The sequence below is a fragment of the Heterodontus francisci genome, chromosome 13, assembly GCF_036365525.1.
Source record: "Heterodontus francisci isolate sHetFra1 chromosome 13, sHetFra1.hap1, whole genome shotgun sequence".
Classification (NCBI taxonomy): domain Eukaryota; kingdom Metazoa; phylum Chordata; class Chondrichthyes; order Heterodontiformes; family Heterodontidae; genus Heterodontus; species Heterodontus francisci.
Genome location: NC_090383.1, coordinates 67,931,374 through 68,003,462, shown reverse-complemented (window position 1 = coordinate 68,003,462; position 72,089 = coordinate 67,931,374).

Here is a 72,089-nt window from a genome sequence, read left to right as displayed (position 1 = left end):
CAGGCTTTGGGCAGTCAGGAAGTGAGTTACTTGCCGCAGGATTCCTAGCCTCTGACCTGCTCTTGTAGCCATGGTATTTATATGGCTACTCCAGTTCAGTGTCTGGTCAATGGTAGCCCCTAGGATGTTGATAGTGGGGGATTCAGCGATGAGAATGAATGTCAAAGGGAGATGGTTAGATTCTCTCTTATTGGAGATGGTCATTGCCTGGCACTTGTGTGGTGCGAATGTTACTTGCCACTTATCAGCCCAAGCCTGGATATTGTCCAGGTCTTGCTGCATTTCTACACAGACTGCTTCAATATTTGAGGAGTCGCAAATGGTGCTGAACATTGTGCAATCATTAGCAAACATCCCCACTTCTGACCTTATGATTGAAGGAAGGTAATTGATGAAGCAATTGAAGATGGTTGGGCCGAGGACATTACCTTGAGAAACTCCTGCAGTGATGTCCTGGAGCTCAGATGATTGACCTCCAACAACCACAGCCATCTTCCTTTGTGCTAGGTATGACTCCAACCAGCAGAGAGTTTTCCCCCTGATTCCCATTGACTCCAGTTTTGCTATGGCTCCTTGATGCCATACTCGGTCAAATGCTGCCTTGATGTCAAGGGCAGCCACTCTCATCTCACCTCTTGAGTTCAGCTCTTTTGTCAATGTTGAACTAAGGCTGTAATCAGGTCAGGAGCTGAGTGGACCTGGCGGAACCCAAACTGAGCGTCACTGAGCAGGTTATTGCTAAGCAAGTGCCACTTGATGGCACTGTTGATGACACCTTCCATCACTTTACTGATGATTGAGAGTAGACTGATGGGGCGGTAATTGGCTGGGTTGGACTTGTCCTGCTTTTTGTGTACAGGACATACCTGGGCAATTTTCTACATTGCCGGGTAGATGCCAGTGTTGTAGCTATACTGAAACAGCTTGGCTAGGGGTGTGGCAAGTTCTGGAGCACAGGTCTTCAGTACTATTGCTGGAATATTGTCAGGACCCATAGCCTTTGCAGTATTCAGTACCTTCAGTCGTTTCTTGATATCATGGGGAGTGAATTGAATTGGCTGAAGTCTGGCATCTGTGATGCTGGGGTCTTCAGGAGGGGGCCGAGATGGATCATCAACTTGGTACTTCTGGCTGAAGATTGTTCCAAATGCTTCTGCCTTATCTTTCGCACTGATGTACTGGGCTCCCCCATCATTGAGGATGGGGATATTTGTGGAGCCACCTCCTCCAGTTAGTTGTTTAATTGTCCACCAACATTCACGACTGGATGTGACAGGACTGCAGAGCTTATATCTGATCCGTTAGTTATGGGATCGCTTAGCTCTGTCTATTGCATGCTGCTTATGCAGTTTGGCATGCAAGTAGTCCTGTGTTGTAGCTTCACCAGGTTGACACCTCATTTTGAGTTATGCCTGGTGCTGCTCCTGGCATGCCCTCCTGCACTCTTCATTGAACCAGGGTTAGTCTCCTGGCTTGATGGTAATGGTAGAGTGGGGGATATGCTGGGCCATGAGGTTGCAGATTGTGGTTGAGTACAATTCTGCTGCTGCTGATGGCCCACAGCGCCTCATAGATGCCCAGTATTGCATTGCCAGATCTGTTTGAAATCTATCCCATTTAGCACCGTGATCGTGCCACACAACACGGTGGACGGTATCCTCAATGTGAAGGCGGGACTTCGTCTCCACAATGACTGTGCGGTGGTCACTCCTACCAATACTGTCATGGACAGAAGCATCTGCGGCAGGCAAATTGGTGAGGACAAGGTCAAGTATGTTTTTCCCTTGTGTTGGTTCCCCCACCACCTGCCGCAGACCCATTCTAACAGTTGTGTCCTTTAGTACTCGGCCAGCTCGGTCAGTAGTGGTGCTACCGAGCCACTTTTGGTGATGGACATTGAAGTCCCCCACCCAGAGTACATTTTGTGCCCTTGCCACCCTCAGTGCTTCCTCCAAGTGGTGTTCAACATGGAGGAGCATTGACTCATCAGCTGAGGGAGGGCGGTAGGTGGTAATCAGTAGGTGTTTACCTTTTCCATGTTTGATACCGTGAGACTTCATGGGGTCCAGAGTCAATGTTGAGGACTCCCAGGGCAACTCCCTCCCTACTGTAGACCACCTCTGCTGGGTCTGTCCTGCCGGTGGGACATGACATGCCCAGGGATAGTGATTGCAGTGCCTGGGACATTGTCTGTAAGGTATGATTCCATGAGTATGACTATGTCAGGCTGTTGCTTGATTAGTCTGTGGGACAACTCCCCCAACTTTGACACAAGCCCCCACATGTTAGTAAGGAGGACTTTGCAGGGTCGACAGGGCTGAGTTTGCCGTTGTCGTTTCCGGTGCCTAGGTCGATGCCGAGTGGCCGTCTGGTTTCATTCCTTTTTATTGACTTCGTAGCGATTAGGTACAACTGAGTGGCTTGTTAGGCCATTTCAGAGGGCATATAAGAGTCAACCACATTGCTGTGGGTCTGGAGGCACATGTAGGCCAGACCAGGTAAGGACTGCAGATTTCCTTCCCTAAAGGACATTCGTGAACCAGATGGGTTTTTACCACAATCGACAATGGTTTCATGGCCATCATTAGACTAGCTTTTTAATTCCAGATTTATTAATTATCCAGATCAATAACCTGGCTCTCTGGGTTATTAGTCCAGTGATAATACCACTTCGCACCGCCTCCCCCTGCTGGTACTGCAGTGTCCTCGGACCCAGGTCCAGTGCTGGAACACCAGAGAAGAGGTAGGTGAGGCGGGGTCAACGGGCCAGTCCAGAAGGCTGCAGTGAGGTGGGATGCGGGGTAATCTTGCGGTCCAGGGAGAGGAAGTCCTGGGGGGTGAATTGGTTCCCGATAGGGGTCCTCCATGAGCCACAAATTACCCATGAAGGAGGGATCCCACTCCCAAGACCGCAGGGAGGGTGCCTCATTTTACAAGATGTCCTCCCCTCCCCAAGATCCCAGCAGCGGCGGGAAAAGGCCCTTAATTGGCCCTTAATAGGCCACTTAAGGGCCTCAATTTGCTTTTGGGTGGGAGGGCCGTTGTCAGCCTCGCCCACACCCAGGAAAATCGCTGGGTGATGGGGAGGCAACGTGCCCTCCATCCCGCCACTCGCCGCAATTCTCTGTGCCCCCACCCCCCTACTTTGGGGGTCCTGTAAAATCCCAGCCTATGGGTGAAATCTCAAATTGCCTTCTGTGCTGTGCCATTGTCCTCCGGCTGTAGCAGGTACAACAGTTAGTTCATTTTTTTCTGCACATTTGAATGCTTTATGTGCAGGGAGATAGGCTTTCATCAAGGCTGAGGTCGCAGAAAAAAATTCAGAGAGCTCTGGGGCATCGTATAACACCACCCAGACAGACGTTAATTTAGGAGTTTGATGCATTATGGAAGAAAAGGTCATAGGGAATGGAAAAACCTTGATAAGGTACTCAGTCATGATAGTACGACAGTACATGTCAAACATGGCAATTAAACAGTTAAGGTTCATTCCTCATGATTAATCAGAATTAATTACAAAATCTGGGACTCTGAGCAGCTGAAAGAAGTAAATGAGGAACCTTGTACCTTAAGCACTCATGTGTTTTGTGATGAAGGTCCTGAGCAACAGAATATGTTAGATCAAGGGCTGGATAGTGGTAATGTGAGTGATCATGACACACAGGACAGAGCTTTCAAACCCAAAGGCCAATTGCCCAGAGTGGGTACTTGGATGAGATATATTCCAAAGGAATCTAGTGAATGGAGGGATGTGACAATTGTGGGATGTGCAGGTAAAGCTACTGGAAAATTAAAATATTGGTTGATTGTTCAGGCTTATGGCCAAGAAGTGAGGTTCATGGACTGGCAGAATGAAGTGGAAGAGTAGAAAGTAAGAAAGCGCAGTGCAAGTACTGATAGTGGGTCCGGAAGTGACTCTTGCATCAGAAAACGATCATGTACTGCAGAAAGACCCTCCGATAGTGAAAGAGGGTGATCTTGCAGTTGTAGCCCTGACAGACATAAAAATGCAACTAGAGGCTGTAGCTTGAATAGATTACACAATGAAATAAAGGCCACAGACCAGCCTCGGAAAAGAACTAAAAGCAGAAGTCCTCACGATTGTGAAGTTTTGGTGGCTGCAAATAAACTTAAGGATAAACTAATGAGAGGCAAAACAAAGGGAATTAAATAGCTGGAGAGAGTTTAGAGTTTATTCTGAGGCACCAGATAATAGGCAATCAGCTTGGTCGCATAGGTGGATTTGCATTGAAAACTTGCTTGCAGGTAGGACTTGTAAGGCTAAAGTGAGGCTAGCTGCTAGGGGTTTTGAAGAGTGACTGGGTAATATGGATGTTCGAGTGGACTCCCATAGCTGGAAAAATAATTTTGCAAATCATTTTAGCTATTTTAACCACATATTCTGGGAGTGTAGATCAATCAACATAAAAGCCACATTTCTGCAGGATGATACTTTTCAGTGAGAAGTGTTTCTGAAATCACCCAAAGAGGCAGCAGATGCAGAAAGAAAACTATGGAAATTAAACAGATGCATATATGTCCTTAATAATGCTTCCAGAGTGTGGCACTTTTTGGTGAGATCTGTTTTGCTGAAAATCGATTGTGTTCAATCAAAAGCAGATCCTGCAATGTTTTATTAGTATCATAAAATAAAACCTTCAGGCATCTTCCTGATGCATGTTGATGATTTTTGAAGGGATGGTACTGTGGATTTTAAGAAGTGTATGATTAGTAAGATGAGGGTATAATTTTAAATTGTGAGTCATGCTTAAGGAGTTTTTAAATATATTGGTTTATATATTAAGCAGAGTAGGTCTGGAATAACTTTAAATCAACAATCCTATTTAGAGTGTGTTAATCCCATCCTGGGGAATTGTACTAGGTCATTACTGAAAAATGATACTATATCTAAAGAAATGAGAGAGCATTTGTGAAACTGATTGATCAGTTGAACAGTTTGGACACTCAGATTATACCAGATGCTAGTTTTGATGTATTGGCGTTAATTGCTATAATGAAACACCCTGAATGTTTAAGGGTAAATAAAGCATTAAAAAATTAAATCTCGAGAAATGCGTACTTAAGTTCCCATCCTTGGGTGACCCAAAGAACATGAAGCTAGTCATTTTTGACAATGCTTCACATGCTAATCTTCCTGATTGGTATTCTAGTGCAGTTGGTTTCATAATATTTCTTATAGGTGAAAATGGGAAATGCTGTCCTTTAGGTTGGGAAACTGAGAAAATAAAAAGTGTTGTTAAAACTACTTTAGCTGCTGAAACACTGGCTCTTGTGGAGGTGGTGGATGTGGGATTCTATTTGTCAATTATTTTAAGTGAGATTCTGTACAAGGGGCACACTGACGATAGTATACCCTTTGATTGTTATGTAGGAAATCATTCATTGTGGGATAATATTAATTATATGAAAAGTGTGACTGAGAAAAGCTATCAGATTGACTTTGCTAGCTTGAAACAATTGCTGGATGGAAAAGAAATCTCTAAATTTAAATGGGTGGATACAAATCATTAGCTGTCTGTTTTACAAAAAGAAATGCATGCATAAAGAAATTGTTAGAGATCCTATGAAGGGTTGTCTCAGAATACAATGCTTTGTACAGGATATGAAGTTTTTGATTTAGTTTGCTTTGAAATTTTGGTTGTATACCTTAGCTCTAATATTTATTTAAAGAGATCAAAGGGAATCTGTTAATTGTATATTAGTTGTGTTTAATTGTATTCAAGTCATGGGCATTAACTGGGGTTTCACTTGAGCCCATATAAATAGACACAGACTAAAACTGTTGTTGTTGGTTTAGGAGGTGTATGCTTGTAATGTGTAGCTCTGTGAATAAATATAACAGTGTGCAAAAATTGGTTTCCGTTCTATCCTTCATCAGCGGGCTTTTTGGAATAGCTGCAAAGACAATAACAGAGAATCAGGGTTAAATGTAGTTATTCAGACTGGTAAAAGGTGATAAGTGGTGATCCACAAGGATCGGTACAGGGATCACTATTGCTGTTCATCATTTATACAAACGATTTGCACTCAGGAATTGGAAATACCATTTCAAAACTTGCGATCGATACCAAGTTAGGGAGTGTGGTTAATACAGAGGAGAGCTGAAACAAAATACAGGAAGACATTAATAAACATAAAGAATAAAGGATGGTCATGCAATTAGCAAATGAACTTCAACATTTTGGAAGGAAGAATAAGAAGGCCATGTACTCCTTGGGAAATAAGTGTCAAAATGGGGGGGTAGGAGCAGAGGAATGGGAGGTACAGATACACAGATCATTATAAGTAGCAACGCAGGTTAATAAAGTAATTTTAAAAAGCAAACAAAGCACTGGGATTCATTTCTGAAAGGATAGAATTCAAAAGAAAAGAAGTTATATTAAACTCGCACAGAGCCTTGATTGGACCACACCGAGTACTGTGAACAATTATGACCTCCATATTATGAAAAGGATCTAGAAGCACTGGAGAAGGTACAAAAGAGATTGACGAAAGTTATATCAGAACTGAAAGGTTATAACTTTCAAGATAGATTGAACAAGCTACGGCTCTTTTCTCTAAGAAAGAGAAGGCTGAGCAGTGACCTGATAGCGGGTATTTAAGATTACGAAAGGCTTTGATAGGGAGATGTAGAGGAGATGCTTCCACTTGAAGGGGAAACCAGAACTAGGGACTATAAGTATAGGACAGTCAATAACAAATAAAATAAGGAATTCAGGTGTAGCCTCTTTACCCAGAGTGGTTAGAACATGGAACTTGATACCACAAGGAGTAGCTGAGGTGAATAGCCTAGATGTATTTAAGGGGAAGCTAGATAAGCACTTGAGGGAGAAAGGAATAGAAACTTATGTTGATGGGCTTAGTTGAAGTAGTTTGGAAGGAGTCTCACGTGCAGCATAAACACCAGCATGGACCCAATGGCCTGTTTCTGCGCTATAAATAGTATGTAATACTATGTACTAGGTAACTGAAGAATGGAAAAGAAATGAGCCCTTTTTAGGTTAGCAAAGGCAAAAAATGGATAACAGATACTCAGCTTTCTGAGAGGAAGTCAATGTGCTGAATGATCAACAAAGAAGCAGGTAGCTGTTGATTCTGATTTTTATGGATTTGCCTTTATTTATATAACTTGAAACACTCATCAATAAGGCTAATCACCCAAAAATGAAAAAAAAAATTGTGATGCTGCAATGAGTAGACATTGGAAGAATGAAAGAAGGTGCAAAGCTTTAGAAAAGCCCATGTAAGGAAACAAATCAAGAAAATGGGGAAGATATATAGGGGACGTATATTAGTAGTTGTTTAGTAGAACAGAACTTGAGTATTGCTGAAAATAGAGACATGTTGTCGAAGCTTTTTGTCTCATCAGGACAATTCGCAAGAATAACCAATGTAAGGGAAAACAACAACTTATACTGCATGAGAAGAGAGTGCTGATTGGTTGGCAAGTGAACTCTGCTTAGTAGAGGCATTGCCATGGAGAATGCATCAGTTTACAATGACTGACAGTTAACTGCCAAGCTTTGTTTGAAATTTAAACCAGGCAGCTTTATTTGATTGGTCAAGGCATTGCTCTGAGGAATGAACCAGTGAATGGCTGTCATTTATTTTGTTCAGCTGAAACAGGTGCAATGTTTGTACATATTCTTTCTGTCTGCAAAGAACAGGGCCCCATGTCTTAATATATGTAGCTTCCAGTATGCACAAATGCACCACACTGCGAGCCCTACTGACAATCTTAAATTGGCTGTCAGCATAATTCTTAGCACACTCTGGATTATTTAGCAAATGTTGCCCAATCGCAGAATCACATCTAATGTTGGGCACTGTGTTTTGCGTTTTGCAAGCACGGGCTTGCCCATTGCGAACAGCAGAGGGACATGTTGTTTGATATGATTCATCAGTCTTTGGGACGTACAGTTTATATACCTAGCATCACACTGACATTGAAATTCATATATCACATTACTCATTTGTGTGATAGGCAGGACATCTTTTTGGCTTGAAGGCAGTATCCTGTGAGTGGCGAACACCACATGTCTTGCTACTGCACAGGAGCAGCGTGAAACAGCGAGCTTTATTGCTCATATTTTTGGGATACATTACCCTTCCAGGATAACTTGAGGTAGACTGGGCACTTTTCAGGGCCGAAAAAGACGGCCTTAGATCCATTCATAAGTTTGCACGATATACAGCGAGAAATGATCTGATCAGGGTAGCCATTGTGACGCAGGATGTCTTTGATTCGCCCTGTCTCAGCATCAAGCTTGTATGGTGAGTAAATGACTCGGGCCCTATTTATGTGGTTGCCGATAAGGCCAATTTTATAGTGCATGGAACTGTAAGAATCCCAACGTGTGTACTGACCAGTGAAGATAGGTTTGCAGTAGACCATGGTAGAGAATCCTTTAGCAGATTTCTCAACGAGTATATCAAGGGAAGGAAACTCATTTGACTGCTCCATTTCAAAAGTGAATTTGAGTGCAGGATGGAGCCCATTAAGACGTGTAAGGAAATTATTACATGCAGCTGCAGATTCAAATATAGTAAACATATCATCTACATATGGGAAACATGCAAGAGGTAGGAGGTTAGGTGTCATTCCATCAAAGATATGTTTCTCATGGAACCCAACAAAGATGTTTGTGAGAGCTGGGCCTAGAGGGGATCCCATGGCAACGGCGCGGTGTGCCCTTTCAACTCAGCAGTGTGCACACATTTAGCGGCCGCCGCAGACCCCCGCGATATTATGCATGGGGGATCATTAGAATCATGGCACCACGCCACCCTCCCCATATTACGTGCGGAGAGACAGGACATTTGGCGCAGCGAGAGAGTTCGCGACAGCTGTGCAGGTGGTGCTGGGGCCCTATTTAAAGCGCCCCAACACCTGCTTCCTGACAAATGTCAAAGAAATACTTACCTGACAGCTAAAGAGTGAGGCTGCTGTCAATCTGGCAGCAAAGCAGAAAATGCTGCAGAAATCCAGCAGGTCAGGCAGCATCTGTGAAGAGAGAAGCAGAGTTAACTTGTCCAAGTTCACAGACCTGAAAGTTAACTCTGCTTCTCTCTCCACAGATGCTGCCTGACCTGCTGAGTTACCCCGGCACTTTCTGCTTTGCTTCCACATACATACCCTGCTGTGTCCCAGTGTCTTGTGAAGTTGCAATCCTGTTCTTCCACTCGAGTGTTACATTCCTTCATTCCTTCTTGTAGGAGTGCCACATCTGGGTGAATTATCTTAATTTTGCACATTCCAGGATGTTAGACCTAAATATTCCACAAAAGGTATTACAGAGGTTTACAGAGAACACACTGACACAAATGGGAATGCACTGGTGTCATAGCAATGTAAAAACGTCTTTCACTAAATGTTCCTCACCAACATGTGTGTCCTTTCCAATGTGTGAATGATGTGTGCCAGCATGTAGCGCCAATGTCACATCCCTTTGCACCAATGGCCCTTCAGGAGAGCCAACATATGCAATAACATCATTGCCATACCACCATTACTCATGAGCGTCTCCATGGACTCAGTGGCATGGATATAAAAGCAAAATACTGCGGATGCTGGAAATCTGAAATAAAAACAAGAAATGCTGGAACCACTCAGCAGGTCTGGCAGCATCTGTGGAAAGAGACCAGTGGCATGGATATTGGCTCAGTCAGCTGCTACCTCTAATGGTTTACACAGGGATGCTGCAGATGTAGACTGGTGCACAGCAGGTGAGCGAGGGTGATGTGTGGCTTTCAGAGCTCTTGTCGGTTCCTATGCAGCAGACAGCCTTTGTCTGATAAGCCACTTCCATACATCCCTAGCTCACTGCTAGCCGGGCGTGCAGAGCCTGGGTGCCATCTGCCCTCCCATACATCTTCCATGTTGTAGGTCCTCAGCGTCCTCATAGTCCGAGGAGGAATCCTGTTGATTTCTCTCCTCATCATGTCAGGCCAAGCCCCAAATGGGCGCGTTGTTGTGCAGAACAGCAAAGAAAGGAACTGGCCTTTTCGGCCTGTAGTATGGGGCATCACCCTATCCATACAGGTATTGTAGGCACTCTTTGAGCATCGATCTCCTTCTCAATGGTGGCTCATGTAGCTCAGTGGCTGGCGCTGTATCTCTCCTCTGCAGCAGTGGTGGGGTCTCTCACTGGTGTCAAGCGCCATGTCTGAAAATGATAGCCCTTATCTCCAAGATGCCACCCCTCCATCTGAGCCAGTTCAGTGAACAGCGGTGGCAGCCGGGACTGACGCAAGACCCAGATGTCATGGCAGCTGCCTGAGAAGCGGTCACAGATTCGCAGCAAGCATCTGCGGTGATCACATACCAGCTTCACCTAGATTGAGAGGGCTCATTTAATGGTGACGTCTGCAGGTGGTAGCCTGGCAGGAGGCCTGATGGCCACATGAGTGCAGTCTATGAACATTATAACCTATGGTTCTCCGGCAATGGTGCCAGAACCAATGGCGCTCTGGGCCTGGCTGTGAGAGTCCGTCCTGAAGCGGACATCCTCACTGGCCCTCCTGTGCAGGGCATTGGTGACCCCCCTGATGCAGCGGTGCACTGCTGACTGTATGACCCCATAAAGGTCTTTGGTGGGCCCCTAAAAAGCAGCAGCGGTGTCAGGCTTGGGAACTGCTGCCACTATGAGGAACAAAGGCATGGGATGTCCACCAGAGCCCATGGGCTGCTGATCATCCTTGAGCAGGGCACAGAGACGTGTCACCACCCTCTCTACATGCGCAGTTGCCTCTGATACTGGTGCTCTGACATCCAATGGCATGTCATATGGGGCCTGTGGATACACGGCAAACGTAATGGCGAGCTTCCCTTGGGGGCTGCTGCTCACGACCGGGGGCCTCCACGTGGATCGCACCTGCCTGTTGATATTGCCTCTGGAGTATACCAATCCTTACGAGCAGAGGATCGCACAATGTAGGATGAGCCATACCTTTTTCCATGTGATAAATAAAGTTGAACCCTTCATGTATTCGAAGGTTCCTAACAGGGCAGGGATTGGTGTTGATGGGTACATCAGCTGCTTTCCTGGATCAACTCTGTGGCATGCCATGGCATTGCCCATCTTGGCCAACACTCAGAGTGGCACAGCATGACCACAGCAAGATTCTACCAGCTGAATCGATTGTCCCCACCATCCATATAACTCCTGCCCTTTCCGCCAGCACCCCCCCCCCCCCCACACAAAGGGTGTCTAATGTGCCATTGCTCTTTCACAAATGCAAACAAACACAGAGCGTACACTGTTCACAGAGGAATGGTACACAGTATCTCCCTTCATATCAGCAGAGCTTTCCCTCTAGTAATCCCACACCCCCTACCTTTAAGAATGCAGAATGAGACCCCTGCAATGCCCCCCTCCCTCCTCCCATTAAGAATGCAGAGTCAGACCCCTGAAAGGAAACTTACCTTCTGCCGTAAAACCTTCTGCCTCTGAGGACCCGCTGGCTTTTCAAATCGTGAACGGGATGGCACGTGACGGCTGCCCTTTCATCGAAAAATCAGGAAGTGTCAATGGAGAGGTGGCGGGCTGCATAATCAGCAAAGGTAAGTACCGTTTACCATATGCTGATTGTGGTGCCGCCACCTTGTGGCAGGGGGGCTGCACCGGAGGACCCCCGCCACCAGTAATTTGCGGCTGGCCCTTCTTGACGTCACAGGTCAAGGCAGGACTCTCTCCACAGAATTTTACCAGCCCTTGTGCTGCAACCCGCGGCATCGAGGGGCCGGTAAAATTCAGCCCATGGTGTTGTTAAAACTGAACTCAACTGCATGAGTTGCCAAGTTCATAAGTTCAATGAATACTGATTCACGCAATGGTGGTGGGTCTAGATCACCATGATAAAGTGCTGCAGCACAAATATCTATGGCTTCCTTAAGTGGTACAATGGTGAATAGGCTAGCAATGCCAAATGAGCACATGGACCCGGCATTGCTATCGATATGCAAATCAGGTATGGTCTTTGCAAATGTGAAGGAATCCTTCGCCATGTATGTGAAGAACCTGCGCAAAACTGGTTGTAACAATTCGCCCAACCATCTGGCCAATTCATGTTGTGCAGAACCGGTCATAGATAAGATAGGGCATAGAGGGACATCACTTTTGTGTGTCTTGGGCAATCCATACATACACGGACACAGCGAGCCGTGAAAACAAACCCTGTTAGATTAAGGCATGTAAAAGATGTGTTTTTTTTCATTCATTAACAGGATGCGAGCATCACTAGCAGGGCCAACATTTATTGCATATTCCTAATTGCCCTTGAGTAGGTGGTCTTGAACCACCTTGAACTGCTGCAGTCTATGTGGTGAAGGTTATGCAAATATGCAAAGCAGCAGCTATCCTCTGTAGTTACCTTTTGTGGGCAATGTGCTTGCCGCATTTCCTGGACTACAGGGAAAAAACTTCATCATGCAACAATGCTGTCCTGCATACTCGAAAAAAAGACTATGCATTGCCTCTTTGTGACGCTGCATCATACTTTCTTTAAAGTGCTATTACAATGCCTTATATATCAACATGGTTATAGCATGAGCAAACTTGTGTTAGCAACCATGCATCACCCTGCAAATTTCTTTTACATCTACTTCCAGGTTCGGGTTTCAGGTGAAATGGGACTAACTCTTTTTTCCACCTCCACCTGGCTGGTTTTGCAGCATTCTTGACAGAATGGTGCCCCCCACTATTCAACATTTCCCTGTAACAGCTCCTGCAGAAGCATCAACAAAGCAGAATCTTGGAAAGTTCTTCTAGCTCTTCTGTTCCATTGGGATTGTCCCTATGGTCCTCCACTGCACATCTCATCAGAATTAGTGGGGTCAGTAGGAGGATAACTAATTTCCATGGCGCTGATTGGTCCATGTGTCAATCTGGGCTTCCCATCAACACTCACCCTCAACACCCACCTGCTCCATGCATCCAGTTACTCTGGTGCCCACTGCCACTATCGGGGAGGGAAAGTTTCCTAGATCCACCCACCCCCTGACCCTAGTTATGATCCCTTTGCTTCTCTGCGTAAGGGGACCTACCTTAAAAAAAAATGGTTTTAGCTTGGACCAGCAGTTAAATTGACTTAGGAAGTAGCATTTCTTTCAAGGGAAATTCTACATTGGTGTATTATCGAAAGGCTGCCTACCCTGGTACAAAAGATAAAAGCAAAATACTGCGGATGCTGGAAATCTGAAATAAAAACAAGAAATGCTGGAACCACTCAGCAGGTCTGGCAGCATCTGTGAAAAGACAAGCAGAGTTAACGTTTCGGGTCAGTGACCCTTCTTCGGAACCTTCCGAACGGTTCCGAAGAAGGGTCACTGACCCGAAACGTTAACTCTGCTTCTCTTTTCACAGATGCTGCCAGACCTGCTGAGTGGTTCCAGCATTTCTGGTACAAAAGATATTCAGCAACTTATGTGGTTCGCATTCCAGCAATCTTTCAACTACCAACAGTGCTTAATTATGCATTACAAATGATGCAAAATGCTGTAGACTTAGGGAGTTTTGATTTTCTAGCACATTAAACATAAACAGAAAGTTAATTCCACATGTTTGTGACTATTTGCAACAGTGTGTGTTTTAAAATTTCATTTCCCATGACTCCTTGGAGGTTGCCATTAATTGGTTGCTGAGTGAGATGGCTCCTCTCAGATATACAGAGGTAGAAATTTGTTGCTGTTGTGCCTATTTTCTGGATAAAAAAGGGACCAAAAATGATTAATTTTTCAGGGTTATGCCCTGCCCTGCAGATATGCCTGAGAAACAGCACCTGTGATATCAGTTGAGGATGATTTTCAGACATTGCTAATACCCAATTTAGGATACCTCAGGGAAATTGGTCTGTCCTGAGGTATTGATCCTGTACTGGACAGATTTTCCAGGTATGAATGTGGCCTAGCATGCCACAGAAGTAAGTTTACATTTTTTTAATTGATATGGAGCCAGGAGGAGCAGGAGTGAGCCTCCTGTCGCACCACACTCCTGCTGGCTGCTGCTAGCCGTGATTGGCCTCTCTCCTGCTGTCCTCACCTGATGCTGATCTGAGGTCTGCCACCAATGAGGTAAGCAGACTGAAATTGGTTGTCTGAAAAGGATGAGTTACCTGTGGAAGCACAACAGGTACTGGCAGCTTGCCCACATCTGTTTGGGTAAAGCCAAGTGCCAATTTAGGACCTGTCTCAGGCAGCCGGGTTCAGGTGCATGCTGCTCAATGGGTCCAGATGAATTTCTACACTATACATTTTTAAGAAGCTGTTTTACTGGATGTCGTTTACTTCTTCTAGTTAAGAATATAACAAGCAACAGTCTAGGATCATAAAAGAGTTGATGGCAACATGGCACTTCATCAAAGAAGTCAATGAGGTTGATCTGGCATAGTTTTTCCCTTCTGAATCCATGTTTGGCTACTGCTAACTAGGTTGTTATTATGCAACTGCTCCTCAAGTTTACTTCTGATAATCAAGTCCATTATTTTACATGGAACAGCAATAAAGCTAAGGGATCTATAGTTGCCTATATTTGTTTTATACCCATGGGCTGAGAAATTGGTCAGCATGAACTAGACACAAGGAATAATTCCAAATGTACTTTCCATTGAATCTCAAGCCTCAATTAAATGACACATGCTGGGCATTGTCACAGAACTATTTTTATTTTCTCCTCTGATTAAAACAGTGTGCCATTAAGACTCTGTTTAAAAACAATGTGCCTTTAATAACTAAGAGGCACAGTGTGAACGCTACACCTGTTACCTAAGCAACAGCAGGAGAGTGAGGAGGTCACATGGTGCAAATTTAATTGTGTGTAAAAAACAGCTAAAACCAGTTTTTGAGAGATACCAGTGAAGCGTGCTTGCCTTGAAAAAAGAGAATTCCCTCAGCAGAAATTTTACAATGAGCCACAGACTGTGTTAATTGCCTAAGGAGAAAAAAAAAACACTTTTGAAGAGAACATTTGTATTGCCTGAGGTAGCAAAATTCCTTTTTCTTTACTTCCAATCTGAGTGTCTGCTTCAAGATTGACTCTCTCTTGACTGATTGTGTTTTCTGGAATTTGCAGTAAAGCTTCAACTGAAATCTACTAATTTTAAAATCCAAATATAGACCTGTTGTTATACCCCGTGTTGAAAGAACTGTTTGAAGCCTGCTGCAGCCGAAGTGCTTTGAATGCCTATCAAGAAAAGACTGTTTCATCAAATCCGTGTGGAGACTTCGAGTGGCATCTGATTATTTTTACACTAGGATACCTCATCCATCAGGAACGTAACCCACAAAGATTTATAACCCAGTTACCTATTTATTCTTAAGAAACAGCTAATTTTTAAAACATAATTTTCTTGAAAAAATGATTAACCGCTGATTTTTGAATGTATGTGTATGAATGGGGAGCTAGGTTAAATAAGAAGTTATAAGGTCTTTAGACAAAAGTTTATGTTAATAGTGTTTAAGATTTAGTTTTTAATGAATAGTTAATTTGTTGTTGTCTAAGGATACCTGGTTTGGTCTGTTTAATTCTGGAGGTTACTGGAGTGTTTAATTTGGCTATTTTCTGGTTGGGTGGGAAAATTTTAATAATATACTGCTACCTGTGAAGTGATGGGACTGAATTGACAGTGCATTGCTCCCGCCTCGTTCTTAACATATTAATTGGACGTCTCATCCAGGATCAGATTAATTGGGGCTCGAGTTTGGAATCATATTAATTGCTCATCTCTGGGATAACATATATATTGGGGTCTTGTGTCTGGCATCAAATTAATTGCTCTCGTGTCTGGGATCATATTAATTGGGATGCTCAATTTTCAGGATCCAAATCTAATGCCAACTACGTGAATTATAAGGAGAGTAATAATTCGAAAAAAAAGGAACCAGGTTTCTTGTGTAATAAGATTACATCTATACCCATCAGAATGGCATCAGCAATTGCAGCAGTTTTTCTGGGAAAGGAGAATGTGTCCCTCAGTGACTTGACAACTTTAACTAAGAATAAACAAAAAGAGCTGGCAGCACAATTGGGGTTAGAATTGAAATCAGGTGCCAAAAATGCAGTGATAATTGACCTAATAGCCCAACATCTAAAATTAGAAGAAGAAGAGGAAGGAGGATATAGTAAGTCAGAGAATAATGCAGTCAAATTGGTGAAGATTCAGTTAGAAATCAGAAAACTTGAGCAGGAAGAAGAAATAGCAAACCTGAATTAGAAAAAGAGAGAGAAAGTGAAAGAGAAGAAAGGGGATTTAAATTAAGAGAGCAGGAACTAAGACAAAGGGGTAATCTTGACTCCAGGGAAAATTTGGGTCAGGAAGAATCTGAATTCAGCCCAGGATGCAGCTCTTCCTAAGTTTGAGGAAAGGGACGTAAAGGCATTTTTCATATCTTTTGAAAAAATAGCCAAATAGATGAAATGGCCAAAGGAAAGCTGAACACTGTTTCTACAAAGCAGGTTGATCGGCAGAGCTCATGAAGTTTATGCCTTGCTTCCTGAAGAGGCATCTGCAGATTATGAGATGGCAAAAAAGGCTATTCTCGCTGCGTATGAGTTAATCCCTGAAGTTTACCACCAGAAGTTTCAGAACTTACAGAGATTGGCTGGGTAGACGTATGTAGAATTTGAGAGGGTGAAGCAAATTAATTTTGACCGTTGGATATGGGCATTAAAGATGGAAACCACATATGAGGACCTTCGAGAATTGATTCTTTTGGAAGAGTTCAAAAATTCAATTCCTTCGGTAGTGAGAACTCATGTAGATAACCTGAAAGTTTTGAAAGCTAGGCAAGCAGCAGAAATTGCTGATGATTTTGAGCTTGTGCATAAGCCAAAGCCTTATGCCCATCACCCCCATAAGCCCTAGCGGGATAGAAAGTGGAAGAGTGAAAAGAAAGCAAGTAGCCGGGGACAGGAAGGAACAGCTAGGAATGCCCAGGATCACCTCGCAGGCCAGAAAGGAAGGTGCTGAAGGTAGGAGTGATGTTCGAAGACAAAGTGTTATCATTGCCACAAAACGGGTCATTCTCGTTCAGAATGCTGGAAGTTGCAAGATAAGACCATCAGACTTGTTGGGGTATGAAAAGCTAATGCAGAGGAAAAGACTCTGACTGACAGTATAACAGACCAGCCTATAGCTTTAAGGGCAGCTGTAAAACCAGATACAAAAACTAAAGTGAGTGTAGCGGTTAAAAATAAGATACCCAAAAGTTATAGCGAATTTTTGTCAAAGGGGAAAGTAACTCCATATCCGTCAAGTGAGGCAGGAAAACTTATTATTATACTCAGGGATACAGGAGCAACCCAAACACTCTTGCTGGGGAAAGATATAGCATTTCTACCAGAGAGCACCTTGAACGCTAAACTTTTAGTTAATGGAATTGGCGGGCAGTATATACCGATACCTTTATATAAAGTGCACCTAGAGAGTGACTTAATATCTGGGATGGTAACTGGAGGAGTTGTCCACAGTTTGCCACCAGAGAGAATTGAGCTACTCCTCGGAAAGATTTGGCCAGATCAAAAGTATCAGTTTCTCCAATAATTACAAAGGAACTAAGTGAAGTTAGAGAAATGGAATAATTACAAGAACAGGTTTCAGGAATATTTCCTGCATGTGTAGTTACCCGAGTAATGGCTAAGCAGGATCCATTGTCGGAGGTAAAAATGGCACCACCAACAGATAGCCAAGTATCTGAAACCTTATTTGGGGATTCAGATAATCCAAATGAGATATTTAACAGATCTTCCATAATTGCAGCACAGCAACCTGATCCAGAGTTATACTGAATGGCATAGACGGCTCTGACAGAAGCTGAGGTGAAAAGAGTTCCAGAAGGCTATTATATGGAAGATGGAGTTGAGGAGGAAATGAGACCGCCTCATAGACCTGCAAACAAAGATTGGACAGTTGTTAAACAGATAGTGCTACCACCTAAATATCGTCAGGGATTGTTAAAGTTAGCACATGACATTCTTTTTGCAGGGCATAGGGAAATTCAGAAGACCAAATCACGTATAAGTGAACATTATTACTGGCCAGGTCTTACAAAAGATGTGAGACAATTTTGTAGGACATGCCATACATCCCAAATGGTGGAAAACCACAACCTATCATAAAACCAGCACCAAATAGTTCACATCCCAGTGATTGAGGAACCATATAGCAGGGAATTGGTGGACTGTGTAGGACCCTTGCCAAAAACAAAAGCAGGACATCAATACATACTTACGATCGTGGATTTGGTTACTCAATTTCCAGGGGCCATTCCTTTGAGTACAATTACTGCTAAAATAGTAGTTGAAAAGTTAACCCAATTCTTTACGAGATATTGGTTACCACTTGAAGTTCAATCGTATCAATGTTCTAATTTCATGTCTAAGATATTTCAAGAAGTTATGGGCAATTTGGGCATGAGACAGTTGAAATATTCAGCACATCACCCACAGTCACAGGGATCTTTAGAGAGGTAACACAAAACTCTCAGAACAATCATTAAAACATACTGCCACAAATATCTGCATGACTGGGATAAAAGACTAGACTTTCTTTTATTTGCCACGAGAGACTCACCGAATGAGTCTATAGGCTTCAGTCCTTTCAAACTGATTTACAGACATGAAGTAAGAGGTCCTCTAAAACTCATAAAAGACAGATTCTTAGAACAAAAGAATTAATTTTCGATATGGGACTATGTATCTGTGTTCCAGGAAAGCTCACAAAAGCTTGCAGTGACGCTCAGGAACACCTTAAAGCATCCCAAAGCAATATGAAAAAATGGGCAGATAAGAATGCAAAAACCCACAATTTTCAACCAGGGGATGAAGTATTGGTGCTGTTACTGTTACAGGGGGAACCATTAAAAGCACGGTTTAGTGGCCCATATAGAGTGATCAAAAGAGTGGGTAAGGTAGATTACTTGATTGACACCCCTGATTGCCAGAAGAAGAACCGGTTGTGTCACATCAATATGTTAAAGCAATATTATCGCAGGGAGGAGGATAAGCCAGTACAGGTATGTCAGGTAATCGGGACTGTTGTGAAGGAAAAGGATAGAGAGGATGAGGCAGAAGGAGGCATGGACAATTCTCAGATTGAACCTCCAATTATCAAGTTAGTAAATACAGAATGACCAGGAAAATTGGGCAACGTGCTTTTGCAATTCGAGGCAAAGCAACGTGAAGACCTAACCAGGCTTTTAGCAACATTTAAAAGAGTCTGTGGGGATAAAACGGGATGTACAACTTTCGCCGCATATGATGTGGATGTAAGGGGAATCCGCTCCTTTAAAACAACATCCTTACCGCTTAAGTCCAGACAAACAGGCCCAAGTAAAACCAGAAATCCAATACATGCTGGAAAGCAACTTGATCAAATCTAGTCAAAGCAGCTGGAGATCACCAATAGTTCTAGTACCTAAACCTAACAGGTCAACCCGATTTTGTATCGACTACAGAAAAGTCAATGTGGTAACAAAGGCAGGCTCCTACCCAATTCCGCTTTTAGAAGACTGTATTGACAGAGTGGGCAGTGCTAGGTTTCTTACCAAGATTGACTTGTTAAAGGGATACTGGCAAGTTCCTTTGACTCCTCGAGCTAAAGAGATATCAGCTTTTGCAACACCTGATGGTCTTTATCAGTGCCAGGTGATGCCATTCGGGCTAAAAAATGCCTGAGCCACTTCTCAAAGACTACTGAATCAGGTGGTAGCCAGTGTTCCCAACTGTGTAGTAACAGTAACACTTGGCAAGAGCAATGAAACCAGGTAAAAATTCTGTTTAAAAACTACAAGCATTGGACTTAGTGATAAATATGGAAAAAAACGAATTTGGAAAAACAAGAGTAACTTACCTCAGACACATAGTAGGGCAAGGACAAGTAACTTTGCTGTTTTAGGCAATACAAGCCTTAGTACAGTTACCTATCCCTAAATCTAAATGGGAAATAATTAGGCTTTTAGGGATGTGCGATTTTTACAGGAAATTTGTATGGAATTTTAATACTGTGGCTGATCCATTAACCGATTTGCTACAAAAAAAGACAAAAAAGTAGTATGGTTAGCTGAATGCCAGGCAGCTTTTGAAAAGCTAAAGGCAATCTTAACTAATGAACCAGTGTTGGCTGCTCCAAATTTTACGAAACGCTTTAAAATAGTGATCGGTGTTAGCGACCTGGGGGTTGGTGCAGTCCTGTTGCAGGATGACGAATCAGGCATAGAGAAGCCAGTAGCGTACTTTTCAAGAAAACTAAATCGCCAACTAAAACAGTATTCCATTGTGGAAAAAGAAACATTCGGACTTTTGCTGACTGTCAAACATTTCAAAATGTATGTCCGCCAAGGCTATAAAGGAACTCAAATATGCACTGACCATAACCATTATTGTTTGTGGAGAAATTTAAAAACCGAAATGCTAGGATATTTAGATGGAGTTTGCTGTTACAGACTTAATATTTGAAAATTGTACAAATTTCAGGGAAAAACAATGATATCGCCGACGTTAGTCACAAGTTTAACCATGTTAAATTATGTGGATGGCGATGGTACAAAGAAAATGCTATAAATTATCAGTAGAATGAATGGGTGCATGAACGTGAAAAAATGTTAGGGTGTTTTTTTCCCAGTTTCAATTTTTTTTGTTGCATGGTAATGAAATACATTATTAAGAATGGTGTTTCAAGTCGCCAAGGGCGGAGGTGTCACGGAACTATTTATTTTATTTTATGATTAAAACAGTGTGCCTTTAAGACTCTGTTTAAAACAGTGTGCCTTTAATAACTAAGAGGCACAGTGTGCTAGCTACACCAGTTACCTAGGCAACAGCAAAAAATTGAGGAAGTCACATGGTATAATGTTTCAATTTAACTCTGTGTATAAAAACAGCTAAAACCAGTTTTTGAGAGACAGCAGCGAAGTGTGCTTGCCTTGAAAGAAGAGAATTCTCTCAGCAGAAATTCTACAATGAGCCACAGGCTGTGTTAATTGCCTAAGGAGGAAAAAAAACACTTTTGAAGAGAACATTCGGATTGCTGGAGATAGCAAAATTCTATTTTCTTTACTTCCAATCTAAGAGTCTTTGCTTCAAGATTGACTCTCTTGACTGATAGTGTTTTCTGGAATTTACAGTAAAGCTGCGACTGAAATCTACCATTTTTAAAATCCAAACATACCCCGTGTCAGAAAAACGGTTTGATGCCTGCAGCAACCAACGTGCTTTGAATGCCTATCAAGAAAAGACTGTTTCATCAAATCCGTGTGGAGACTTTGAGTGGCATGTGTTTATTTTTACACTTGGATACTTCACCCATCAGGAACGTAACCCACAAAGACTTATAACCCAGTCATTTATTTATTCTTAAGTAACAGGCTAATTTTTAAAACATAATTTTTTTTAAAAACTGGTTAACTGCGGATGTTTAAATGTATGAGCTGAATTTTATTTGGGCGCTGTAGTCCGCGGTGGTGCCCTTTAAACTCAGCGCGGTACCCGCATTCAGCTGCCGTTGACGAGCCCTTCGATATTTTGCGCCGGGGCTCATTTCAATAGTGAGGGCGAAGCACCCATCCCCGATGACGTAAGAGGGTGGCCTCTGTGTCCCCAGCAAAGCAATCCGGCGCTACCGCGCTGGTGCGGCACCATTTTTAAAAGGCTTTAAGCGCTTACCGTAAGTGTAATATTTAAAGGGATAATAGACATGATTTTTATAACAGGTAAAAATAAGTGATGGAGGCCCTTCCCCAAGCACCCGAATGGTCATTTCAGGCCCTGAAATGACCATCAATTGTTTGTTCAAATACCCGAACTTGCCCCCCCAACCTTCGATTTTTTGCCCTCCAACTCCTTCTCACCATCCCAATATCCAAAAAAAATTGATTTCCCTCCTGCCCTTAAAATTTTATTCTACCCCCTCCCCACCAGGTTCTCACGCGGAACTCCGTACAGAGAAGTTATAACGTCTTTAGACATAGGTTTATCTTATTAGTGTTCAAAATTTAGTTTTTAATAAATAGTTAATTTGTTGTGGTCTAAAGATACCTGGTTTGGTCTGTTTTATTCTGGGGTGGGTGATAGGGGGGGTTAATAGAGTGTTTAATTTGGATTTTTGCCAGTTGGGTGGAAAAACTTTAATAATATGCTGCGACCTGTGGAGTGTTAGGACTGAATTGACAGTGCATTGCTCCCGCCTCAGTCTTAACATATTAATTGAGCGTCTCATCCGGGATCAGATTAATTGGGTCTCGAGTTTGGAATCATATTAATTGCACATCTCAAGGATGAGATATAAGTTGGAGTCTTGCATTTGGCATCATATTAATTGCTCTCGTGTTTGGGATCATATTAATTGGGGTGCTCGATTGTTGGGATCCAATCTAATGCCAATTACGTGAAATATAAGGGGAGTAATAATTTGAAAAAAAAGGAACCAGGTTTCTTGTGTAATACATCTATACCACCAGAAAAGGGATAAGAGATCGGGAGGTGTACGACCTGGTCTTTGTGGACTGCCTTGGAGCCGGGAGGTACAGGAGTGTTCCTGCTTACCTTTTTGCTGGTGGCCACCTACAGTCCCTTTAAGAACAGCTGTTCAAACCAATAAAAAGCCAGAATAACTGGGAAGAACATGCTGGGCCCAAGCTCCGCCCAATTGTAAACCAATTTTGTTCCTACGACCAGAGTTTGGACTCTGATTTACATATGCAGGGCATCTAATGTCTGTTTTAGGAGGGCAACCTGCACACCTAGAGATTGCAGGCTTCAGATTTGGCAGTTGTTATACATCTATGGAAGGTCAGGTGCAGCTATCACAATCCAAAATTAGTTCCTGGCAACGTTGATTTTACATCTAAAAAAAGTGGGTGCAACAATATTTAACTTCTCCTTCATAATCTCTTTGGTAGCTTCTCAGGTTTTCTTACCTTGCTTAGCTTTACCACCCTGAAGCAACACACCATTCTTGTTTCCTCAGCTTCCTTCTGCACTCATCTTCAAAACATGCTGTACTTTTAAATTCTCTTTAGGATAGAGATGGTCTTGTAATTTCTCCTTCTGGTCTTTAATTTTATCTGATCTGTTGAGGTTGTTCTTGTCATTTAGAACAATAGACCTCTCCCAGCAGCAAGCACCCGAAGACGGAAATAGTTCATTGTCTCTTTTATATCTACCACACAAGTAAGAACATAAGAAATAAGGGCAGGAGTAGGCCAAACGGCCCCTTGAGCCTGCTCCACCATTCAATAATATCACGGCTGATCTGACCTTGGCCTCAACTCCACTTTCCTGCCTGTTCCCCATAACCTGTGACTCCCTTACAGTTCAAAGATTTGTCTACCTCAGCCTTGAATATATTCAATGACCCAGCCTCCATTGCTCTCTGGGGTAGAGAATTCCAAAAAGTAACAACCCGCTGAGAGAAGAAATTCCTCCTCATCTCCATCTTAACTGGGAGACCCCTTATTTTGAAACTGTGCCCCTAGTTCTACATCCCCCCACGAGGGGAAATATCCTCTCAGCATCTATCCTGTAAAGCCCCCTCAGAATCTTATGTTTCAATAAGATCATATCTCATTCTTCTAAACTGCACTTGGAGGAAGCACTGAGGGTGGCAAGGGCACAGAATGTACTCTGGGTGGGGGACTTCAATGTCCATCACCAAGAGTGGCTCGGCAGCACCACTACTGACCGAGCTAGCCGAGTGCTAAAGGACACAGCTGCTAGACTGGGTCTGCGGCAGGTGGTGAGGGAACCAACAAGAGGGAAAAACATACGTGACCTCGTCCTCACCAATCTGCCTGCCGCAGATGCATCTGTCCATGACAGTATTGGTAGGAGTGACCACAGCACAGTCCCTGTGGAGACAAAGTCCCACCTTCATATTAAGGATACCCTCAATCGTGTTGTGTGGTACTACCACCGTGCTAAATGGGATAGATTTCGAACAGATCTAGCAATGCAAAACGTGGCAACCAGGAGGTGCTGTGGGCCATCAGCAGCAGCAGAATTGTACTCAGCCACAATCTGTAACCTCATGGCCTGGTATATCCCCCACTCTACCATTACCATCAAGCCAGGAGACCAACCCTGGTTCAATGACGAATGCAGGAGGGCATGCCAGGAGCAGCACAAGCGATAGCTCAAAATGATGTGTCAACCTGGTGAAGCTACAACACAGGACTACTTGCATGCCAAACTGTGTATGCAGTATGCAATAAACAGAGCTAAGCAATCGCATAATAATTGGATCAGATATAAGCTCTGCAGTCCTGCCACATCCAGCTGTGAATGGAGGTGGACAATTAGACAGCTAACTGGAGGAGGTGGCTCCACAAATATCCCCATCCTCAATGATGGGGGAGCCCAGCATATCAGTGCGAAAGATAAGGCTGAAGCATTTGTAACAATCTTCAGCTAGAAAGGCCAAGTTGATGATCCATCTCTGCCTCCTCCTGAAGTCCCCAGCATCACAGATGCCAGACTTCAGCCAATTCGATTCACTCCGCGTGATATCAAGAATCGACTGAAGGCACTGGATACTGCAAAGGCTATGGTCCCTGACAATATTCCGACAATATTACTGAAGACCTGTGCTCCAGAACTTGCCGCATCCCTAGCCAAGCTGTTCCACGACCGCTACAACACTGGCATCTACCTGGCAATGTGGAAACTTGCCCAGGTATGTCCTGTACACAAAAAGTCCAACGCAGCCAATTACCCATCCCCCATCAGTCTACTCTCAATCATCAGTAAAGTGATGGAAAGTGTCATCAACAGTGCCATCAAGTGGCACTTGCTTAGCAATAACCTGCTCAGTGACGCTCAGTTTGGGTTCCAACAGGGCCACTCAGCTCCTGACCTCATTACAGCCTTGGTTCAAGCAGGGACAAAAGAGCTGAACTCAAGAGGTGAGGTGAGAGTGACTGCCCTTGACATCAAGGCAGCATTTGACTGAGTATGTCATCGAGGAGCCCTAGTAAAACTGAAGTCAATGAGAGGGCGGCACAGTGGCGCAGTGGTTAGCACCGCATCCTCACAGCTCCAGCGACCTGGGTTCGATTCTGGGTACTGCCTGTGCGGAGTTTGTAAGTTCTCCCTGTGACTGCGTGGGTTTTCGCCGGGTGCTCCGGTTTCCTCCCACAGCCAAAGACTTGCAGGTTGATAGGTAAATTGGCCATTATAAATTGCCCCTAGTATAGGTAGGTGGTAGGGGAATTGAGGGAAGGTGGGGATGTGGTAGGAAAATGAGATTAATATAGGATGAGTATAAATGGGTGGTTGATGGTCGGCACAGACTTGCTGGGCCTGTTTCAGTGCTGTATCTATAAATAAAAATAAAAGAATCAGTGGGAAAACTCTCCGCTGGCTGGAATCATACCTAGCACAAAGGAAGATGGTTGTGGTTGTTGGAGGTCAATCATCACAGCTCCAAGACATCATTGCAGGAGTTCCTCAGGGTAGTGTGACCCTCAGGGTAGTGTCCTAGGCACAACCATCTTCAGCTGCTTCATCAATGACCTTCCTTCAATCATAAGGTCAGAAGTGGGGATGTTCGCTGATGATTGCACAATGTTCAGCACCATTCGTGACTCCTCAGATACTGAAGCTGTCCAAGTAGACATGCAGCAAGTCTTGGACAATATCCAGGCTTGGGCTGATAAGTGGCAAGTAATATTTGCACCACACAAGTGCCAGGCAATGACCATCTCCAACAAGAGAGAATCTAACCATCTCCCCTTGACATTCAATGGCATTACCATCGCTGAATTCCCCCAATATCAACATCCTAGGGGTTACCATTGAACAGAAACTGAACTGGAGTAGCCATATAAATACTGTGGCTACAAGAGCAGGCCAGAGGCTAGGAATCCTGCAGCTAGTAACTCCCCACCTGTCCACCATCTACAAGGCACAAGTCAGGTACGTGACAGAATACACTCTACTTGCCTGGATGGGTGCAGCTCCAACAACGCTCAAGAAGCTCAACACCATCCAGGACAAAGAAGCACACTTGATTGGCATCCCATCCATAAACATTCACTCCCTCCACCTCTGACGCACAGTGGCAGCAGTGTGTACCATCTACAAGATGCACTGCAGCAACACACCAAGGCTCCTTAGACAGCACCTTCCAAACCCGTGACCTCTACCAACTAGAAGGACAAGGGCAGCAAATGCATGGGAACACCACCACCTGCAAGTTCCCCTCCAAGTCACACACCAGCCTGACTTGGAACTATATCACCCTTCCTTCACTGTCACTGGTTTAAAGTCCTGGAACTCCCTTCCTAACAGCACTGTAGGGGTATCTACCTCGCATGGACTGCAGTGGTTCAAGAAGACAGCTCAGCACCACCGTCTCAAGGGCAATTATGGATGGGCAATAAATGCTGGCCTAGCCAGCGATTCCCATATCCCATGAATGAATAAAAAACAATCGGCCCAATCTGCTCAACCTTTCCTCATAAAGCAGCTTTTTCATCCCAGGGATCAACCCAGTGAACCTTCTCTGAACTGCCTCCAATGCAAGTACATTCCTCCTTAAATAAGGAGACCAAAACTGTGTGCAGTACTCCAGGTTTCATCTCACCAATGCCCTGTACAGTTTTAGCAAGACTTCCTGGGTCTGGGGCTGTTCCCTGATGGGAGACTAACTTTGTTCATCATTGTAGGTCCGCAGAAGAAGATAGCCCACAATAGGAAGGAGTGTGCCAAGACTGGCGGTGGAGTGCCTTATCTCCGTGTCCTCACCTTGATGGAGGAGGAGGCTATGGAACTGGCAGTACAGCAAGGCGGCTGTGCCATAGCTGATGGCAAGGTAGGTCCACCTACCCAAGAGAGTGAGTGAGCATCTCCCGGGGCACAAATGTGTCTGTGGTACTAATGAGCCATGCTGTGCATGTGTTCAACAGAGCATCAATGGAGATGCACAGCAGGGATGTTTTGAACGTCACGCTGGACAAACCCTAATCCTTCAATGTCTCTGTTTTCTCATGCAGGTCAAGCTGAAGGACAAGAGCAAAGAGCTGGAGAAACCTCCAAGGAGGAGGAGGGAGCCTTAGAGGGTGCACATCATTCCCCCACACCCTCCACCAATGCAGATACTGTCACGTCGGGTAGTTGCGCAAGTTTAGATATGGGCACCCAATCTGGTAAGTGCAGCACAGACACGCCAGGGCAGCTGATGGAGGTTGTGACATCCAAGGCCACTGATAGTCAGAGGACCGTTGGAAGTCAGGCCCATGCTGAGTCTCAGGCTGATGATGTGCCTCTGGTGTTGGCGACAACATGGGAGATGCTGCAGTTGCAACGAGAGGCAGGGAACATCTGGCAGAGATGCCAGAGGCAATGCTTACACAAGCATGGACGATGGAGGAGTCCATCCAGGCCCCTGGGTGCTGCTCTGTCTCTGACGGGTTTGGCTTCTTCCATTAAGAGATTAGCGACTCTCATGGAGTGCCACATCCAACAGACCAATCAGTGGCTGCCGGAGATGTGCACAGACCTGCACTCCATCACAGTATCCAGGGGCTCGATGCAGCAGTAGCAAGGCGAGAGGGGGACGAGGCACCTGGAGTCTCCACCAGGTCCACGTCCCTGACAGGGTAGGTACAAGTGCACCTTTTAAGGGGGGAGGAGTGGCTAGTTGCCAATCTGGGGACTCCTGTCAGGGTGCTCCTGGTGTGGGCAGGTGCTCCAATGCCCCTTTGCCAGTGACGCCAATGCCTCCATCATTCCCGATGACAGAGGTGCTCCCTGCACCTTTGCAGGAGGCCCTTAATGTGCCGGGGCCCTTGTGCCTCAGGCACCCGGAGGACAATGGCCAAGGTCATCCCAAGCCATAGGGCAGCAAGGTCAGCCTGTCTCCACCTCAGCTGATAGTGCAGGAGGAGCACCATGTAGGATCACCCGGAAAAGATTTAAGAAGAGCACCTACATGCGCTTAAGGGACCATGGGTGAACATGGGTCGTAGTGTGTTTGGTATACCGCGGAATAAACAAATGACATCACTCACTATGTCTCCTTTCTGTTGTTGATGCTCTTTGAGAATTCATTTAAACCTTTTCTCCCAAGGGGCTGGAAGCAAGGGACCAAGTCCCGAGTGCTCAATGCTTTGGCCTTGCCAATGTGCGATGTGCACCTGGGTGTTGCAGTAGGAAAGAGGCAACACCTGGCCTGCTTAAATGTAAGGTTTTATTGTTGTGGTTCCAGAGGTGGTAAGGGTCAAAGGAAACGTAAATGTATAAGGGCATCTCGTGGCTCCCTTGCGCATATCTCATGGCTTCTTTCTTGCTGTTCCTGAAGCCCTTCATCTGGCACTGCATGGGCAGCATCCTCCTCTGCATTCTCGTCATTGAAGGAGGCATCGCGATCCATGATATCATCACTGGTCAGCACTTCCATCCTCTGTAGCGCCAGTTTGTGCAGTGCGCAGCAGATCACCACGATATGCCAGACCCATACTGAAGGGCTCCACCAGCTTGAGCTAGCCACCTGACTCTCATCTTCAGGAGACCAATGGCCTGCTTGATGGTCACTCAGGTTGTCCGATAGCAAGTATTGTACCTCTCCTCTATATCCGTGTGCAAGTTCCTCACAGGTGTCAAGTAGCCATGTTCTCAGTGGATAGACCTTGTCTCCAAGGATCCATCCCTGAAGGTGCGCAGATTGGTACCTAGTGGCTGCTTCACAGGAATCATGCACACACCTGGAGGATCCGTTGGCGGTGGTTGCAGACCAGTTGCACATTGAGCTAGTGGAAGCCCTTCCGGTTAATGGAGGCAGCAGGCTGATCAGTGGGAGCCTTGATGGCCACATGTGTGCAGTTTCTGACCCCCTGCACCTGGGGGAATCCAGCGATGGCCCTGAATCCTATAGCCCTCTCAGCATGACTGTTTGGATCAGTGCAGAAGCACACACTGTTGCCAGTCCTCCTGAACAGTGCATCGATGTACTGATATGCTACAGACTGGGATATCCCACACATATCTCCAGTGGATCACTGGAATGATCTGGTAGCGTAGTGTGGCCTACTCCTGCTCCCAGTTCGTACGTTCCCATGTAAGTATGTTTGTATTCTATGCTTCAGCTAATAAAGGCAAGTATCCCATATGCCTTCTTGATCACCTTATCTACCTATTCAGCCACCTTCAGGAATCTGTGGACATGCAGTCCAAGGTCCCTCTGTTCCTCTACACTTCTCATTTCTGTTAATTAGCCAATCCTCTATCCATGCTAATATATTGCCCCCAACACCATGAGCTCTTATCTTGTGCAGTAATCTTTTATGTGGGACTTTATTGAATGCCTTTTGGAAATCCAAATACACGACATCTACTGGTTCCCCTTTATCCACCCTGCTTGTTACATTCTCAAAGAGCTCTCATAAATTTGGCAAACATGATTTTCCTTTCATAAAGCCATGTTGACTCTGCTAGATTGTACTAAGATTTTCTAAATGTCCTGCAACTACTTCCTTAATAATGGATTCCAGCATTTTCCCAATGACAGATGTTAGGCTAACTGGCCTATAGTTTCCTGCTTTCTGTTTCCTTCCTTTCTTGAATAGGGGTGTTGCATTTGTAGTTTTTCAATCTGCTGGAACCTTTCCAGAATTTAAGGAATTTTGGAAGATTACAACCAATGCATTCAATATCTCCGCAGCCATTGCTTTTAAGACCTTACGTCCAGGGGACTTGTCAGCCTTTAGTCCCATAAGTTTGCTTAGTATTTTTTCTCTAATGATAATAACTGTTTTATGTTTCTCCCACCCTGAGTTTCTACTATTATGGGATGCTTTTAGTGTCTTCTACCGTGAAGACAGATGCAAATTATTTGTTAAAGTCTCTGTCATTTCCTAGTTTCCCATTATTAATTCCTCAGTCTCATCCTCTAAGGGACCAACATTTACTTGAGCTACTCTCTTCCTTTTTATACACTTATAAATGCTCTTACTGTCTGTTTTTTTATTTCTTGCCAGTTTACTCTCATAATCTATTTTTTCCTCATTTTTTTTTGTCATCTTTTTCTGATTTCTAAAATTTTCCCAATCTTCTGGCCTACCACTTATCTTTGCAACATTGGAAACTTTTATTTCCATTTGATACCCTTCTTAGCTTCCTTAGCCATGGATGGTTCATCCTTCTTGTAGCATCTTTCTTTTCCAATGAGATATATCTTCATTGATAATTATGAATATCTCCTTAAATGTCTGCCACTGTGTATCTACTGGCTCACCTTTTAATCTATTTCACAATCTACTTTATCTAACTCTACCTTCATACTTTTGCAATTGCCTTTAATTAAGTTTAATATATTAGTATTAGACCCAAGTTTCTCACCCACAAACTGAATGTAAAATTCTATAATGTTATGATCACTCTTCCCTAAAGGATCCTTGACTATGAGATCATTAATTAATCCTGTCTCATTACACATTATCTGTTTTAAAATATCACATTCCCTGGTTGGTTCCACAACATATTGTTCGAAGCAACTGCCCCAATACACTCAATGAGCACGTCCTCAAGGCTAACTTGACAATTTGATTTATCCAATCAATATGAAGATTAATGTCACCCATGATAAGTGCAGTACCTTTCTTAAAATCCCTCATTATTTCTTGATTTATACTCTCTCGTTCAGTATAGTTACTGTTAAGGGACCTGTAGACCGCTCGCACCAGTGATTTCTTTCCCTGGATATTTCTTATCTCCATCCAAACAGATTCTACATCTGGATTTTCCAAGCCAAGATCATTTCTCACTACTGTCCGCCCATGTGGACCGCATGTCGCGGAGCCATCGCGATATTAAACATGGCGGTGCATTTAAATGGCCGGGCGGACCACGCGCCCCCCCCCCCACCCGATGACATGGAGGGGGCATGCGGTCCGTCCCCTGGAAATGGTGTCAGGCGCCACAGCGCAGGCGCCGATGCCATTTTTAAAGGGCTTCGAGCCATACATTGCAATTTAAAATTTAAAGGGACATTGTTTTTTAAAAATTAAATAACTTGATCCTGACCCTCTCCCACACCCCTAATAAGTATAGAATTACTTGCCCTCTCCCTCCACTAAAACACTTACCTGGTGCACCTGACCTTCCCCCCCCCAAAGTTTGTAAACATTAAAATTTACTCATTCCCACCATCCCCTAGACCAATGAAATTACTCTGATGCCGCTCCTGCACAGAGAAATTTAGCTGCTTCCCCCTCCCCACCAGTGTTCCACCTTGGATCTCCAGACAGATATCCGAAGGCACAGGAGAGCCAGCCACCAGCAACAATATCAGAGTGGGATGGATGGCGGGAGTGGGTAAGTAATTAACTCATTTATTTGTATTTTTTAAAATATGCAGGTTTTGCTCTCATCGCCAAACAGTGGGGGGGCCGACACGAGGCCTCGCCACCACTGGCAATATCAGGCCGGGCCTTCCCAGCATCTAGGCCGTGAGACAATTTCTGGCCCCCAACATTGTGCCACGACCCCCCACATCGGAGGGCGGGAAGGGGGGTGGTGCTGTAAAACCCAGCCCACAGTGTCCAAAGCTCGGAATCTAGCTCATCAACTCTGAGCTAAAGTGCCTCGAGCTGCAGACGTGGTCTGCAGATATAGTTGCTGTGGTGGGAACCAAATGCTACAGCTGCAACATATCGCCTGCCCTGCCATCTCTATTGTATTTAACTAACTAATTAGATTTTCAAGTTTTGAACTATCACTCAATTGTCGATTTATAGTTTTTAATCTAGGTAATAACCTTGTTTAATGTATTAAATTTAGTTATATGCTTTAGATCATTGATTCGTGTTATTCCTAGAAAAATGAATTGTGGAAAACACTGGGAAAGATTCAGGAAAGTCCTGCAATCCCATGTGGTAGAAACATAATTAGTTTATTTAAGAACTATAAACTCACTGGCCCAAATAGAGTGGAAAAATTGGTCCAATCCATTGTTGGGTGCTAACTGGGTAGCATGCATGTTGCAGAAAAGGCCAGCCCAAGGACCACCCAATATTGGTCCTCAGACCTCACCTTATAATCTGAGGAACCTGTCTTCACTCATCATGCCTCCAAAGGCAGATTGTGGCTCTGGCCCCATCCAAATTTGGGTTGGTTGCCTCACTGGCAGCAGACCTAAGTTAGGTCCTGGGTTGGGGGGAGGGGAAATGAAAACAGGAGGGAGACTGAGTGCACGAGTTAGGCTCCTTATTAGCATATTCAAGGGCCTAATATCTGCTTTTTGCCATCAGGGATGCCTCACAACCCCTGAAATAATGTAATTCAGACATGCTTCCACATTGTTCATGTGTGGGAGATTGGTCTCCTAAATTGGACTGCTAGAAAATTGGCATATGATCTAAATTCACCCCCATGGAATTGTAAAGTGTGATTCCCAAAACACTGCTAATATTCCCGTAATCTTATGCAAGGAAAATGGTATTTGATTTATTCAGTCACTGTGAAATAATGGCTCTACAGATGAGCACTACTTTTGATCATGATGTACTACTTCTGTGGTACTTTACTAATATCTGTTCTCTCTCCACAGAAGGACCAGACCATCTGGACTGCATTCACCGGGCTTAGACGTTTGACTGATTGAAGATGCATGGGGATGTAAAGATACATTTCTATTAAATCCGTATAAATGTACTCTTGTTTCCCAGGGAGGATAGCAAGACATGCAATTTGCACATTATTAGAGGTAATTTTATAAATTCTCACTCCTGATGTAGAGCCTTGTCTGTTGGGAGTGTACATCAGGAATTTGGAATTAAATGGATAGGAAATAATGGGAAGCATATGTCTGAATTTCTGACGTGATCTCCCAGTGGGCAAGATGCTTTTCCAGGAGTGCCTTCTCATAAAATTACCCCATATGTCAAACAGCCTGTGTAGGTTGTTGTGGTTACAGAGGACACTGTACACTAAGTGAGAACCAAGCTTTCATCAGTTAAGTTGATCTTTTGCATTTAGAGGAGAATTTCACAGAATTTTAATCCTTCTGGCAGGCCAACAAAATGAAAACCGCCACCATGTCCCTGAGAAACCCATATCGTTATTAGTGTGATTCATTACCTTAGTTAACAAGGTCAGCTCTATAATGAAGACTTTGTAGATTTCTGTAAGGAGGTTATGTGGCCTTGGTAGTTTATCTGCCGACATTACCTTGATGATTTCCTCCAGGGAGAGCAACAAATCTGGCATGGTTCTATCTATGTGAGAGATCTTTGACAGAGGAAGGTCAACCAGAAAGTCTTCAATGGCATTAAGGTAAAGAAGGTGAGCTCTCAGACATGTATAAATTGCTGTAGAAATATATCAGGATGTTTGCTTAATTTAAGGAGAATTATGAAGTGTGACAACAACTCTGACTAGCAGCTTTCTAGAATTCTTACTATCCTAATAATATCCTGGAAATATTTCCTTTTTTGAGATGTTAAAAGTTTATTTAATTGTTTGTGTAAGAGACTAGATTTTTATGTCAGAGACAACTGTAGATAAGTGTTTCGTTTCCAGTTGAATAAACGCTGAGGTGCAAATGAGTTATTTGTTTAAAGATGCACGGAACCTGAAATATAACCTCCACACTCATGCAGGCACACCTTGTCCCCAGAATTTGGGACAGGTGTTTGGCCTTATGTTGGTCAGGCAAGGGTCACAATCTACTAAACTTTTGCCAGCAAAGCAGGCCCTCAGGAAATTCCAGATCATGTTTTCTCAGAGTTCAGTTTTTAATATATATGGGTGAAAAATGTAATATTTACTCAGTTGCCACATCTTGTCATATAGATTCAGTTTGTAGATGAAGCCCCAACTTTGAACGTGTATTTGTTAAAAAATTCCAATGTTGATGCACTTCAGATACTTTTTTATATTATCATTGTGTTTTGTTGTATTTTTTGCTGGCGCACTCATTTGAAATAATGTATTTGTATTTAAAGCAAAGACAGCATATTGAACTGGAACTATACAGTTGTCAGGAAAAATAAATATAAAGTTATAAATTTTGTCTTTAATTTATTATGTTGGGCATGAGTGCTATTATCAAGGCTCAGTAATAGAATAACTAACTGCAGTGGGATGTTTCAGAATTGAACCTGCAAAGCAGATGTTATCATAGGAACAATTAATGTTCTTGCTCACCCCATTCATAATAACAGTTTAAGGTTTATATTAGAATAGTAGTAAAAAGAGTTCGATAGGAGCCTGTTAAGCGTTTATACAACAAATTCATCAACAGTAATTTCCAAACTCCTGTTTTGGAGCATGCATATACAAAAATAGAGCATATCATTAGCAGTGTGAGAACAAACTAATCTTTTCCCCAGATGAATTAAAGATACTGAGGAGTCACTTTCAGATTTAGACTGTTAAATTATTTAATTGTGTCCATGCGTAAATTATTAAATTACCCCAAGGTTCAAGTAATTTAATTGGTCTTGTTATGTGAGCATTGAAATGAAAGTTCTGTGGAATGTTATTCCCCTGGCCTATTTCCATTATACAGCTTGATGTAAGGACGTACCCTCTAACACCAATTGCACCCTATGAAAGGTTTGCATTGTGTTGAACGTTTCCATTTTATTTTTAATAATTATCCTGCTGTTCTCAGCTCTCATGCCCCAAATGTACTGGACGCTAGCAAGATAATACCATTCAACATGTTGCAGCAATGTACACAGGGCCCATAGAAGGGTTTCATGAACTACCTGGATTATCAGTTTGAATCTCTCATTGATCCCTTGATGATTAGGACCCATACATTCCAATTATGGAAGGTAACTAGTGAGTGTTGATTATTGATATCTCACAATCATCACGGGCTATATTTGGGGTTAATGGAGAGGTTCACAGAGGTTTATCTTATTGGAAGTTTCAATGTGGTCGTTTTAAAAGTTATTTAGCTTAGACTAGTATTGCAGAGTTAAAAGACCTGTGCCGAAAGTTAGCAAAAAGAAAAGTAAAAGAAACACACTCGTTTATGTCGCGCATTTTATGACCTCAGGATATTCCAAAGCACTGCACAACCAATGAAATACTTTTGAAGAGTAGTCATTTTTTTTTTATTCATTCATGGGATGCTGACAAGGACAACATTTGTTGACCATCCCTAATTGCCTATGAGAAGATGATGGTAAGCCACATTCATGAGCCGCTGCAGTCCATCTGGTGTAGGTACATCCACAGTGCTGTTAAGAAGGGATTTCCAGGATTTTGACCTAGCGACACTGAAGTAACACTGATATAGTTTCAAGTAAGGATGGTGTGTGGCTTGGAGGGAACTTGCAGGTCCTGCATCTGCTGCCCTTGTCCTTCTAGGTGTTAGAGGTCGCAGGCTTAGAAGATGCTGTCAAAGGAGCCTTGGTGAGTTGCTGCAGTGCATCTTGTACATGGTACGTGCTGCTGCCACTGAGCGCTGATGGTAGAGTGAGTGTATGTTTCAGGTGGTGGATAGGGTGTCGATCAAGTGGGCCGTTTTGTCCTGGATGGTGTCGAGCTTCTTAAGTGTTGTTGGAGCTGCACTCATCCAGGAAAGTGGAGAGTATTCCATCACACTCCTGACTTCAGCCTTGTAGATGGTGGACACAGGGTTTTGATTTGATTTAGAGATACATCACTGAAACAGGCCCTTCAGCCCACCGAGTCTGTGCCGACCATTAACCACCCATTTTATACTAATCCTACACTAATCCCATATTCCTACCACATCCTCACCTGTCCCTATATTCCCCTACCACCTACCTATACTAGGGGCAATTTATAATGGCCAATTTACCTATCAACCTGCAAGTCTTTTGGCTGTGGGAGGAAACCGGAGCACCCGGAGGAAACCCATGCAGACACAAGGAGAACTTGCAAACTCCACACAGGCAGTACCCAGAATTGAACCCGGGTCGCTGGAGCTGTGAAGCTGCGGTGCTAACCACTGCGCCACTGTGCCGCCCCTTTGGGTAGTGCATCTGCTAATATTGGAGTTTCAACAAGGAGCTGCAGGCATAACAGCTAAGGGCAGTGGTGACCTTGCATCTACTGCCAATAGCATCCTGTGTTGTAGGTAGACTGCAAATGTTCTTGCGATAGATTGCAATAGTCTTACCTCCCGAACCAAAGCAAGTTGAAGTTGTTGCCCATGATCACTGGCAGGTAGCTGCATTAAGGTCTCCAGATATGGCCCAGCTTCCTTATTTTATTTTGTACCATCCCAAACATGAAATTCTATATTGGAGGTGCTTCAAAAGCAAACATATTGTAAAGATTTAAAAACTATTTCAACTCATTTTAGGGATAATAATATAAATTGCAGAGATTTTGAAAAGAACTCTATTAAATACATAGTGTAAAAATTAGAATAAAACATACAAGAGTAATATAAGCAGTTGTTCACTCTTGGTCTTTCCTTTCTCCCATTCCAAATAGGTAGGTAGGTAAAAAAGAGCAAACTATGCACAAATACAGTTCAATTGTCCTGGTGTTTGTTTAAATAGTTTTACACCAAAGCAAATAGTAACATAAAATAGGTGCAAACACTATTGTTCAAGAAATTCCAAAGAATGCTGAATTGTGTTCCATGAACAAATCAGTGCAGGTCCTTCTCTCCCAATTCAAAACTCCCTCTCTTGGCACAATAATTTCTCAATCAGTCCTTTAGCTTACTGAGGTGAAAAATAGCCACTATTCATAAAATTAGCCATTCGTTAATATTTTGTGAATTAGTTGGAATATTATTCTACACACTAAACTTTACAGATTTGCTTATTTCTTTTATTAGGGATTGTAATTGTAGGATTTTTCATGAATAAGAATTATTAATAAAAGTTGTAGAAAAGTAAATGATGATCAGATTGTAGGAAATCTAACTTTAGTGAATTGATATGATGCCTTAGCTATTGAAGTCTCAAATACAGTGTTACATTTCAATTATTCAAAAATCAATCAATTTTAATTCAGTTTAAAGCTCGTTTCTTCCCTTTAGTTTCATTTTCTCAGTGTTTGCTGCTTTCCATTATACACCATCCTCCATAAGGCTGGTGGGAATGACCTAAGGTGCAGGCTTCTCTGTAACTGCTATCAATGCAGAGATTATAGAATAAGAAAAATGCTATGAGAGTTTCTAAAAGAATCTTTTAACTTGCACTCTTACGTGCCCAACCATGAACTGACTAAACATTTACAATATGCGAAGTGATAACTGGAGCGGCAAGTCCTTGGATTTCAACTTATGGTTTTTACTTCAGAGTCAAACATTCAACCACTTGCTCTACCTGACAAAATATTGTGGATGCTGGAAATCTGAAATAAAAGTAGAAAATGCTGGAAATACACAGCAGTCAAGCAGCACCTGTGGAGAAAGAAACAAAGTTAACATTTCAGTTCAATGCCCTTTCATCATGATAGATATCATGGAATGGTTACAGCACAGAAGGAGGCCATTCAGCCCATCATGTCTGTGCCAGCACCCTACAAGAACAACTCAGTTAGTCCCACACCCCACCTTTTCTCCATAGCCCTGCAATTTTTTTCTTTTCAGGTGCTTATGCAATTCCTTTTTAAAAGCCATGATTGAATCTGCCTCCACCGCATGCTTAGCAGTGCATTCCAGATCCTAACCACCTGTTGCGTTAAAAGTTTTTCCTCATGTCACCATTGGTTCTTCTGCCATTCACCTAAATCAGTGTCCTCTGATTCTTGACCCTTCTGCCAATAGGAACTGTTTCTCCCTATTTACTCTGTCTAATTCCCTCATGATTTTGAACACCGCTATCAAATCTCCTCTCAACCTTCTCTTCTCTAAGGAGAACAACCAAGCTTATCCAATCTATCCATGCAATTGAAGTCCTTCATCCCTGGAACCATTCTTGTAAATCTTTTCTGCACCCTCTCGAGAGCCTTCATATCCTTCCAAAAGTGCGGTGCCCAGAATTGGACACAATACTCCAATTAAGGCCGAACCAGTGTTTTATAAAGGTTCATTATAAGTTCTTTGCTTTTGTACTCAATGCATCGATTTATAAAGACCGCGATCCAAATGCTGTATTTGCCACTTTCTCAACCTGCCCTGTCACTTCAATGATTTGTGTACATATACCCCCAGGTCTCTCTGTTCCTGCACCTCCTTTAGAATTGTACCATTTATTTTATATTGCCTCTCCTTGTTCTGCTCACCAAAATGCTCCACTTCACACTTCTCTGCATAAAATTTCATCTGCCACATGTCTGCCCATGCCACCCACCTGTTTATGTCCTCTTGACATCTATCACTATCCTCCTCACAGTTAACTGTTTTTCCAAGTTTGCATCATCTGCTAATTTTGAAATTATGGCCTGTACACTCAAGTCTAGGTCATTAATATATATCAAGAAAAGCAGTTGTCCTAATACGGTCTAATTTCTTCCCTTACTTCCCCTAGTATCCTTGAATGCATCCCATCTGGTCCTGGTGACTTATCAATTTTAAGTACAGTCAGCCTTTCAAACACCTCCTCTTTATCAATTCTTAGCCCATCCAGATATGTTTATTACTCCATTTAGTAATTTCATTTCAGAGAAAGATTTTTATAATGGTACAAAACATTAAAAAAAGTTAACAAAAGTCTTCACAAATGATAAGTCCTGATCAATTTTATCTTTATATACAACTATTGGAAAGACTAAGGAAAATCCATCAAGTACAGTTATAGGTGTCATAGTTTTCTCGAGACATAATGGGAGCTTTCAATGCTTTAATATCGATGGTGAATGTATCAGTAAGCTTCTTCTTTTCTTCTTTTGGGCCTCCTTATCTCGAGAGACAATGGATACGCGCCTGGAGGTGGTCAGTGGTTTGTGAAGCAGCGCCTGGAGTGGCTATAAAGGCCAATTCTGGAGTGACAGGCTCTTCCACAGGTGCTGCAGAGAAATTTGTTTGTTGGGGCTGTTGCACAGTTGGCTCTCCCCTTGCGCCTCTGTCTTTTTTCCTGCCAACTACTAAGTCTCTTCGACTCGCCACAATTTAGCCCTGTCTTTATGGCTGCCCGCCAGCTCTGGCGAATGCTAAGGACTGCCAAAACAAGCATTACTAGATTGACAAAGGGCTGAAGGCAAGCATACAAGAAATAATACAGTACTCCAATGAGAGAGTTACCATAAATCTCATTGTGGCTTTTATGTGCACGGTACATTTGTATATGAAGTGACAGCCTAATGAGAGAAACCCTCCATTAAAAGCCTTTTTTAAAATTCATCATTACTTGTCCTGAATCATTTACATGAAGCAGTTTTATACCATGTATGCAGTGAGTCACACTGCAGCTAGCCCATTCCAAGATGAAAGTATTGCAGATTAGGGTGCCTTATTATATACAATAGGAGTCACAGTGCACTTAAAAGATTACTTCAGTGAGAATATGTAATATTCATGACTGCAAGATGCCTTTGTTCTGTCATTCATGTAGCTACTGTAAAAGGTAATGCCACAAAGAAACTGATTTCAAATTCATCAAACAATGATGAACACATATCTGAATTAATATTTAATCTCATTATTTTAGTGTCTGTATTGTGTTTATTACAGTATAGCACTAATATTAGTACAGCAAAACCTTATGTTCTTTTAAATCAGTAAAAATATCATGGCTTACAAATTCAATGGCATCGCAGCTGTTTCTCAGGTGCATAATGGGCAACTGGACAATCAATTGGCAGGTGGGGAGCACACATTCATTACAAGCCAGAAGTAAATCACCCAACATATAGAAGCAGGCTGCTATAAAGGAATCCAAGGTGCACAGCAGTGGAATAAGGCCCTTCAAACCAAGAGGAATACCTACATCCCTTTCCAGAGCAAAGCAAAATAAGCAAATGCTAGTATTCACCCACATTGTACGTTTCCTTAGAGCCCAAGGTGGCATAGATTGTATCCACAAAGCCTTTTTTTTCATCAATAGCTTGGATTCTTTATTAATCAAATGGGGTTCAACTCTCCTTAACGTCCAGTTGGCTTGTGACCATGCAGAACACATTATGCAGAACTGTGTCTGGATTCCTGGCAGCAATTATGACTCATTCATCCTTCGTCAGTCCTCTGTATCACCTTTATTCCAACCAGGTCATCAGGTTACAGTCTGGTTACTGGGCAACATGGACTATTTAGTTCATGACTCCTGTTAGGCACTTAGGCAGAGTTGCAGTGCTGGCCTACAACGACAGCCATGCCACCACCAGAAATGCTATCAACAACAATGTGCAATTATGTAGCACCTTTAATATAGTAAAACATACCAAGGCAATTCACAGGAGCATAATCTGACAAAAATTGACAGAGCCAAAGAAGGAGACATTAGGTCAGATGACCAAAAGCTTGCTCAAAGAAGTAGATGTTAAGGAGCATCTTAAAGGAAGATAGAGAGGTGGAGAGGCAGAGGGGTATAAGGAGAGAATTCCAGAGCTTCGAGTCTAGGTAACTGAAGGCACGGCTGGGGTGAAGATAACTGGGGTTGCATAAGAGGTCAGATTTGGAGGAACACAGAGCTCTCAGAGGATTGTAGGGCTGAAGCAGATTACAGAGATAGGGAGGGGCAATGGAGGGATTTGAGCACAACGATGAAAATTTTAAATGGAGGCATTGCTGGATTGGGTGACAGTGTAGGTCAGTGATCACAGGAGTAATGGGTGAATGGATGTTGCAAATTAGCATATAGGCAGCAGTATTTTAGATGAGCTCAAGTTTATGGAGAGTGGAAGTCGGGAGGCCGGCCATGAGAACATTGGTGAAGTAGAGTCTGGAGCTGGCAAAAGCAAAGGTTAGGATTTCAGCAGCATATGGGCTGAAGTAGGGGTGGAGATGGGCGATAACATGAAAGTGGAAGTAGGCAGTCTTTGTGATGGGAAGGAAATGGGATTGAATGTTCAACCTGGGGTCAAATACGTTTCCAAGGTTGTAAACACTACTGTTCTTATTAACACCATCAAATAGCTTTCCTTCTGTCCAGACTTGTGTGTCTTTCCTTCATTTCATGATAAATATTAAAAACCACCATCAAATCCAAAACAAAAAACAGATTTATCAGGTCAACTCAATTCCATTTGTGTCTAATACTTAATATTATTATGAATTACCCTTGTATAGGCCATTAGTCTGTGTCTTTTATGCTCATTTATCTATCCTAATGCTAAGAGGTGTTTCCGCAGAGGCTACAACTTGGGAGATGAAAGGCTGCTGAGCTCCTCAGGTGGCCATGATAAGTGAACACAACCAACTGTGGGTTGTGAAGGCTCAGCTACTTTTCTAAGTGGGTTAAAGGTATTGGGCCTTTGAAACGATTGACCACACCGTCCTCCTCTCATGCCTCTTCACTGTCATCCAGTTGGGTGGGACTGTTCTCACCTGGTTCCATTCTTATCTATCTAATCATAGCCAGAGTATCACTTGCAATGGCTTCTCTTCCAGCTCCTGCACCATTACCTCTGATGTCCCCCAAAGATTTATCTTTGGTCCCCTCCTATTTCTCATTTACATGCTGCTCTTTGCAACATTATTCAAAAGCAGAGTGTTAGTTTTCACAGGTACGTTGGCGACACCCAGCTCTACCTGACCGCCACCTCTCTCGATTCCTCTACTGTTGCTAAATTATCAAACTGCCTAGCCAACATCCAGTAGTGGATGAGCAGAAATTTCCTCCAATTAAATTTTGGGAAAACTGAAGCCATTGTTTTTGGTCCCTGCTCCAAACTCTGTTCCCTAGCTACTGATTCCATCCTTCTCCCTGGAAATAGTCTGAGATTAGAATCAGAGAAAGTTTAAGGCACAGAAAGAGGCCACCATCCTTCTCCCTGGAAATAGTCTAAGAATAGAATCATAGAAAGTTTAAGGCATAGAAAGAGTTGGCCCAGTTGGCCCATCGTGTCTGTGCCGGCCGAAAAGTGATCCATTCATTCTCATCCCACCTTATAGCATTTGGTCCATAGCCCTGCAGATTACGGTACTTGAGGTGCACATCCAGACTCCTTTTGAATGAGTTGAGGGTTTCTGCCTCAACTACCCTTTCAGGCAGTGAGTTCCAGACCCCCACCACACTCTGGATGAAAAAGTTTTTCCTCAACTCACCTCTAATTTTCCTACCAATCACTTTAAATTTATGCCCCTAGTCACTGACCTCTCTGCTAAATAGGCCCTTCACCTCCACTCTATCCAGGACCCTCGAAATTTTGTACATTAAGCCAACCAGTTCGCAATCTCAGTGTCACTTTTACCCCGAGATAAGCTTCTGACCTCATATTCGCACTATCACCAAGACTGCCTATTTCCATCTCCGTATCATTGCTCGACTCATCCCAATCTCAGCTCATCTGCTGCTGAAACCCTCACTCATGCCTTCATTACCTCTAGACTTGCCTATTCCAATGCACACCTAGCCGGTTTCCCATATTCTGCCCTCCGTAAACTTGAGGTCATCCAAAGCTCTGCTACCTGTGTCTTAATTCGTGCCAAGTCCCATTCACCTACCATCACTGTGTTCACTGATCTACATTGGCTCCTGATCAAGCAACATCTTGATTATATAATTCTCATCCTTGTTTTCAAATCACTGCATGTCCTCACCCCTCCCTATCTCTGTAATCTCTTCCAGCCCCACAAACCTCCAAGATATCTGTGCTCATCCACTTCAGGCCATTTCAGCATCCCCAATCTTAATCACTCCACCATTGGTGGCTGCATCTTCAGTTGCCTCGGCCCTAAGCTCTGGAATACCCTCCTGACACCTCTCCACCTCTCTACCTCATTCTCCTCTTTAAAGACACTCCTTAAAACCTATCTCTTTGACCAAGCCTTTGGTCATCAGACCAAATATCTCCTTATGTGGCTTGGTGTCATATTTTGTTTTATAATGCTCCTGTGAAGCTCCTGAAAATGTCTTGGGACATTTTATTACTTTAAACGAGCTATATAAACATAAGTTTTTCTTGTTGTTGTTAGATCCCTACCACCACCAAACTGGCCCCTTACACCAGCCCCCCACACCAACTCCCCAACACCCGCACCCCTCACCAATCTGGATAGCACAAGGCGCTGCAGCATCCAGAATGTGTAGGCTGCCAAGTGTTTGAGATGCAATGCGATGCAAACAGTAGCACCCTGGAATTGTAATCCAGAGGCCTGGGCTAATATTTCAAAGACATACGTTCAAATTGCACCATGGCAACTGGAGAATTTAAGTTCAGTTAATTAATAAATCAAGAATAAAAATCTATCAGTAAAGGTGACCATGAAATGACCGGATTATCGTAAAAGCCCATTTGATTCACCAATGTCCTTCAGGAAAGGAAATCTGCTGTTCTTACCCATTCTGGCCTATATATGACTCCAGTCCCACAGCAATTGCTTAAGTCTTCACTGCCCTCTGAAATAGCCTAACAAGCCATTCGGTTCCAGCAAACTGCTGCAGAAAAGTATAATAAGAATAAAACCGGACAGACCACCCAGCATCAACCTAGGTGGAATTTGAACTCATATCTCCAGAGCATTAGTCCAGGCCATTAGATTACAACTCCAGAATGCTGCTGTTCCCATTGCATTGTATCTCAAATACTTGCCAGCCTACACAGTTTGGATGCTCCAGCGCTTTGTGCTATCCAGATTGTGGCTGGGGTGGGTGACAGGGGGAGAACAGTTTGATGGCAGTGGGGGTCTAAGTTCATTTAACCCACTTCCAAAAGTAGCCAGGCTTACCCAGGCATGACAAAGGCACACACAGACCAGTCAACTCTGCAAAGTCCTGCTTACTAAAATCTGCAGCTTGTGCCAAAGTTGGGACCGCTATCCTAGAGTCTAGTCAAGCAAGAGCCTGACATAGTCATACTTACAAAATCGTACCTTTCAGCTAACATCCCAGCCCTACATCACCATCATTGGGTATGCCCTGTCCCACTGCAGAGCAGACCCACCAGAAGTGATAGCACAATGGTATGTACTCAGGAGGGAGTGGCCCTAGAGAGTCCTCAACATTGACTCCAAACAAGATGAAGTCTCATGACAACAGGTCAAGCATGGGAAAAGAAACAAGCTGATTATCACTTATGACCCTATTTCAGCTGATGAATCAGTGCTCCTCCATGTTGAACACCACTTGGAAGAAGCTCTGAGGGTGACAAGGGCACAGAATGTACTCTGGGTGGGGGATTTCAATGTCCATCACCAAGAATAGCTCGGTGGCACGACGACTGACCAATATGTCCAAGGTCTGTAGGACATAACTGCCAGACTGGGCCTGCAGATGGTGAAAGAACCAATACAGGGAAAAACCTACTTTGCCTCATTCTCACCAATCTACCTGTAGCAGATACATCTAAACTCAGCAACGTTGGAGGGATGAAGTCCTGTCTTCACACTAAGGATACCCTCCATCATCTTGTGTGGCACCACCACCATGCCAAATGGAATAGATCGGAACAGGTCTAGCAGCTCAAAAGTGGGCATCCATGAGGCACTACGGGAAATCAGCAGCAGAATTGTATTCAACCTCAATCTGTAACCTCATGGCCCGGCATATCCTTCACTGCACCACTACCATCCCCCACCCAGAGTACATTCTGTGTCCTTGTCACCCTCAGTGCTTCTTCCAAGTGGTGTAATATTATTTTAATGAAAATTTGCAGTTGTGATTTGCGAGGCTATCCAACCCAGGAACATCGACAGTTTAAATGAAAGACAGGAAGCTATGCTATATACAGGTGTACAGAAAACTAACCAGCATGCATTGTGAAGGCCAAAAAGGCTTTTCGAGCTGAAGTAGCCTGTTAACAGCTACAAGCTGCTTTCAGTACAGATAAACAGAGTCACTGGCAAAAAAAATACTTTAAGGCTATGGAACATTTAGCAAAATGCAGAAAAGTCCTAAAAATCGAGTCAAAACCTATAAAGAGACAGATTTCAAAGCTATGTTTCGATTTGGTGCCAAGTTATAACTTTGAAGAAGTTACTTTTACATGGAGTTATATGTCTGGAAGCACAAATATACCTGATTAAATAAACATAAACATGATTAACATGTTTTAGAAATGCTAATTTAGCTGGCCTAAGTGGTTCAAAGTGTTTTGAAAAGCTGCAAGAATGTGACACAAACTGACATTAATTGATGTCAGAATTTGCCTTCTTTTGAAATGTAGGGAAACTAACTCCATAAGAAGCTATTTTTTAAAATATGCTTTATCAGATAAACTCTGTTTTTAATTCTCCAAGTAACAACTTGTAAGAAGTCAGTAGTTTGAGGGACTCTGATTGTTTAATTGTCCTGTGGTTTTGAAATGTGTGTGTGACCAACAAAGGCAGTTACTCTTGTATTTACTGATAAGGATCTTGAAGACATCGGTAACATCTATGAGGGGCGATGGAACTACTGAAGGAAATGTAAACATAGGCTCATTGTCAAGGCAATCTTTAATATCATAGTTTGAACAAAGAATTAGATACCTCATTGGACAATTGTAGCTTCAGGTAGATTTTGATAGGACAGTATGAAGTTGTTCATGAAACATCCTGCCCACCTTGGAAAGAAAGTTATAAAAATCGCTGCAAAGAGTGATTTGGTGCCTAAGCTGGGTGCTTGATCAACTACTGAAGAGAACGATCAGCAGGGTGACGACTGCTCACTGGGTGATTGTGTATGTATGATTCCTTGTAACATATTTGTGGCTAACAGGTGTATTTGTGGCTATTGGGTGTATCTGTGACTAACAGGTATATTGAATTACTGATATTGCTATCAAACCTAGTAAAGACATTAGTGCTTAATTGGGGCTTTGACTGGTGTCTCATTATTTCTCGTATCCAAACGGTGACCTGTCAAGGGGTAGAAGGTTACATCTTACACCACTGAGAAGGACAAGGGCAGCAGACGCATGGGAACACCACCAAGTGCAAGTTTCCCCCTAAGCCACACTTTGTCCTGACTTGGAACTATATTGCTGTTCCTTCATTGTCGTTGGGTCAAAAACCTGGAACTCCCTTCGTAACAGCACTGTGGGTGTACCTCCACAAAATGGATTGCAGCAGTTCAGAAAGGTGACTCACCACCACCTTCTCAAAGGTAATTAGGGATGGGCAATAAATGCTGGCCGTGCCACCCTCATCCTATGAATGAATACAAAAAAAAGTGGTGAAGGCAGCCACAGACCCTTGCTTGCTAGATACCCTAGCTTTGAATATAATTTTTTTATTCTTTCATGGGCGTGTGAACGTCGCTGGCAAGGCCAGCATTTATTGCCCATCCCTAATTTCCCTTGAGAAGGTAATGGTAAGCATCCTTCTTGAACCGCTGCAGTCTGTGTGGTGTAGGTACACCCATGGTGCTGTTAGGGAGGGAGTGCCAGGATTTTGTCCCAGTGACAATGAAGGAACGGCGATATAGTTCTAAGTCAGGATGGTGTGTGACTTGGAGGGAAACTTGCAGGTGTTCCCATGCAGCTGATGCCTTATCAATCTAGGTGGTAGAAGTCACAAGTTTTGAAGGTGCTGTCGAAGGGGCCTTGGTGAGTTGCTGCAGGCCTCTTGTAGATAGTACACACGGCTGTCACTGTGTGCTGGTGGTGGAGGAAGTCAATTTCTAAGCTGGTAGATGGGGAGAAAATCAAGTGAGCTGCTTTGTTCTGGATGGTGTTGAGTTTCTTTAGTGTCGTTGGAGCTGCACTCATCCAGGTAAGTGGGGAATATTCCATCACACTCCTGACGTGCCTTGTAGGTGGTGGACAGGTTTTCGAGAGTAGGGAATAGTCACTCGCTGCTGAATTCTCAGCCTCTGACCTGCTCTTGGAGCCACAGTATTTATATGGCTGGTCCAGTTAAGATTCTGGTCAATGGTAATCCCAGGATGTTGATGATGGAGGATTCAGCGATGGCAATGTCATTGAATGCCAAGGGGAGATGGTTAGATTCTTGTACTGGCACTTGTATGGCGCGAATGTAACTTGCCACTTCTCAGCCCAAAGCCTGAATGTTGTTCACGTTTTGTGGCATCTGGACATGGACTGCTTCAGTATCTGAGGAGTCTCAAATGGTACTGAACTCTGTGCAATCATCAGCGAACATCCCCACTTCTGACATTATGATGGAGGAAAGGTCATTGATGAAGCAACTGAAATGGTTGGACAATGGCACTACCCTGAGGAGCCCCTGCAGCAATGTCCTGGGGCTGATATGTTTGGCCTCTAACAACCACAACCATGCTCTATACTCGACGTGGGCCAGTGCTTCAGGACACCAGCAGACATGAACAATTTTGGCGCCTCTAAACCTTTCCGGAAATAATGCAAAAGAGGCTTTTCTCCTCTGAGATCACCTTGTAAAATTCTTCATGACATATCGCCTCATCAGTATTGGGACGATGATAAGGCATAGTTACAAATTAGCACTCTTAGCACAGATCTTCAGGTTGTGGAAATTCTGTCACTGAGGTCAACACTTTCTGCTTGTTTTTGTGTTTATTCATTTTAATGGTGGAAATTCATACAGGATGCACTGACCTTCAGACCTGAATTCTGACAACCAGTCCCAGCAAATGAAGCTCTGAGTTAGGAGCCCTAAATTGTAAAACCTATCCACTGGGCATTATTTCCTCTGTTGCAGCAAAAAGATTAGGAACACTTTATTTTTGAGTTTAACAGACATCGGTCAAACAGTGGCTGAATGAAACTTTGCTGAGGGCAATATTAAGAAATGAAAAATTAATTAGCAGAAAGGCAGCTAATTAAAAACATTAAAATAAGTTGACAGTTTATTATCGGTGAAGATTTTGCATAAATTTGCCTATTTTAAGATTATTTGTGACAACTTAAAAGCCTATCAATATTTGATGTCATTAAGCTTTTTAAAAGAAAGTTTAAATTCCTAAATTTAGCATGATTCTTTTATGCTACCATTATACTGTACTTTTGAAGTTGGGATCTCACAAAGGTTTTCAATCTGCCAGTGCGAACACTACAACATAGCCCTCTCGCTTAATGCTCACATTGTCATAAATAAGACTATTTCCAAATGATTGGTTTGCATCATTTTTGCCTTCACTAGGGGCACTACAACCTCCAAAAGTGTCTTCTGTCCCATCTTGACCTCACTTAACGCAAGCTCCCAAAGTCAAAGATCAGTCTGCTTCAGTATGTACTCATTGAGTCCTGACTTCTTTTACTTGCTAGGGCTATGAGATAACAATAGAGCCATGGTTTCCCTCTCACTATGCAATACTATCAGGACTGCAATGGCAAGCATTCAGAAGTAAGCACCAGATTTTAATATTTAGTATGTTGTAAAAACTTGTTCACCATTCCAACATTCTCATTTATCAATGTAAATCAATCCTACCAGCTTTACACAGGAGTGGGCAACCAGGATGCTGCTCATTATTTTCTGATATGGCATTTACACATTTTCCTTTTAAAACTGTCCTCTACAAAAGGTCATGACTTGTGTTTCTGTCACTGTGGTGAAGTGTAGTGTTATTTAGCAAAATGCCATTACTGCACAGTTAGATTTCAGCTGTAGGTATTGTCTCAGTCACTAATAGTGACAAATCCAAGTACCATTAGCTAGTGTTCCTATGGCAACTACTTCCTAATTCGCCTAATAACATTTGTTTGATAAACAATCCAGGGTATCACTGGACTTACTGCAGCAAAAAAACCTATGTATTTCTCCTCACCTCTTCTAAATTTCAAGCACATAGTGAATTTACAGGTTTTTTGTTTCAGATTAGCAGGTATTCAATCTTTCCATTGGAGACTAGAATGACAGATTAGGCAATTTCACCAGCAGCAAAGAATATTCACTGCTACCCGTTTAATGTGATCACAATAAAAGCAGCATCTTTTTGCAACTGTCACAAGAAGCCACCAATTAATTAACATTTGCATTAGCAAGGCTGTATTTCAATTAAAGAAAAATGACTGCATTCGAGCAAATACCAACATCGAAAGCATTTCTATAAATACCGAGCTGATAAAAGAACTATATAAACTAGTACAAAGAGTAGAAAATTTATAGAATATATAAAACAAGTAAAAACTTGCCTACTTAAAACAAATTTTCTGTGTTCGGAGATATCCATTGACCAAAGAAATATATAATAAATTAATTAGTGAATAAATAGTACCACTAGAAAATAAAAATTGCTGGTCAATCATCATGGCATGGAATGTAGGGAGTCGAGATCAGGCCAAGAAATTTCTTGACACCCAGACTGTTTTACAGCTTGGATTATGGGCCTAGGCAATGGAGATATTTGAAAAGGAGGACGAGAATTTTGACATCAACTTGTTGGGTATCAAGGAGCTGGTCGAGCTTGAAGAGGACAGAGGTGATAAGAGAATGGGACTTTAAGCCACTTGGGACATGGGCTACAGCATTTTGAATGAGTTGTCACTAATGGTGGGTTGAAACATAGGTCCCAACAAAAAGAATTATAGAAATGTTGAACCTTGAACTGATGAAAAAAAGGAAAGAAAAAAATAAAGAGCAGAGGACTTCTCAATATATATATTCCTATGAGCATTCATTGTTGCTATGTAGGAAAATGTAGCAGACAATTCACTGCACAGCAAGATCTCACTAACAGCTTTTGAATTAATTGACCAGTTAATCTGTTTTTGGTAAAGTTGGTTGAGGGTCAAGTGCTGCCAAGGACAACTTTTCAATTCACATAATACCAAAGGATCAATGTCCCATCTAAAAGACACCAGCTCTGACAATGCAGCACTCCCTCAGTACTTAACTGAATTGCCAGCTGAATTATGTGCTCGGATCTGGGAGTGAATCTTGAACCCAAGACCCTCTAAGTCAAAGGTGGGACTGTTACCAACTGAGTCAAACTGGCCACACAGAAGTGTGGATTAGGATCAGTGGCAATAAATGTCAAGTAAAGCAGAGACAAGAATTCTTATGGTGGCAGAAGAAAACAAATTTGGGAATGTAACAGGTGTTGTGAGGAACCTGAACTTGGGATCCAGTAGCATACTAAGGTTTGGGTATCTCCTAACTTTTGAAATTTAGTCATTATTATACACAGCAACCAATTTGCACACAACAGAGTCCCATAAACAGCAAAGAGATAGATAACGAGATAATCTGTTTTAGTGGCGGTTGAGGAATAAATATTTTGCCTAGGATATCTTAAGAACTCCTATTCTTCAAATGCCATGGGATCTTTTATGTCTACCTGAGAGGGTAGACAGCACCTCTGTTTAACATCTCATCTGAAAGATGGCACTTCTGAAAGTACAGCATGCATCTACCAGATTTAGGTTATGTGCTTAAGTCTCTGGAATGGTATTTGAACGCATGACCTTCTGACTCAGAGCCCAAAAAGAATCAGCCCTGGACTCCTTTTTTTTCAGCCCACAAAAGGTGGTTCAGGGCAGAAAGAATCAGGACATCACTGTCTCCAGCTTATAAATGGCCACCAATCTGCTTGTCAGACCCCAATAACAGCTGAGTTCACGCTTCCTTAAGTGTAAATTATCTAAGATTTTTTTTTTTAATTCATTCATGGGATGTGGGCAACGCTGGCCAGGCCAGCATTTATTGTCCATCCCTAATTGCCCTTGAGAAGGTGGTGGTGCGCTGCCTTCTTGAACCGCTGCACTTCATTTGGGGTAGGTATACTGCTGTTAGGAAGGGAGTTCCAGGATTTTGACCCAGCGACAGTGAAGGAACGGTGATATAGTTCCAAGTCAGGATGGTGTGTGACTTGGAGGGGAACTTGCAGGTGGTGGTGTTCCCATGTATTTGCTGCCCTTGTCCTTCTAGTTGGTGGAGGTCGCGGGTTTGGAAGGTGCTGTCTAAGGAGCCTTGGTGCATTGCTGCAGTGCATCTTGTAGATGGTACACACTGCTGCCACTGTGCATCGATGGTGGAGGGAGTGAATGTTTGTAGATGGGGTGCCAATCAAGTGGGCTGCTTTGTCCTGGGTGGTGTCGAGCTTCTTGAGTGTTGTTGGAGCTGCACCCATCCAGGCAAGTGGAGAGTATTCCATCACACTCCTGACTTGTGCCTTGCAGATGGTGGACAGGCTTTGGGGAGTCAGGAGGTGAGTTACTCGCCTCAGGATTCCTAGCCTCTGACCTTCTCTTGTAGCCATGGTATTTATATAGCTACTCCAGTTCAGTTTCTGGTTAATGGTAACCCCTAGGATGTTGATAGTGGGGGATTCAGCGATGGTAATGCTGTTGAATGTCAAGGGGAGATGGTTAGATTCTCTCTTGTTGGAGATGGTCATTGCCTGGCACTTGTGTGGCGCGAATGTTACTTGCCACTTATCAGCCCAAGCCTGGATATTGTCCAGGACTTGCTGCATTTCTACACGGACTTCAGTATCTGAGGAGTCATGAATGGTGCTGAACATTGTGCAATCATCAGCGAACATCCCCACTTCTGACCTTATGATTGAAGGAAGGTCATTGATGAAGCAGCTGAAGATGGTTGGGCCTCGGACACTACCCTGAGGAACTCCTGCAGTGATGTCCAGGAGCTTACATGATTGACTTCCAACAATCACAACCATCTTCCTTTGCGTTGGGTATGACTCCAGCCAGCGGAGGGTTTTCCCCCTGATTCCCATTGACCTTAGTTTTGCTCCTTGATGCCATACTCGGTCAAATGCTGCCTTGATGTCAAGGGCAGTCACTCTCACCTCACCTTAGAAGAGAAATGACACCAGATTTTAATGGGGCAAATTTTGGACTTGGCCATGTGACTGATGGACCATGGAGTTTAAGGTCACTTGGAGGCACGCTATCCTCTGAAAAAAATGTGTTAAACCACGATGACAAAGTTGAATTTCTGCTTTCCATTTCTGCAAAGAAACTTAATAGATTTTATGAGGCAATCATAACCTCCAGGCAGCATTTCAAACAGATTACACAATAGGTTATTGGAGGGTATTACTGGTTTGATTGCAGAAACTAGTGCATAATGAAGTATTGTTTTGCACAATCAAAATTACCCTTTAGGCAATCATAGTCTTTTTAATATTGTCCTTCATGTATACTGCTCATTTTTCTAACACAATACGTTCTGAAAAATAGCACAGATATTCGGTGAAAAAATAATTCTGGTCAAATGGTTAAATTACTTTCAGGGAATATCCATGTGCATGAACCTACGAAGACTTATTATTGTTGTTTAAGGCCACATTCCTTAAGCAATGTTTCTTCTGTTACAGAGGAAGAACTGTAGGTCATCTGATTTAAAGGAGATTATGGTATATCAGAGTATTATAGACAGAGATAGGGCTTCATATTTGAGAAGTATTTTCGTTAAGAGATTATATTGACCAAAGGCCTAGAAATGATATGAGTCAGTCCAAAAATAAGGTCACATATTGGGGGTAAGTTTAACTTTGACCAATAGTGTAAAACTTGCAATATTGGTTCAGCCACTTACTATACACCCGACCTGATGTTTCTTTTCATTAATCAACAAAAAGGAAAATCAGGAGCGATGTATAACAGATGGCCAACCCAATATTGGCCGTTTTACACTATTACCCAAGGTTAAATTTAGCCCCATTAACTCTGAGCTCCTGAAAACTGTCGCCTTATTATTTAGACGCTACAAGCAAAAGAAAACTGAATCATGGAACAGGTCAACCAGAATTAGGGATGAACAAAGCACTGGAAAACATTCTGAACTAAAATGAAATGGAGCTGAAGTAAAACATGATTTATCCCTAGAAGGGACATGTAGCATTTCAGAAGTAAAAATAACAACTGCTAAAAACTGGAGAATCTACATTTTCTATATGGATCTGCGCTGGTGCGTAATCAGAAGAAAAATTGACACTGAGCCAAAGATGGAGATATTAGAACAGATGACTAAAAGCTTGGTCAAAGAAGTAAGTTTTATGGAGGATATTAAAAGAGGAGACAGGCAGAGAGTTTAGAGATGGACTTACAGAGCTTAGGGACTAAATGGTTGAAGGCACAATCGCCAACGGTGGGGCAAAAGATTGGTGGATGAATACACAAGAGTCTCGAATTAAAAGAGCACAGAGTTCTCCCCGCTGCCACTGCCACTCCCATGGGGCGAGACCTCAGCAATCCATGTAATCTGCTGGGGCACAGATTGCCAGACTGCTGTGAGAGTCTGGATGCCCCTTTGAGCACGGAGTTTCACACCCACAATGGCAGCAGTCTGAGCTGGCATGGCAGCAGCCGTGGATCTCATGACCTCTGTCTGAGCTTCCACTGCATCACCGAGAGATCTAGAGGCCTCTGCCTGTGCTGTAGTGGAAGGTGCGGCAGCAGCCACCAGACACTGCATCCTGGGTTGGTCTGGCAGTGCGGCCATGGAGGTGCCCATCCCTTCCACAGTCAAAAGGATGGGCTCCATGCTCTGCAAGATGCCGTATGCCATATTGGAGCTGGATTCCTCCATGCTGTTAGCCAGTGACTAGCGACTGTCTGGAAGATCTGCCAATGTTCCCTGCATCTTGGTGTGCAATATAATCATCGTTTTCCTATATTCCACCCCAGTGATGTCCTCATCTGAGTCTCCTGCAACAGAACTCCTCTGTTACCTCACCCTCCAGGTGAGTTCACACATGAGCTGACCTTTCCCCCCTCCTAGCCGCAGCTCACATGCCTGGTGACTCACTATGTGTTGATCCCAACTCTACACTAGCCTCTGATGTTCACACAGTGCCAGTATCTGAGCTGGTGGCTGCGAGTGTAAGGGCAAGTGACCTTGCCTCCTTTTCACTCTTGCGGATTTGCCTTCCTCTTTCTCATGGCTCTTTTCAGGCTGAATAGCCATCAGTTCTTGACTATCTGAAAGCACATAAGCATAAGGGGAGGGTAGGAGTGAGAGAAGGATGTAAGGGGGAAAGGCAGAGTTCCACAATCACTTTATCTGCAGTTTAATTTTTATGACACTTTTCAGGATGCGGGCAAGGAGTCAGTGGGATAGGTGCTTAAGGCAGAAACCTACCAGCGTCCTGGATGGTCTCAGCAGCATCGGGTGCCACTAGCGATGTCACATCGGTCCCAACGATTCCTTGGACCAGCTCCTCCAGAACACTGAGGAAATGCAGGCACCCTGGTCCTCCACTGGTCATCTGGGTTTCCCTCCTGTTGTGGGCCACCTTCCCCGACAAGAGAGAGGACAGAATGTCAGTGACAGTCTGGCACTGTGCTTGGGTGATGTGCCTGCCATAGCTGAACAACTATGCAGGCTTGCAAAAGCGTGGGGAGATGTGTACACAACTGGCATGATTGGAAGGTATGTGTGGGGTATGTGCAATATAAGGATATTAGGGGTGAGCCCTGAATGTCAGGGTGTGCTGTTGAGTGAGTGATGGGGGTGTAGTGCAGTGATTAGTGTGGGAAGTGGTGTGGTGGGTCTGAGATGTGACATGTGAATGGATTCACTCACCTTGACCAGCCAAGTGTGGTCATTAAACCGTTTTTCTCTACTGCTGCCGAGTCCTCAAGGCGACAATCAGGGCATTAACTGCCCTTGACACCTGCTCCCATTCCCTTCTGAGGGTGTACCTCGAAGGCTTCCTGCCACTCCGGCAGAAACATGATGTAGCTCCTGGCCTGCACTTGTTTCACCAGTGCCTCCAGGGCAGCGTCACTGAAGTGAGGAGCCCTTTCCCGGGTGCACTGCGGCATCTTCATTGACCCCGAGTGTTCCAGAGTGGTTATCCAGCAGCCTGCAGTGCATTAGTGCAACTTCCCTTTTATAGGGAGTAGGTCTTTAAAAAGGGAAAGGCTTGATGGAGCATGTGGTTTGCTCACAATGCTACTTGCCCCCCTGAGATGCATAGAAGCCACCGGCAGCATTACAGAGAGCAATGTAGCCTGGGATCCACCTGGGGCCTTGCTACAATCATGGAAATCCTGGCCCTAATCACCTCCTCTTCACTATGGACGTCCAATATCTCTATACCTCCATACCCCACCAGCATGGTCTGAGGGCTCTCCACTTCTTCCTTGCACAGGGACTCACCAAGGATTACTGTGTGCAATGAGCCACAGAGTGGCGTCACACCAGAGGACCACAGCCCGCATGCCCAGAAGGAAACAACAGTTCGATCCTGTTCGAATTTCAAATGGTTGTATCTGGTCTCAACTGATTTTTAAACTAGAGGCAACTGGTGGAAACTGGGTTAACTAGCAGTGGAACTAGAAACCTGTTGGCATGTCAGTTGTCTCCAGTTATCGGTAGCTTTTTCCATCTGATTTAAACTGGAACCAGTTCAACTTTGCTGATACCAGTTAATGTGGATCCAGTTTCCAACGTGCACCAAAAATGAGTTGATTGTTAATTTAAGTGAGGACACACCACTTGAAGTATACTGCAATATGGCGTAAGGCAAACCAGAAACCATGTTGACTTGTCCCTCTGGGGGTCCTGCTCTAAACAAGGCACCGAACTGCCACTGGTGGAGTTGATTATTAATTAATTCCAAACATTCCAAGTACATTATTCCGAGGGCTGGAGAACACCCCCTCCCCACCTTGTGAAAATGAATGTCCGTTTGAGGCACATGTTCATTGTCACATTCTTTTATAGTCTGTATTTTCAAAACTTACATGCAGGATACTGATATGTCTCTGATTTTTCTTATAGGTGCAATTACAGGGGCGGATCGAAATCCATGAGTGCAATGATTTTGAATTTGTGTAGACATGTATTTCAGTTTTCGTCAATAAAATTTGTTCAGCTACTCAAACTTGTATTCTGAGTGTTTTTTCTGGCTGGAGATTTTGTTAGATTTGATACATCATGATATATCTTCACTGAAAGAACTCCATAATACATTCCTAGTGCATTATTCCAAGGGCTGGAGAACCACGCCCTCCTCATGAAGATGAAAGTCCGTTTGAGGCACATGTTCATTGGCACATTCTTTTATTGATTTCACAAAAACAAAGTTACATGAATGAAGGGAAAATTTCAATGGAGAATTGCACTGTATGAGACTTGCACAAGAACACTGCAGTGCCAAGCATGAATGACCATTGCTGAAGGCCATGTACAGAGCGCAACAGACCACCACGATCCAGGAGACCCTTGAGGGGTCATATTGGAGGGCGCCCACAGAATGGTCTAAGCATCTGAACCTCATTTTCAGAAGGCCACTTGCTTGTTCGATGGTCACCCTTGTAATCAGATGGCAGCGGTTGCAGGTTTCCTAAGGCTCGATATCGGGGTTCTGGACTGGTGTGACCAGCCATGTCTTTAGTGGATAGTTCTTGTCATCCAGGATCCATCCACGAAGGCATTCGGGTGGACTGAACAGTTGAGGCATCTGGGACTGTCTCAGGATGTACAAGACATGGCAGCTTTCCGGGAACTTTGCACACACCTGGGGGATCCTTTTGCAGTGGTCACAGACGATTTGAACGTTGAGGGAGTGGAACACTTTCCTGTTCACGAATGCGCCTGGCTGCTCTGAGGGAGATTTGATGGCCACATGCATGCAGTCTATAACCCCCGGACCTGAGGGAATCCTGCCATGGCGCTGAATCCAATCGCCCCTCTGATTAGAGCAAAACCTGTTGTACATTTTGATGCCTTTGCCCTATTGTACATGGCATCTGTCACCTGCTTGATGCAGCAATCAGCAGCTGACTGAGAAATCCCACAAATGTCTCCAGATGATCCCTGGAATGAGCCTGAAGTGAAAATGTGGACTGAATTTAGCGGAGCTGGCAGGGCTCCCAGCATCGAGTCGAAAAGATGGTGGTTATCCCCCCTCAGCCATTCAGAGCCCCCCTGGCTCCATTTAACAGCACCCGGGCACTTAACACTCTCCTCCTGACTACAGGAGTCAGACTCTGAATGTAGAGCACCCATCCACCTTGGGAGCCTTCATGGCGCAATTGCTCTCACCCACCTTTGTGTTGCCTGTACTCACTGCAGGGGACCTGCGAGACACCCTTCCACTAACAGCCTTCCTCACGGGCCTTCCACTCAGCAGTCTCTCTAAAGGTCCCAGCCTTTGAATCTCTCACCTGAGCCTTCCTGCTTATAAATGCAGCAGAAATTAATGGCAACTAGCTCCAGCCAATCGTCACCTGCTGCTCAGCTCCTGCCTCCTTTGAGCAGGCGAGTTGACGATGCTGCATTGGACCTGTGCGCCCCATAGAAAACACTAAAAACTATGGAAAATTGTGGTTAATTGGCTGCTTAACAGGCTCAATTGCCGGCCCGCCACCTGCCTGCGTGCTGCCAATCCTGCTGCCTGGCCGCCTCTGGGAAACATGGCTGTCAGCAGGAGGCCATTGGCAATCTGCTCCAACAAGTTCTCCCACCATTTTACTGCCCTCACCCCCACCCACCCTGCTTACTGTCTCCAAACCCTTCGACACAGGGCTGGTAAAATTCTGCCCTAAATTAGAGTTTAAATTCACAGGAAGTCAGAAGAGTCAAATGAATCTTCTGGATTTGGCATCAGTTAGACCTTGGTTTGATCTATGGCATTGCCTTTGTCATCAGTTTATTAGTTATCATAAGGCTGGCCAGTGCAGTAGATTGGTCTTTTATCTCCTAGTTTGATATGTACTGTAGACACTCCTTTTCCTGATAGTATGCTTTCCTGCAAAAAAAAAGGTGGATTGATTCCTTTTGGAATCAAACATCTAGTGGCATATTTTTAGTCCAGATAGGTGGGAGGGCTGTGCCCCAAGAACCTTAAAAGCTTTTGAGGGCTGGCTGATTTTAATGGTGAGCCTTATTTTAATATCTGAAATCGGTCTCCTGCCTGAAGGGGACAGAAATGATGTCAAGGCCAGGAGTGGGAGCAAGAACTGGGGTGGGAAATGGCTGTGACCCCAAATACCCCACCCCCAAATCCCAGACACAGGGCAATAATCCCTGGTAAAAGTAAAGACTTGGGGCAGGAAGTAAGGTGGGGTTTAGTCTCAAAACTATGCCGGTATACATTGGGCTGGGTCAGGGAGACTCAGGGATTCCTTCCAGGTCCCACTGGAATACTCCTGCTCATCATAGCCTCAAGGAGTTCTCACAAGGAATAAGAAATATTCCTTACCTTGGCCTTTTCTGACCAGGATTTCTGGCGGGTTTGACATCGTGCAAGCCACATCTTGGGTCTTTGTTAAAATCATGTTGCAGCGCCGATGATATCTTTCAGCCGTGGCTTTTGGACTGATATTAGGCCCTCACCTTCTCGCAGTGGCAGACTCAGATGACTTCAAAGTCAGCCAATATAGGAACACAGCAGTCTCCAGCAATCAGCTACATTTAACCTCTCTCATGCACTATTCCTGTTGGGCAGGGGAGGGATTTCAAATCGACCCTCTAGTTTACACTGCTTTTCCCTTTTGTATATAGAGTCATTACAGCACAGGAGGAGGGCATTCGGCCCACTGAATCCATACTGGCTCTTTGTAGAGCAAGCCAGTCAGTCCCATTTCCCCGTTGTTTCCCTGTAGCCCTGCAAGTTTATTTTCTTCAAGTTGCCATCCAATTTCCCTTTGAAATTATTGATCATCTCCACTTCTACCACCTTCATAGACAGCGAGTTCCAGGGCATTAACACTTGCTGTGTAAAAAGGTTCTTCCTCACATTCCCCCCTACATCTCTTGCCCAAAACCTTAAATCTGTGTCCCCTAGTCCTTGTATCATCAACTAATGGGAACAGCTTTTCTTTGTCTACCTTATCTAAACCTGTCATAATCTTGTACACATCTATCGAAACTCACCTCAATCGCCTTTGCTCCAAGGAGAACAACCTCTGCTTCTCCAACCTAACCTTGTCGCTAAAATCCCTCATCCCTGGTTCCATTCTGGTAAATCTCTGCACTTTCTCAAGGATCTTCACGTCCTTCCTAAAGTGTGGTGACCAGAACTGGATGCAATAATCTAGTTGTGGCCTAACCAGAGCGTTATAAATGTTCAGCATAACATTCCTTCTTTTGCACTCAATACTTCTATTTATGGAGCCCAAGATCCCACATGCTTTGCTAACTACTGTCTCAATATATCCAGCCACCTTCAAATATCTATGCATATGAACTCCCCAGGTCCTCTGTTCCTGCACACTCTTTAGAACTGCACTGTTAAGTCTATGTTGTCTCTCCCTAGCCCTGTTGCCAAAATGCATCACTTTATACTTCTCTGTGTTAAATTTCATCTGCCACTTGTCTGCCTATTCTGCTCATTTTAACTATGTCCTGTTGCAGTTGATCAGTATCATCTCACTGTCTGCCACATCTCCAAGTGTGGTATCATTGGCAAGTTTTGAAATTTTACTCTGTATTCCAATATCCAAGTAATTTATATATATCAAAGAAAAACAGTAGTCCTCGCACTGAGCCTTAAGGAACAACACAGTCTACCATCCTCCTGTCTGAAAAACAACCTCTCTGTATATACAATATACAACCTTGTGCTAGGTTTGCAGAGAAATGCTGTTCCCTAGAGGATAGTAACTGTACCTTCAGTAATAGATAATTTCCAGCTTCAAACTCTACAAGCTCTTTTTCTCTTGTTCCATTAATTTCATTTTACTCAAGGCTTTCTCAAGACCAATTTGAACTGCATCATCTTATTTCACCAGCATTTCATTTTGGTAATCACTTTATTGTTTTGCCAATGGTCTTTAGGAACAGATGATCCTCATCTACCTTTATACAACACCAAGTAACAAACTACAGCTACTCAATATTGTGAATACATAAGGGAGATGCTTTAACTTACCAGTATTAACTAATAAGTGGAGACCAAAATATTTAAATATTAATGAGAAAGGGAGATCTATGAATATTAAATTCTCAAAGGCTGCTCTGCAAATCATTTTTTTGAAACATGAACGTATTTAATCACATTTATTTGCTAGGTCAGAAAAATGTATTTAAATAAGCTCAGGCATCGCTATACATAACCTTAAGGATGCAAGGATGTTGATTCAGCACCAATACATGAACATTTATACCTGATGTTACTTCTTTATTGTCAGGGGATGCATCACAAGTACCAGCAAGCACAATGATGTCTGGAAGAGTCAGTAATCACGTACATATATATAACAATGAACACACAAAATACTGGGAATTCACTTCAGGCCATTCAGCATCTGAAAAGAGAAAACACAAGCTCGTGGTGTGACGGAAACTCTGGAAAAGGTAATTAGGACAGACCAGAAACAGAAGAGGAGAGAACAGATAATGGTCAAGAGTATAGATATGCAAACTATTTTTATTAAGAGATTGTGATTGTGAACACCTACAAGCACATTTCAAAATCTATAGAGATGAAAAATGCTAAAAGACATACAAAGGTAAACTTAGCAGTGAAAAGGAGTGAGAAAGAAAGAAGCTCCAAATTAACCCTGCCCGTCTGCATGAACAGTGCATGCAGGGGGTTAAAAATGGTTTTGGAAATTTACAGCACCGTTCCTGAACCATTTACACTGGCCGCCATTTTACCTATCAATTTTTTTCACTTGTGGAACAGGTGCCTGCCTCAGGCAAGGGGGCGCCTAATTCCAACGGCAAAGTTGCACTCCATTTGTGTCATCTGGATGCTGTCGCAGATTGACAAAGAACCACCTAGTCCTGCTCCTGCCAATAAATCCTGGCAGCAGTCAGCATTGTGGCCAGAAGAGGGCCAGGTAATTTTTTGGGGAGTATTTCTTTCTAGTTTCCCATTGGGCAGGGAGTTCCAGAAGGGGATCCACACTGGTTCCCACTTCTTTCCCACTGTCTTTGGGCAGGCAAGTCATTTAAATCAGGCCCAAGAGTTAACATCTCTCAGGTTTCATGCTGTGAGAGCCAGACAAATTGCTGTCCAAATAGGGCACTCCGAATCAGTGGGAGCTGCAGGGTGGGCAAAAGAGCTCTAAAACAGAAGGCAGCAGAGTGGAAGAGTGACTGGAGAAACTGGATAGAAAAATGGGTAGACTGTTAAATCTGAAATCGCTGACATTAATATTTAGACCAGAGGGCTTCAAAATTCCCAAGGGAAATGAAACACTGTGGGGGAGACAATTGCCCATCCAGCAGGAATGGGGCAGGCGAGTGTTTACAATCACTGCAGAGTACTTACTGCTCTGTTCCCATTGCACACTCACCATTAGATGTTACTCCTATATGATGTTCACCAAAATACTTTTTAGTGTGTGAGAAGTTCTGTTACTGCTGCCCTATTTCACCAGTTTTATTTGTTTCAACTTCAGAATTGATCTCCAGACTTTCAATTCACCTCGCATTTCTTCCTTGGGTTGCTCTCATATTTTTAGCTATACACACTCATGCATGACCATCCTATCAGTGTGGCAAATATTTTCCCACTGATGCCCTCCAGAGTTGCCCCACTGGGGTTTGAGAGGTCCTCATTTGCAAATGGATGCTGGGCATCTGCACGACTACAGACACTTCTTCAGTGCCTGGTTGCCCCAAGCTGCTGATGACTGGCCACCATTGAGAAGGGGGTGGCCGTCCCAGAGATCTCAGATATATCCTCCCTACCTCCTGTGTAAGGAGACAATCAATTAAATAAAGCAAAAATCTTCCCATTTTCATTGTCCAGATGCTTCACCAGCCTAGGATCCTCCCCCAGTGAGGCCCACTTTCGCCCTTCTGAAGGCCCATAACACTTATGTCACAGGGTTTACCAGCCTCCGGTGTTACATTGGGTACCTTATGAGGTAGGGAAACAGGAACTCCCGGCAGTGTAATCCCCCACCCCTATTCCTGTCCCTATGTGCAGATGGCCCCTTAGATGGCCAAGAAGAAATTTTGAAGTAAGGTTGGGACCTAATGCATGCGAGTGCCCTTTGTTTTATTACAAGCCATTCCCCTGGACACCCGTTGGACATACAGCTGAACAACAGAGGGAATTTGGCCCATATTCTTTGCCTCTCTATTGTCTTTAATTTTTTTAATGCTTATTTCCATTGTCTAATGTAAAGGCCATCTTAGTCACCTCTAATCTATTATCCTTTTAAGTTAGTTACAGATCATCCTAATGATGCTTGCTCACTGGTTTTCCCCTTATCCTCTTTGTTCTGATACTTTTAAAATACTTGTTCACCCGTCAATTTTTCAGTTCTGTTGAAGGGTTGTTTGTTTGAGATGTTCATTTATCCCTTCTCTCCATGGATGATGACAGACCTGGCATGTGTTTCTGTTGGAGATTTTTAGCATGTATAGTTTTTTTTTGCCTTCTATCTGTTTATTGTTGCTTATTCACAATGTATATAATAAAAGCAAAGATGCATTTGTTAAAAAGCTTCAAATTGATTCTGTATAAACTTTGATTTACTTTTCAATGTTGCTATGTAGCCAATATGCACACAGCAAGATCCCACAAACAACAATGAGATGAAGGACTAGTTATTCTGCTTTTATGACAAGGTTAATTGAGGAACGAATGCCAGCCAGGTTAAAGGAGAAATTACTGCTCATCTTTGAATTGTGCCACGAGATCTTTAACATCCACACGAACCATCGGAAAAAGCAAATGTTGCTTTGGGTTAATGTCTCAGCAATATTCAGTACCTCTCACATTGCAGAATTCACTCAATACTTCACGGACATATTAGTCCAGGTTGTCTGCTTAAGTCCTGGAGTAGGGTTGAAGCGACAACCTCTACCTCTGAGGCAAGAGTGTTACCAGCTGAGTCAAACTGACACAAATGACACATTCTGCGATCTGAAGGTGATGTAATAAATGTGCACCATATCTCTTAGCATCTCAAAGTATTATATAGTGGCAAATACAAAATAATCACCTTGTCCCACTTTACTTTCTATGGGCCTAGTTGAATCTGCCTCACCCTGCAGAATAACAGGGACTAAACTAGCAAAAAATGTAATGTAAAAGCTTCTATAGTTACGTAAAAAGGAAACGTTTGGCTAAGACAAATGTGGGTCTATTACAGGCAGAGTCAGGAAAATTTATAATGGGGAATAGAGAAATGGTGGAGAAGCTAAATGATTACTTTGTGTCTGTCTTCACTGAGGAAATCTCCCAGAATTAGAGATCCAAGTGACTAGGGAGATTTAGGAATTGAAGGAAATTAGTATTAGTAAGAAGGTTGTATTGGAGAAATTAATGGGGCTAAAGGTTGATAAGTCCCAGGACCTGATATTCTACATCCCAGAGTGTTGAAAGAGGTAGCTAAGGAGATAGTGAATGCATTGGTGATCATTTTCCAAAATTCTATAGATTCTGGAACAGTTCCTGCAGATTGGAACGTAGCAAATGTCGCACCACTATTTAAGAAAGGAGAGAAAGAGAAAACAGGGAACTACAGACCTGTTAGCCTTATATCAGTAGTGGGAAAATGTAGAATCTACTCTAAAGGATGTGATAAATGGACACTTGGATAATAATGATATGATTGGACATAGTCAACGTGGATTTATGAATGGGAAATCATGTTTGACAAACCTGTTGGAGTTTTTTGAGGATGTTCCTAACAGAATTGAGAAAGGGAGTTGGTGGATGTAGTGTACTTGGATTCTCAGAAGGCTTGTGATAAAATCCCCCACAGGAGGTTGGTTAGCAAAACTAATGCATATGGGTTAGGAGGTAATATACTGGCATGGATTAAAGATTGGTTAACAGGCAGAAAACAGACAGTAGGAATAAATGGATCATTCTCACAGTGGCAGGCTGTGACTAGTGGGGTACTACAAGGATCAGTACTTAGGCCCCAGCTGTTCACAATATATGTCAATGATTTGGATGTGGGGACCAAATGTAATATTTCCAAGTTCGCAGGTGACACAAAACTAGGTGGGGATGTTTGTTGTGAGGAAGATGCAAAGCAGCTTCAAGGGGATTTGGACAGACTTAGTGAGTGGGCAAGAATGTGGCAGATGGAATATAATGTGGAAGAATGTGAGATTATCCACTTTGTAAGGAGGAACAGATGTGCAGAGTATTTCTTAAATGGTAAGAGATTAGAAAGTGTAGATGTACAAAGGGACCTGGGTGTCCTCGTCAATAAGTCACTGAAAGCTAACATACAGGTGCAGTAAGCAATTAAGAAGGCTAATGGTATGTTAGCTTTTATCGCAAGAGGATTTGAGTACAGGAGTAGTGAAGTCTTGCTTCAATTGTATGGAACCTTGGTTAGACCACATCTGAAGTACTGTGTGCAGTTTTTATCCCCTTACCTTAGAAAGGATATTATTGCCATAGAGGGAGTGCAACGAAGGTTCACCAGACTTGTTCCGGGGGGGGTCTGTCCTATGAAGAAAGATTGGGGAAACTGGGCCTGTATTCTCTAGAGTTTCAAAGAAGGAGAGGGGATCTCATTGAAACCTACAAAATACTTGAAAGGGATAGACAGGGTAGATGCAGGTAAGATGTTTCCCCTGGTTGGGGAGTCTGGAACAAGGGGACATAATTTCAAAATAAGGGGGAAGCCACATAGGACAGAGATGAGGAGAAATTTCTTTACTCAGAGGGTTGTGAATCTTTGGCATTCTCTACCACAGAGGGCTGTGGAAGCTCAGTCATTGAGTATGTTTAAAGTAGAGATTGACAGATACCTAAATACCAATGAAATGAAGGGATATGGGGATAGTGTGAGAAAAAGGCATCGAAGTGGATGATCAGCCCTGATCATATTGAATGGCAGAGCAGGCTCGATGGGCTGAATGGCCTACTCCTGCTCCTATGTTCCTATGTAACACCTATATATCTGTTTCATATGAGCATGCATACAAACATACGCATTAGGAGCAGAAATAGGCCATTTGGCCCCTCGAGCCTGCTCTGCCATTCTATAAGATCATGGCTGATCTGTTTGTGGACACAACTCCACTTTCCTGCCTATCCCTGAAACCCTTTGACTCCCTTGTTTTTCAAAAATCTGTCTACCTCTGCCTTAAAAATATTCAATGACTCTGCCTCCACTGGTCTCCAGAGAAGAGAGTTCCACAGACACACAACCCTCTGAGGGAAAAAATTTCTCCTCATCTCTGTCTTAAATGGGAGACGCCTTATTTTTAAACTGTGCCCCCTAGTTTTAGTCTCTCCCACAAGGGGAAACATCCTTTCAACATCCACCCTGTCAAGTCCCCTCAGGATCTTTTATGTTTCAATAAGATTACCTCTCAGCCTTCTAAACTCCAAAGAATACAGACCCAATCTGATAACCCTCTCATCCCAGGAATCAGTCTATGTACCTTCGCTGAACTGCTTCCAATGCAGTGATGTCCTTTCTTAAGTAAGGAGACCAAAACTGTACACAATGCTCTAGATGTGATGCCGCCAATGCCCTACACAACTGGAGCAAAACATCTCTATTTTTATATTCCATTCCTTTTGCAATAAATGACAACATTGCATTTGCCTTCTTAATCATTTGCTGTACCTGCATACTAACTTTTTGTGTTTCGTGTACTAGGACACCCAGATCCCTCTGCATCTCAGAGTTCTGCAATCCCTCTCCATTTAAGTAATATGTTGCTTTTCTATTTTTCCGGCCAAAGTGGTCAAGTTCACACTTTCCCACATTATAGTCCATCTGCCAAATCTTTGTCCACTCACTCAATCTATCTATATCCCTTTGCAGACCCCTTATGTCCTCTTCACAACTTACTCTCCTATATATCTCTGTATCATCAGCAAACTTAGCAACCATACATTCTGTCCCTTCATCCAAGTCATTGATATAGATTGTAAATAGCTGAGGCCTCAGAACTGATCTCTTTGGCACTCCACGTTTCCTTTCCACATCATTGCTCGGGTCCTTAATCTTTCATTCTATAAGGATAAGCAATTTACATGCCCTTCCTTCAATCTAACATTTGTGTTTGTATTTGGCTTTTGGTTCCCTATGTATTGAAGAGATTGAGTGATTCATTTAATGGGCATTTTTTATTCTGTCCACAAGTGTGCTTCATACCTTCCTGTACTCACCCATTTCAACCTTCTCTCTCATTCTTACTCAGGTCTTTCTGTCGTTGGTATCCTAAACAGCTTTAATCAAGGACAACATAAACTACAGGAACAGTCGCCCCCATTTTAACTCAGGACAAGAATTGAGTGTTTAGGGCGAGGCAAGCAGGAACCCCCATGGGAATATGGGAATAGGAGTAGGCCATTAAGCCCCTCGAGAATATTACACCATTCAATTAGACGACGGCTGAGCTGTATTTTAAATCCATCTACCTGCCTTAGTTTCATAACCTTTAATACCCTGACCACACAAAAATCTATCCATCTCAGGTTTGAAATTTGCAATTGACCTAGCTTCACAGCTTTTGGAGGGGACAGTTCAAGATTTCCACTCCCTTCGTGTGAGGAAGTGCTACATAAGATCACCCCTGAACAGCCAAGCTCTAACTTTAAGGTTGTGCCCATTTTCCCTGGACTCTCCCACTTGAGGAAAGCGGTTCTCCCTATCTACTCAAACAAAACTTTTAATCATCTTAAACACTTCAATTCGATCACCCTTGATCCTCTATCGTCAAGAAAATACAAGCTCAGTCTATGCAACCTTTCCCATAATTTAACCCTTTTGGATCCGATATCATTCTGGTGAATCTGCACTGCAAACCCGCCAAGACCAATATACCTTCCTGAGGTGTAGTTCCCATAACTGAATGCAGTACTCCAGATGGACCCTCATCAGAGCTCTGTACAGCTGTAACATAATTTCTACTCTTTTGTATTCCAGCCCTCTTGAGATAAAGGCCAACATTCCATTAGTCTTTTTAATATTTAAAACTAATGCTGTGTTTTCGGATGATGCCACTGCAGGGCATCATGTAGATAAATAGGAGGGGGTCAGGACTGACCCTTGTGGACCACCAGAAGTAACAGTGCGGGAGCAGGAAGAGAAGCCGTTGCAAGTGATTCTCTGGCTCCGATTAGATACATCCAATCCCTAGCTACTAATTCCATCCCTCTCCCTGGCAACATTCTGAGATTAAGCCAGTCAGTTTGATACCTTGGTGTCAAATCTGACTCTGGGATGAGCTTCCGACCTCATCACTAAGGCCGCCTACTTCCATCTCCGTAACATGGCCCAACTTCGCTCCTGTCTCAGCTCATCTGCTGCTGAAACCCTCATTCATGCCTTCCTTACCTCTAGACTTGACTATACCAACTCACTCCTTCTGGCCTCCCACATTCTACTCTCTGTAAACTTGAGGTCATCCAAAACTCTGCTGCCCATGTCTCAACTCAGACCAAGTCTCAGTTCCTGATCTACATTAGCTCCCAGTCAAGCGAGGGCTCGATTTTAAAATTCTCATCCTTGTTTTTAAATTCTTCCATGGCCTCACACCTTCCTATCTCTACAATCTTCTTCAGCCCCACAACCCTCTAAGCTATCTGCGCTCTCTAATTCTGGCCTCTAATGCTTCCTTGACTTTAATCACTCTACCTTTGGTGGCTGTGCCTTCAGTTGCGTAGGTCCCAAGCTTTGGAATACCCTCACAACACCTCTCTGCCTCTCCACCTCGCTTTCCTCCTTTAAGACACCCCTTAAAACCTACCTCTTTGACCGAGCTTTTGATCATCTGGCCTAATATCTCTTTTTATGTCTAGGTGTCATACTTTGTTTTATAATGCTCCTGTAAAGCACCGTGGGACATTTTATTACATTACAGGCACCATAAAAAAGGACTAGGAGGGAAAGTTTACCTTTGTCACTGTCACATAGGATGTTGCTTGTGACTTTGATTAGAGATATTTCATACTGTGGCAGGGATAGAAATCTGTTTGGAGGGATTCAAATATGGAGTTCTGGGAATGATGAGGACAGATTTGGAAGATGACATCATGTTCAAGGACTTTGGAAAGGAAAGGGAGATTGGAAACAGGACGATAGTTTGCAAGGGCGATGAAATCAAGAGTTTTTGTGCAGAGAGAAGTGATGATGGCAGAATTAAAGGAGAGAGGGACAGCACCTGAAGAGAGAACTGTGAACAATATATGCTAACATGGAGACCAGGAGAGGAAGGTGGGTGATCAGCAGTTTAATGGGAATAGGATCAAGGGACCAGGAGGTTGGTCTTGTGGACAAGATGAGCTCAGAGAGGGCATGAGGAGAGATAGCAGAGAAATGTGTGATAGAAAAATGCGAATTCAGGGCTAGGACAGTGGGGAGCTTTAAGGAAGTTTGGCCAGGTGGGCGGGGGAAGGAAGGGACACGGCAGGGATGCACCAGGTGAGAGTCACAGATTAACAACTATAAATACAAATTGGGGCCAATTTTAACCTGGGGTAATGGACTTTAGTGAGTTGGTAATAGTCTCAAAATTAAGTTGGTAGACTTACTGCTCCATTAACACCATTTTCCCAGCCGCAGGCCTCTTTACTATGCAAATAGGAGCATTAGTTAGACCACAACTGCAATTTAAGGAGCAGTCAATGTGCAGTTCACTCTCTCCATGTATCTGATCATTGAGTGGCTGAAGCAGTGATCCTTAAAAGGACCATTGTTGGTCGCTCCCAAAATATTCCCAAAGCTTTTTGCAAGAAAATATATTTGCGGAGCCAGAAGAAGCAGAAGTCCTTCTGGATGCACAAAAATACTGTGGGCAGCTCCTGGCTCAGGTTCCCACCCACCACTTTGCCCCCCACCACTTCTCTCACCCTCTCCTGCCCCTCCTACTCCCTTCCCACGCCCACCCTTCCCATGATCTACCTGTGGACCAACTTGGTGTCAGAGCCAGTAGAATTGTTAAGGCTCCAAACTGGCCAGTTGCATCAGGATGCCATTTTGGAGCCTGTAGTTCACTGAATCTATTTAAATGAGGACCGTGTTCAAAATGTCTCCAGTCTCTTCGATCCCTAAAGGGCAGGAAGCAAGCGTATTTTACAGGTTAGCCATCCAGAAGTTGAAATCTACCTTTTGTAGAAGTGATATAGTACTAATGGGAGCCATTTTAACCCTCACCATCTAGTTGTTAACATGATGGAGTGAAATTGCTTGCCCTTTATAAAACCCGCAAGGTTTTGTCCCATTGATTTGAAAGGAATTAAAATCAGAAGCGGGGAAGATTGGTGGTGATTCTACAGTGGGAGGGTAATTCACTCTGCTAGATTACTGCCCAGGTAGTGAAGTTGAAAATTGTTTAATGTACTCATGCAGACGTTACCTGTAATAAAAAAAATCCTCCTTCATAGTATTAAGACTGAAGCCTAATTGCTTTAAACTCCCCAGTTGTTCCTTCATTCCACCTCCTAGAATACAATTGCATTCCCTAAGACTGCCACCCTCAGCATTTAGCCTTGATCCAGAAATATCAGTAAATAAGGTTCTAGTAATACAAATTGAAAAAGTATGACAGGACAGTCAACCAAAGACAAGAGAGAGAAAAAAGAACAGACAGGCATTCAAAGTTGAATGAGAGCAAAGAGGCTTAGAAACGAGAGGAAATGGAATAGGAACAGATAGAGGATACATATTGTCTCATGTCGACTGCATGTTTATCCCACAATTTTTGGTAATTTTCTTCTATACTCGATATGTTCATTTTCATACATGGGAAAATGCAGCTCACAAATAGGGTAATTTATCGATATGACTGTAATCATCCTGCAGACATATATATCCCTTCATCCATTAGTCAACTTGATTTATTACTTTTACATCTTTTCAATGCAGGATTATGAAAAATTGGGACAAGTTTTTTTTAAATTTGTATTTGAAATTTTAGTTTTCACATAATGGAATTTTGAAAATTCTCAGTCCTGACATTGTTGGACTGATGGATTTCCCATCGCTTTGATGGATGGGCATTCTGCAAGGAGACTGGTTGTTTACCATCTAGGTTGGTGTCATCTCTTTTGTGATGTTAAGTCAAATCTTGATTTGCAGATCCAAATGCAAACATTGCATATGAGGTCACTGTTGGAGGGACGAGTGAAGGTGCTGGCTTTGTGGTGTGCTTGCTTGCCCTGTAGAGACCTGCCTCTCCTCAAATGTTGAGATTGCTTGATGACAGAGACTTCTCCATTTGGATATGTCCATGGTTCTTTTTCCCATCTAGCAGGGTCCAACTTACAGGCTGTGAGATTGGCTTTCAGAATGTCTTTGTATCTAAATTTGGGATGTCCTATGGTGCGGGTTACCATGCTTAGCTGGCTGTGGAATACCATGTTTAGTATGCGGGAACCCTCCAGGTGTATCAGATGGACAACACAGCGAAGCTGAGCTCTGTGAAGTATGCTGTCAATACCAGCTATGCAATACCTTGCAAGAACTGCAGTGTTAGGAATTTTGTCCTGCCACTTGATAGTATAGATGGATCTTAAGCAGTGAAGGTGGAATGCATCTAGTTGCTTTATGTGATGCCAGTAGGTTGTCCAACCTTCACAGTCATAGAGAAGTGATGTGATAACCACTGCCTGATCGACTTCGATCTTTGTTTTAAGTCAGACTCCATGTTTTCACCAAAGCCTGTGGGTGATCCTGTCGAATGTTAAGCTTGCTTTTGCCAGGCGATGGGCAATTGCATTATCCAACATGGTGTTGTTGGAGAGGATACTCCAAGATAGCTCCAAGATTGATTGTGACTATGAGGTCTTGGAGTTTGTGGCCAGGGGCTGGTTGGTACAAGATCTCTGTCTTTTTCAGGCTTAATGTAAGGTCGAAGCATTGTGAGCTTGAGCAAAGTGGTCAACAAGCAGCTGGATGTCCTCTGGAGTGTGTGCTGTGAGAGCACAGTCATCGGCAAAGAAGAGTTCACTTAGTGATGTTCTTTGATCTTTGCATGAGCCTTGAGCCTTTGCAGATTGAAGAGGTTACCGTCTGTCTTCAACTGAATGTGTGCTCCTGTGTCGAAATCTTGAGTGCACACAAGAGCATGGCCAAAATGTAGATGGCAAACTGAACTAGAATCACTATTGAGCCTTGTTTGGTGCTATTAGTGACAGGAAAGGCATCTGATAAGGCACCATTCTGCATCTCACTGGCCATCATACCATCATGAAATGAATGGATGCGCTAATAATATTTTCCGGGCAGCCATATTTATACAGCACTTTCCATCAGTCTTCGTGGTTTACTGTGTCAAAGGCCTTGGTCAGGTAAACGAACACTACTGTTACAAGATTGCTTCTTTTCTTTTGTAAAATATGTTAAGGACTTATATTTGAATTATGGAAACTAATTCATCTGGAATTTTAAAGAGATTGTTGAACTTTGTGGTTTATTTGAAAGAAGTTACTAGAAAGTGCCTGGATTTAGCTAGTAAACAAGTATTACTGGAAGGCACCTGGTCTGTGGATAATCACCCAACAGGGTGTGTTTTTGACTTGAAGAGATGTTTACGAAGAAGTGACAAGCCAAGATTTATGGTTGTCAGGAGGCTTGCTTTCTGGAAAGTTTTAGTTTCAGTTTGAACTGTTAAACAGACAGTTGAGTTTTGCCTGCCAGAAGAAGAACAGCTCAGTTCTCTCTCTCTTGAAAACAAATCCTGCATTCAGTGTGGCAGCTTCCTAATTCCTCCTGTATTTGCAGAAACCCTGCATGTTTGAGGAACCTTGCATCGAATGTCTGGGAACTGAAACCTTGTTGCTGCATTCTTGCCTTAAGACCTATTTGGACCCACTGTAGCTGCATCTCTTGGAAAGCCTACCCAAACTGATCTTCAACATCACCGGGAAGGAACTGTTCTCGGAAGATCCGCGTGATAGCTGCCTATATGCATTTGGGATGCCGAAATAGAACAAAGGACATATTTCCATACCTTCGGTGTTCCGAATAAGGGTCACTGACCCGAAACGTTAACTCTGCTTCTCTTTCCACAGATGCTGCCAGACCTGCTGAGTGGTTCCAGCATTTCTTCTTTTTATTTCCATACCTTCTTTTCAGCCTAAGTAGTTTATAATAAACTAATAATTTTGTTGTTTATTAAAGAAACCCGGTTGGTGTGCTTTATTCTGGGAAAAATAGAGTATATGGTTGACCGTATCGGTAAGTGGGAAAATTTAAATATATGTTGTGACCTGTGGAGAAGTGGGACTAAAATAAACAGTACACTCTTCCCACCTCAGTCATAACACCATGTAGAAGTCATTCTGTTCCCTGGACTTTTCTTGAATTTGCTGCAAAGATCATGAAAGCCACACTGTGATTCCAGGTACACCAGACTATGTGCTATATACTTCA